At 44.1% G+C, this 72,089-nt stretch overlaps 1 protein-coding gene across 1 annotated transcript; it reads left to right on the forward strand.

Moving 5' to 3' along the window:
- The first annotated feature begins 3,303 nt into the window (after positions 1-3,303).
- On the forward strand, positions 3,304-37,992 carry AKR1D1 (aldo-keto reductase family 1 member D1). Its single transcript, XM_082280864.1, has 9 exons — positions 3,304-3,507; positions 19,682-19,849; positions 24,211-24,327; positions 28,751-28,828; positions 31,158-31,280; positions 33,010-33,119; positions 33,601-33,766; positions 34,529-34,611; positions 37,927-37,992. Exons 1-9 carry the CDS (start codon positions 3,415-3,417, stop codon positions 37,967-37,969), a joined length of 981 nt encoding a protein of 326 aa, XP_082136990.1. The 5' UTR covers positions 3,304-3,414; the 3' UTR covers positions 37,970-37,992.
- Positions 37,993-72,089: the final 34,097 nt, after the last annotated feature.

Below are 72,089 nucleotides of genomic sequence, written 5' to 3' on the forward strand. Positions count from 1 at the left end.
AAGAATCCTCAGATGTCTGACCCACTTTTCCTGCAAAAAACTTAGATTTAATTTTTCTTTTTATTTTTTTAATCTACTTTATTTGTGTGGAGATTCAGGGGGTGGGGAACAGAACACATATAAGGTACTGCTTTTGAAATCCCTGCTCTTTACTTAGGTCTGAGATGACTAATGCAATTCTAAAACTCTGCACCATCAAGACGTGAATCACAAACCTACCTCAGTTGCTTCTGAAGGTGTTTTTGTGGGATTTAAGAGAGAAGGCAAACTTGTCTTGATAGGATGGCAGCACGCATTACTTGCTAGTCAGGCCAGGCTGAAACTTCATTGTTTTTGTTTCCTAGAGAAAGAACTGAGATCACATCTGCATTTTATAAAAGCTCCTGAATTGTTACTGATCAACAACAACCAGCAGCCAATGCTTTGCCTCTAGAAACTTGCATTGTTTTGCAGTCAGGGTTGCTAGATACCGCGTCCTCGTAAAAAGTCTGGTTAAGTCATTTAAGCTCTGAAATTGAGAAATGCGCTTCCCTGAACAGCTAACAGAAATTATTACTAACAAGTAGTGCATGTGACAGGCTCCAGGCTCCATTATTCAGCTTCCTTTGTTCTTTAAAGGATACTCATTATCAACCAAAAACCTGCTAGTATTTATTTCTAGCTCCGATGAAATAAGGTTTTTTTGAATTAGTAACTCAGATGTAAAGGGGGGAAAAAATGCATTTCCCTATCTGTTTTCTGGGGTTTAATATAAAATCTGCATAGGCACTGAAACAGTAGGGTAGGGAGCTAGAGCAGCTATGGGACTTTAAAAGTCTCATGTGTTAAAGGTGTTCAGACTATTTGCTGTCAGTTAAGGTGCAGGGTTGGAGGCAAGGACTTGTAAAACCCTCTGCCTTTCTCCAGTTTCTCAGGCAAGCACACTGGCTAGTTTTGTAAGGACCAGTCTAGCAGTGGAGCTGGAAGTGAGGTGACTTTTGCCTGTTACCCTGATAAGTGCTGGGGGCTCGTAACAGGGCAAGAGTGCCTGGGATGGCTGGCTTGCCCCACGGGTGATGGACATCTTTGCCTGCCTGTTCCTAGAAGCACAAGCCCTTCTCCTGCCCGAGCTCCCCGTTCTGTGAGCTATGGCAAGTCCATCAAACCTTCTTTCACAGTTGTCACTGAAGGCTCTCACATATCAGGCTCGTGTACTCCTGCCAGAGAGCCTCCTTGCACTTGCTCTTCTCCCCGGGATGGGCACCGCAGACACAGCCGTGCTTTGCTTAGCTCGGGATCACGCGCAGCTCGGGGCACGCGTCGCTCTCTTGCCAGAGCACGTGAGCAAACTGGATGTGCTCCAAGCCCGAAGCAAATGAGCAAACTGTGCCTTAAAACTCCTCACAAGATGCTGGATTGGGAGGAGTTACAGAAAAACAGGTTGTGGAGTGGACTTGGAGCATAGAAGCTAAGGGATATGAATCAGCTGCTGGGCAGCAGAGCCTCTTCATGGAAGGCTAGTATGGGACAGCAAATAAGGAGGTCTCTGAACATCCTCTGCCACATCAGACTCTTCTCTACTCCCCCCATTTCCATCTCTCTCCATGTGTTTGCTCCTCTGTTGAAAATACAATAGAATGATGGCTACAGCTCAGACATGCAGCTGGCATCGACTTGTCCTCCTACAGGGCGTGCTTAAAGCATGGTTGGCATGGAGAGAGGAGATTGGAGCTTCTCCTGTAGGAAATGGTAATAAGTTACATGGGAACAACAGGGAGGCATGGGGGTGATCCCTGGGTTTCTTCCTTCATGTCACAGGTAAATGCCTGCACCTGCAGGTACCCACAGCTTGCAGCAACAAGAGGACAGGGTCTAGCAGGAAGAGCCTGCTCACAGTAACTACAGCCAGGCTGCAGTTTGCTTCAGCTTCCCCCTTTGAGATGGAACCCAGCCACCCTACAGGTAGCTCTTTGCACTGTGTTGTCCAGGTAAAGCACAGGCTCTCAGAAAACCTCCATCACGTCCAGTCCACTTTCCAAGGAGCATTTTTACACACACACCACAACATCCTACCTTTGTCCTGCAGGACATCCTAACTATCTAGAAATTTTTGGGCTGGGATCAAGTTGGCTTGCACTTAGTCCTGAAGTTCTTGGAATGTTCCTAAAGGTGGAAGTGGCAATTTTTCCATCTTCTTAGGAGACCCTTGAAGTATCTAACCAGTTACACTAAAAGGGTCTCGTGGTAGAGTATTCTCCAAGAAGGTTCCCAGCCCTAGCAGCAACTAACCTTTCCCCAAATGCAAACTAGTGCACACCTGTTGATTTCAAGAACTGCAGAGATAACTTATCACAATGGATCCATTAACCCCTCTTGGAATTGCATAACCTGATGAACTATTACCATGCACAGAAAGCCAAGTAGGGTATTAGAGGAGATAAAATAATCTGCCAGGCAAAGACCATTGTTATGGCTGAAGAATAATATTCCCTGAGGACTTAGTTTCAAATTGATCTAGGAAGACATAAAAGACCATGCACTTTCAGATCAAACGGGGAGAACTCAGCATAGATACAGGTCACAAAGCAGGTGGCTCAGGACAGGGTACAACTGCACAGAGTGCAGGTACATTTGCAGTGGTGTAAAACCATGGCCCGAGTGTTTTATGAGGACCAGAAATGGACCGTGTGATGAATTTCATAAAGGACATTTTCTCCTTCTGAGCTATCAGCATTAAGAAATACATACATTTTTTTCCACAGTGGAGCAGAACCAGACAGTGAGGAACTTTAGCCCATTCACTGTAATTTGGGACTCACACTGAGGCAGAGAAACTACTCACCAGTCTGGGATTTCCTTCCTTCCCTCCTTGCCTCTACAGTAGTGGGTTTCAACCACTGGAAAGGGGAGGTGGAAACTATTCTACACCTCTGTGGGGAAATTTCCAAGACCGGACGCCCCAAACCACGGGAAGCCGCGTGCCCTGCTGACGGCAGCTCCGCGTAGGGCAGCAATACCCCAAGCCGCTCAAGGTGCAGGTCGCCCACGGGCCCACCTGGAGGCTTGCACGGAGCAGCCCTTCGCGTGCGCGCAGCCCCCGCCGGAGTCGCCCGCGGGGGTCGCGGCGGGGCCGTCGCTGCGCGGGGCGGTGCGCGGGGAGCCGGTGGCCGCGGGGCCGGGGCGGGGCCGGGGCGGTGCGCGGCGGGGCGCGGTGCAGGGCAGCCGCGGGCACACGTGGCTCGGCCCCCCAAAAAGGCGCTCCGCGGCGGCGGGAGCGGGCAGTTCGTCCTTCGGTCCCCGCAGAGCCGCTCCCGGTCCGCTCCGTCCAGCCGTCGGTGGGTGCCGGTGCCAGGGGCCGCGGTTGGCTGCGAAGCGGCGGCTCCCGCCCCCTGCGGAGTCAGCCCCGGGTCCGGGGCGGCCCTACCTGCCGGCACGATGAACCTCACCGCCGAGAGCCACCGCATTCCGCTGAGTGACGGCAACAGCATCCCGCTCTTGGGGCTGGGCACCTACGCCGACCCCCAGAAAGTAAGTCCGGGGACAGGTGCCGGCTGCACTCGCTGCAGCCCCCCGAGCCGCGGCTACCCCCCTCCTTTCCTCCCGTCCCGGCTACTTCTCTCTTTGCTCCTTTCCCCGTGCGCGAAGTTAAAGACCCAGCTCTACTATGAGCAGCGCGGGCAGTGCGCGGCCCGCAGATGAGGCAAAGGTGGGAAGAAATAAGGAAAAATGCCGCCCAGCTCGCGGTGTGCTGCAGCTGCCACCGTCGCCCACCGCCCCGCGCCGCTGGGCGCACGGGCAGGGGCGCGGGGAATCTGGAGTGCAATGCCCGGGTCGGGAAGGGATGGGACCCCCAGCGAGCGCCGGCTCCCGGCAAGGAGGCCAGGAGCCCTCGGGGCCCCGGAGCCAGGAGGGACGGTGCCGTCGGGTCCCCTGCCTTGCCCTCTGCGCCGAGCGTAAATAAAATGAGGGATTTCGGACCGTCTTGCGGCTGGCCCCGACACTTTCCAAGTAATGTTCCTGAAACAAAGACCCAAATTCCTGCATCCTGATTCCTGCGGCTCCCACAGCTGACTGCCAGAGGCCAAACCACTCTCAAATATTCTGCATCCTTCGGTTTTGCGCCGGGCAGGCATCCCGTCTGACCGTGCCGGTCGGCTGCACCCGTGGAGGCTGGGGAAGCACACCTGATGCTTCTTCCCTCTGCGCACCTGGGAGCGCAAAGGCAATTCGGTAGCCACTGCCTTTTAAAGCTCTCCTAAACTGCCTGATCTTTCATCAGTTGTCTTTTTTGTTTGTTTGAAGAGTTGGGAAAGAGACAAAGTGGCCAGAACCCTTCTTGTGTAATAGTTGCGATGCAATGTGTGTGTATGACTCCACATATCACAGATATTTAAAATTACCTTTTTAAAGAAAACTCTTGATTAAAGCAATTTACCAACCACTAAATGGACTATGGTGCATCAATAACGGTGTTGAATTTTCAATAAACACTACTGCAGGCAATGCATGAGTGATGCAGAAAGGGTGTAAGACATCCCCAGGACTGCAGATCTCACTTAACGATGGGGAGAATCAGTAGGAATTCATTACTTCAGAGCCTGGGCATCGTCCCCCACATCACTAGACTTTCTGGAGATATTTTCAGCTAGTGCATTATTTGAATAATGGTTACTGAAACAAAATTAAGGTTTCTAGCAGGAGTTTTGATATAGCAAAGCAGAATGTTGCATAATTCAGTGTCAAAATAGCTCTGAATGAACTTGAAACATCTTTTTCCAGACGTGTACACCATGCCCCGAACCATCAAGTTGCAATTTTTGCCCTAGTTTTAAGTTAAGAAAAATGCAGCTGCCAGCACAAGAGTTCCTACCTTGCTACACTTCCCGCCTGCAGCCCGGACAAGCCGTGGCCCAATACTGTGGCATCAGGCAAGGCTGAGGCAGGAAGCCCAGAGTAGCAAGTAACCTGACAGACCTGAGAGGGGAGCTGGGTGCGATTCCCCTTATGGAGGCAGCTTTTCGGCACTGCTGTTACCCTGATAAGAATTCCCTCTCCAGGAATCCAGCTGTCCCAAAATCAACAGAGCAACAGAGCTGCTTCTTCTCCCCGACGCTTCCTTTGCCCTCCTGTGGTTTGAGGTGTACAGCGAGCCTTTGCACGGAACGCAATGAGCCAAAAGGAGTAATTTTTAGGTAGGGCTCGTTTTCAGCCAAAACAGCCCCAGGTAGTGGCTTTTTGCATGTACGTCCTTTGTTTTCTGCTGACAGAAAGTGGGGGGGACAGGGTGATGCAGGCAGGGCAGGCATTGCTACGGCAACTCCAATTTAGAGCAATTGAAGCTGCTGTGTAACTGTACCCTCAGTAGGGATGGGTGCATATATCCAATCACCCTTTCTCCTTCTCCCTGCGTTTGTAGGAGTTTGATTTTCTGAGCTGTCTTTCTCTTTCTACATGATAAACACGTTAGAAAGTTACGGGTGGGAGGAGGAGCTGAGAAGAGGTAGAGAAAATAGCAGTGATAAGGCACTTGCCACAGTCTCATTTTCGCAGAAGACCGGGTGAAACAATGTATGTTTATCTGGTGGAGCTGGGCTGGAGCTTTACGCTAGGATTAGGACTGCTATTTGAGTCGAAGAACTTGTCACAGAGAGCAGCTGGGAAAACGCAGCGGCAGCAGCGTGCTATGGGATTTGTTGCAGAATTGTGCTGCTGGTCGGTGATGGGGCAGGATGTTTAAATAGGTCACAGCTTAAAATTTGCCCGTTTCAAAAAGGCTGCTTTGCTGATAAGGGGGATGGGGGAGACTTCTGTCGGCTCCTCGCCGTGGCAGCGGAGTGCTGCTTGGCTGGGACAAGCTGCTTTGCCGAGTGCTGACTTGTGCCTGGTGCAACTTCCACTGAGATGCCTGGCGAGGTGTCTGCCCTATTCCTCCTGCCTCAACAGCTGAAAGGCTCTGTGGCAACCCAGGACCGTTTCAAGGTTTATCCTAAGGAGTGAGGCTATAAACTAGCGCTGACACGTTTCCCTTAAAATGCTTAGCTGTAGCCTTTTGTGGCTGAATTGCTTAAGAAGCAGCATCTAAGCCACCCATTCTCCAGCGGTGGGGGCAGGCAGCTGGTGGTAGCGACGGCTCAAGCCAGCCCCAGCACTCTATTTCTGCTCATGAGTCAGATCCCTGCAACTTCTAGTCATTTCGTGCTTTGATACAAAATACAGAGCCATTCATTTGTCAGATTATTCATCTTGCTCTTGCAGGCAGGTTTTTGATTTTATGTTAGCTTGTTGCTTTGATTTTTTTTTTCCACCAGGGTTATTCACCCTGGCACCTCCATGTCAGAGCAGCTTGTCCAAAACAAATCTGTTTTCTCAGTGTTGTGCTGTAGCCCAGTAGCTCGTAATGAGCCTGGAGTGTTCTTCCTGAAGTGCAGGAATGTGCTCGCTGGTTAAGCAAACCAGGCAGATCTAGTTAGGCGCGGAGCGGGGAAATGGGCTTCTCCGGCAGTCGGTTACAAGAAAACAAAGGCAGGAGGCCAGCTTTCACGTTTCAGGCTTTGTCTGCATAAACTGAACAGCAGTGCCTTCAAATCTGAAATGTGTCAGCAGCTTGCCTTGCTCATCTTAAATTACTTAATTTTTCTCCCAAAGACGACTTTGGGAGATAAGTCATGCTTTTCTGGTTGTGAAATACTCAACAAAAGATACATCTATATCAACAAAAGATACGAAGTCAGTCCCCTGCACGAGTTTACTGACTCAATGTAGTACATCGCTCAACAGGAGCAGAGCTGGACCACTGTGGAAAAGGTCTGTTTGATAATCAGACTCATTTTCATTGAATGCTCTTTCCCCCTGGATGCGGGAGAGCTTTTCTTCTGACGGGGTAGAGGCTGGGATGACAATTCAGCTAATTCTTTGAGGCTGAAAAGTGCAATGGTGGGGGTTTCTTTTTGCTTTACTCTCCTACCACAGCAAGAAAGTACAATGAATCCATTGGCTATCAGTTCATCTGCTAACAGGAAGAAAGGAATCTTCACTGGGTCATAGAATTGAATTTGTCATAAATTCAGGTTATTTATCATGAGAAGCATATAAAAAGTTTTTTACAGGTTTAATTGGTGTTTCCTATCCTTATTATTAAATAAAGGAATGCAATAATTGTATAACTATTAAGCTAAATTTTCTTTTGCAGGCAGATTTCAGTGTGTTGAAGTTGGTTTTTCATTCTCCTTCACGCAAGGAAGGAAATGCATGATTTGTATTAGATTCTTGCCTACATGAAAAATTAGGCTGTTTATCCTAGCAAGGATGGACTCGAGTGAAAAAGTGGAAATCTCAGGCACTGACTCCTTCCCCTATTCTCTCTTCACTTCCCAAATATTCCTTCTCCTCATGGGTTTGGGTGGGAACCACAGCGGGAACTGTGAATCAGGACTACCAGAGCACTCCAGACAGCTTTAAAATTTGATGCCAATTCTACCTCTGTTTGGCTCTGTGCATCCTTCTGGCAGAGTCCTGTGAGTGCAGGAGCAGCTCTGCCAAGGCTCCAGCAGATGCACCGTGTCCAGCTCCCCCTCCCTGAGGGCCCCCAAGCTGTTGACCCAATTCTCCAGGGTATTAAGTAGATGGGGGGGAGGAGGGAGAGGGCAGCCCCACAGGGGAGGGTGGTAGAGGAGGACAGGCCCCTTGATGAGCCCCTGGCATTGCCCTGTGCTATGGTAGAACCAGGTAAGTCCATGCCAGGCTCCCACCACCTCCCAGCACTGATTCTTAGCTCCCAGCACAGCCTATTGAGTGGCACTGGTACCCATCTGGAAGCAGATGAAGTGTGGGGATGAGCAGTCTTAGAGGGGAAAGGTGCTAAAAACACTCCTAAATCCTGGAAACCCTATGCCTCGTTAAAGCTGCACTTATGCCTGCTTCACTTTATAACTCATCCCTGTCAACACAGCTAAGATCATCAGTCCAGTGTCTCCACATAAATACTCGCTGTTTCCCTGGAAGGTCAAGGGGCCTTGGCCACAGCTCCTCTCCTGCCTTCCTGTTTTGACTGAGGGAGGACAGGGCTTGGAGGGAAGGTTGTAGCAACCGCACTGTACAGAGGCGCTGCTTCTGAAACATAAGATTGGGCAAAGCGCTCAAGAATAGCACTGGGTGAGGGCTGTTGGCAAGTTACGACTTAGCTAAAAATGAGGTTCTGAGGTAGCCAAATCCATTCATAAATTGGAAGCAGTTTTGTGGAATAGTTTCAGGCAAAACAAATGGCAAAGCATTTCATTTTGGGCACTGGCAGTACAAGCTGAGGAATCAAAGAATTATTAAAGCACTTGGAGGTAGCAGTTGCCTTTCCCTGAATAGCCCGCTGGTAAGGGAATCCACATGGGCGGTGGGAAACCAGATTCAGTCCTCCTCTCAGCCTCTGGGGATTAAACTCATATCAGACAGCTCAGGGAAATAACGTGATCGTGGGGTATGTGATGGAGACAAGAAGGAACATGCACAGGCTGGAGCAGGAGGAGCACCCTCCCCATGGGAAAGCGCACTGCCCACCAGCCCCACAGTGTTGGATGCTGAAGAACTTGGTATGGCATCCAGCCAGGAGGAAGAGAGACCCATTTCCCCAAATCTTTAACTACCACAAAGTAACCCTTGTGAATGCCCAGACAGTCTGGGTTTTGTTTAAGAAGAAATTGCTGGTTTTGAAATTTCAGGGAGAGGAAAAGTTCATCCAGGGCTCCCAGATCCAGTCTGAGTGACCAAGTTAAAAAAATCTGGTTTGGATAAGTAAAAACACTGTTTTGGCACCCTGAATTACTTTTTACACCCAAGCTAGAAGCTGAACAGAGTAACTTTTCGTTGTACAGGTCTAACAGCCTCTAATGCTCTCATGGGATCATTTATGCCAAAAAGTTCCTCGCACAAGGATGTGCATGCAGAAATTTTTTCAATCACTCTAAACCGTGCTGGCTGCACCCCTGCTGCAGGCTGCCTGCCTTTGGAGCTGCCATAGGCTGCTGTTAAGTTAAAAGAGATAATAAATGATTTGTCCCCATGACAGGATCTGGATCTCTGAGCTGCAGTAAGGCAGTAATTACACACAACTTAATTCCCCCTGTTTTCCTCCTGGCCACCACTGGCTCCTGAAATACAATTGGCTAAAGACAGCAATGATTTCAGGTAACTTGTAAAGAAAGTCACCTGGCCTGACCCAAAGCTGCAAAATGAATCATGTATTGAGACTCCCAGAGAGAAGTGACACACCTGAGATCTCTGCAGACAGTGTTGAGCTTAAAGGCTTCCACTTCTTGATCTCTTGCCTATAAATTTCTCCTACTCTGACTCTGACAACTGCCTTCCTCCTGAGGTAAACTTGACTTCTGGACTTTTTACTTGAAAGAGATGAGAGAGGCAGTGACAAGAGCAGGAACTGTTCTAACATCCAAGTGTTCTTACAGCTTTATCTTATTTCCCATGACATGCTATTAAAATAAACATGCAAAGAAAATACCTCGGTCCTTCTCATGTAAGTGATTACACATGAATATGTGTTTGAACTCAGCAAATACTGAGTGTGAAGTTAGCTCTCTAATGAAGTGATCTTTACAAAGCTACATGAAATTACCAGATGTAATGCCAGGGAAATATTTTTTTCAGAGGTAAAATATTGGGAACCCAATTTGAACAGAGCTGGGGGAGTCAGCTGGGATATTTGGTTACGATTATCTTATTTAGGCCCTGAACCTAAGAGGCAAATAAAATTCCTGAAAAAAAAATTTTTTTTGAAGTTATTGGGCTGTATCTCCTAACCAGCATTTCCATAAGACATTGTGTCCCTTCACAGACCCTTTTGGTAACCACCACTGGCTTTCTCAAGCTGCTTTCTTTTCAAGCAGCAGTACTACCTCATGCAGTATTAGTCCTTCTTATCTTCAGGGAGCGCTTTGGAGCAGTGGAGCCACACACAGCAACATGTGGTCTCCCGGGGTTGGCATTTCTGAGATGTTTCAGAGGGTAGCCTCATGTTACCTCGGTCTCTGAGGATATCCTAAAGCCATACACCCAAGTGGAGATTTGTACACTTGAGTCAGGGGTGAAGGGAAGCAGCCCAGAAAGACAACTGTGCGTGATCTGCTGTGTGTCCTGGAGGGCTTGTTGCCTGCCTGTTAGTAAACTCTTAGCCTGGCCTTCACACTGAACAATATTTATCCTGAAACCAAATATCTGGAGCCAGAGCGCTCATGGAGTCATGACTCAGTTAGTTTAGTGCTTGAAGGACTAAACTGTACTGCATCAATTTTGCTTGCACAGACTGCAGATGGCATGCCTTTCCTTCAGTGGCTGGTATCCTGGTGTTGAGTGATGCCCCCACTGATTATTGCTAAGATTTTATTCCTTATTCCTCAGCTAAGTCAGTTACTGGCAAGACCCAGTTGCCAAGAGCAGATCAAGGCAGGATTTCTTGGTATTTGGTGCCCAGATGCCTTGAGGAGGTGCAGCAGCGGGCATCAGCTTTTAGCAGGCAACAGACCAACTTGGCTCTTAGGCAGAAGCTTGTGTGAGGATTCAAGAAACTGCAGTGATTGGGCTCTAGTATTGCCTTAAATCATCCATGCTGTTTGCTACAGAGATGGCAAATATGCCAGGGAATAAGTGGTTTCACACATGAAAGAGTGCTTTCACAGAACAAACTCCTTACAACAAAGAGGTGAGGGCACACACTAGAAGGTTAAGCTAAATCAAAAGGATCTCAGAACAAGTTCTGATTTCATCGATGACTTTTGCTAAAGTCTTACTGTTTCATGACACATTTTAGAATTCCCTTTCTTACATGCTCAAGTGGCAGGTTTACTACCTCTGATTTATCTTGTGTTCTCCTTTTTTCCTCAACCATACAACTTCTCTGTTCTGCCACTGGAGCAGTCTTCCTCCATTTTGTTGTCTTCAACACTTCCTTCGTGTTTAGCCTTGACCTCTCCTCCTCTGCCTGCAACCACCTCTTGATGCCTCAGCTACTGCTAGCTCCCTGTGATCTTGTGTTATACAATGGAACATTTTTGGCTTGCAAAAATGCAAGATTGCGTCTTTATCTCACTAAGAAAGGAAACCTATGTCATACAATTAGAAAAATCAGGTAATTAGAAAAGGCAGATGCTTTTTTTCCTGAAATTTGGCAGACTCAGAAACTCCTAGCTTTTGTGTAAGAACTGTACCTTACCTATTAATGTCAGATTTTAAATTTGGATTTGATAAAATGACTTACCACACAAGTCAATCTGGAGGAAAGATTCTTGCATGCAACTTTCTTGGAGACACAAACTTTGTTCCTGACACTTTGATTTGCACAAAGTCCCTGGTTCTAAAACACTGTTGAATTTGCAAAATGCTCTTTTTCCTCCATGTATCTTCTCTGATGCAATCTCTGTGGTTCTTCATTTCCATGAAACCTGAAGCTTAATAGAAAATAAATTGATAGTATTACTAATCTCTACTTTGTGGTAATGGCTTCTGTTTCCGGTTGTGAACACAATTAATGTCTAATCGTGTGTAGCAGATTAAAAGCTGCAGTTACTGAAGTGGTCAACTTATAAAATTCCTAATGAGGAAGAGCCCAGCCTTGTAGACGTGTGTGAATGAAGGACTAACTTTCTAGCTACAAAAAGGGAGGACTTTGAGCAAAATGGGCACAGAATCGCTGGTCCTGGAAAATGGTGAATTTTTTAGTTTGCTCTGAGGAGCAGATTGTTCTCAGAATGACTTTTTCGCCTCCCCCCAGCCACCCAAGCATGCCTTAAACAAAAACCCTTCTTCTTAAAACGATAGTACCTCTAACCTATGCTGACATCTCAGCTGCTACATGAAATCATTTTCAGTCTGCTCCAGGACCAAGAGGCATATCCCCCTGCAGAGCCGAGGACTTGCACTAATGAATCCGTTGACAGCCAGATAATTGCCTGGCCTTGTGCAGTGATGCCTGCCTAATCCAAGCAGAGGGGCTGGCTCTTGCAGCCACCCTGGCACTGTGTCATTTGGCTCCCAAACGCGGCACCAACACGTGCAGACTTGGACTCGGCAAGAGCACTCCAGAGGAGAATGCTCCCAGAACAAGGGGGCCTTTAGGAAGTGACAACTTCATCTGGGAGTCAGGACAACTTTTGGATGGTGGATATCAGGTGCCACCATGACCCACCAAACTACATGTCTGTCTATGACAGGGGGTAGAATCGTGTTTAATCAGTCCAGATCCAAAACTAATAGAGAGTTAATCCAGATAAGCTTTTAGGACAGTAGCACTACTCAAAACCAGTCACGAGGATTCTTATTTGAAAGGTAACCAAACAGGGAACAGACCTTTTCCATTCCATAGCTGCGTGCTGCAGTGACAAGCACTAGCTGTTTCAATATACCCCTCTTCCAAAAACTACAAAGTTGGCTGTTATCAGTGCAATAATACTAAGCCAAATATTGACACCCAAAAAATAGTACTTTTCTCTTTCCCTATGGCTTTCTAAATATTCTGGGTTTTATTAAAGCCTGCTCAAGAGCCACAGGGAAAGTCATTCTATCTAAATAAAAGTTAAGAAGATTTTTTTCACAGAAGATGAGACAGGGAATCACTGGCATTGTTGTAGAGGGGAAAAACTGAACCCCTACGAGTGAGTAATCGGGATTACCACAACTGAAAGATACGCTTTTTGGCAAGAACGTTTACAGCCCAGTTTTCCAGGCAAAGGTCCATTTTTAAAATGTCCCTGACCGACTCCATACGTTAAATATGGCTGTGCACTCCCATGTGTCCCTGATTCCCCGCAGTTCTCCAAAAAACAGTGTAAGCATGTTCTTGCAGCTCGTGTGGGAAGCTAACATCTGGATTGTCTCTTTGGTTGACCTAGGAGGCCAGATTTGTCAAAACTTGAAAGCACTGTGCAGAAAATGCCTCTCTAGGCTTCAAAGCCAACTCTTGTTGGTTCAGCTAACTAGGTGGTGGAATTCCCCAAGTCTTACAGTTGCCTTTGCAAACACTTCTTCAAACTGGCGCCAGAAACCTCTCCCCTTTAACTTTAGGGAATGAAGCAGAAGAGCTACTGGCAACCTTTTATTCTTTTTTATTGCACCAGCTGGTGCTTTATCTTCCACTTTTACCTCACACATCCCCATGATTGCAGTGCTTGTCTGAAGGGTATTTTGATAGCACCCACCCTCCCAGATAGATCCATGCTTTCCAGGGCCAGCCAGAGGGCTACTGTGTCCTCCAGCTCTTCAGGAAAGTTTCCCAGTCCACCCCACTAGCCTTGTGAGCATGGGGTCCCAGGTGTGCCTATCATGTGCTTGGTTGCTTTAATCCTCTAGCTGCCAGCAGAAAGGTATGGCAGCTCTTTAGCTTCACCTTGCATTAACTGACTTTGTGTCCAGTGAAAAGTTGCAGAGTTCCTAAAACTGAGGATTCTGCAGTTAGGTGTTAAAAATAACTCCAGCACCCTCTGCCAGCAACAATAATAAGGCTTTCCTGAAGACAGCTTTGGCTAAATCCTAGAATAACAATGTCACAGGAATTCTAGAAATGCTAAATCTGTAGTTATGCAGTCCTAATTTCTGTTGTACGGACAAACCCCTGCTTCAGGCCACCGACAGACCATCAGGTTAGAGGGGAAAGGCACCCCTTTTTTACCCTCATTCATAGTGGGACACAAGGCCACAAGTGTCACCATTCCCCCATCTTCTCTGCACATATTTGCTGTCCTCCACCTTCCAAGGCAACACGGTGGAAGACATAAAGCAAAGTTCTGGGCCAGCACAGCAGCCTGTGGCTCGTAGCTGTGTTCTCTGCCTCCATTCCCAGCTCTACCTGCTTTTGCAGAGAACCCTTTGCTGGGTTTTGCTTCCTGGATGGTGGCTGCCAATGCTTCCGGGGGATGAAAGCCAGATTTTCCTGTGTACAAGAGAGAGGGATGTGCTGGCGGTTGCATTTTCCAAGAAAGAGGTGTACAGTACAGCTTCTCTTTTACAAGATTAAACAATTCTAAGAATGTACCCTTGTGTGGCTCATATCCTCCAGCTTTGTAAACTCAACCTGTGCTTTCCTGCAGGGCCTTCAGTACACATGCTTTCTATGCTCTGTTCCTAACATCTTAAGCCAATCCTTTTTGCCAGCTTGTCCAGAAAACAGGCAAATAGAAATAAGCAATTGGGCTTCTAGAAACTTGCATAAGAATCTGTGTGTGAGTGCTGAGCTCTGGTGAAGGAGGCTCTGAGCCCAGGAATGTACCTACTTTCTCCTTCCTGTATTTAGCTGACTAAGATTCCTAAACAGCGGCTCCACATCCTAAATTATAGGTTTGGACTGGAGCACTTGGCCCACGGCTTGGATGTCTTGTGTAATTCTGCTGCAGCTAAACTCAGATTTTTCCAGAAGATGGCCCTGTGTCTCCTAACACCTCAAGCTTTTCCCCCCTAGATCATTATTCCCAGCTGAGAGACCGGAAAGCATTGCACTAAACAGGTGAGATGCTCAGGACTAAGGTAAAGGGCTTCTTCCCTGAAGTGCTGCTTCCTCTGCTCTCATGTGCTGCTGACACTTGTGTATGCAACTCTGTAAAGCTGCTCCTGTAAAACAGGGCAGAGCAGAATCTGAGAGCCTGAGCCCGTTTTCCTTTACTGTATGCACTTATAAAGAATAAATGACAATACTGATGTTAAGACATAAAAGCAGTGACTACAGTAGCAATTCACATGGTTTTACAAGATTAAAATCTACTGCCAATGTGTCCTGTTAGCTGTGTCTTTGGAGATAACCTCTTAATCAGCTGGAAAGCCAATGGAAATTGCTGACCAGAAAAAGATGCTATAGAAAAAACAAAAGAATTGAAGGGCAGCTGAACTGTGACACTAAATAACAGTAATAAGTCAGACAAGCACTAACACTGCTGAGCAAATACTATTCTACTTGAGTGGGAAGAGAAAAAGTCATGGGTATGCCTGCATAAAAACATTCTCCTGTGGTTTGGTCATGTGCACTCACGAACAAAACTGAAGCTGAACCATTTGCTGTGGTAGGGAGAATAGTTTTTGACAAAATGGGATGTGATGGAAGGTGTCTGGAATAAACATTAAAAATCAGGAAAGTTTATGGTCTCAGAGGAAAAAGAGAGCAGACCCTTTCAGACAGACAGAACTGATGAAGCACATTGCTTTTTCAGACTCACAGAAAGTGGTAACTGGCCATTTGGCTACTTCATCTGTGGAGAAGGGGCCAAATTGCTGCTTCCTCTCTGTCAGTGAAGGTGCATGTATGAGTCTGCTTCCCCAGCCCTTCTGTTGGATTTATTTATCATGGAGCCTGAAGGAAACAGATACCAGTTAAATCTGTCATGCATGGTGGTAAATCAGCCGGTTTACAAGCTACTGATTGATAGAGGGAATAATTGTGTCTCTTGTTTCCTTAAACTTCATGATCTTAAAAATAACACAGATGCTATTGAAGAAATTTATTAGTGATTGAGCAAGTCCTCCTCATCAACCAAGCAGTTATTCTTTTATCATAAAACATGCAATAAATTTAATACGGTTCTTTGGCACAAATTAATGACTATGTGCAAAAGCATTGAAGATAAATATCCGACTTACAGTGCACAAGTGGTTATAAAACTCCAGTTCTGAAACAAGTCCTTGATCAAAGTAGCATAATTGCAAGGCACGCTGATTAGAAACTGAAACATTAATTATGGCTAAGGATCAAGAACACCTTTTATCTACACTTAAAGTAATAAAGAAGCAGAAATTTGTCTTAAGGCCAAAGCTAGAAAGTCCTGAATTACTACTAACAAAGCACAAAGGTTTATAACACAGAGACATTTCAGTACCTCATCTGGTATTTGTACTGCTCTAAAAGTGAGCCCTGTTCATTCAGGAATAGTGCAAGAATAAAACCCTGTCTGGAGTGAGTAGGCAGCATAGGCAGCTGCATTTTAGGTAATGTGCTAAGGGAGTATAACCTGCAGGAAGGAGGGTGAAGAGGTCTGGGGTTCTGAGTAGAATAAGTGTGCTCATGGCCAAACAGCCTGGGAGATGCTGTTCCATCAGCTGCTGTGATAAATGGTGCTGACACTGATACAACATAGACACATTGCAAATTTTTATCTGCACTTAAATAAAAGCTGGTTTTCAGTTGGTAACCTTTGACCTGGTCACTACTGAAGACCAATTCCATGAAAGGCAGAAGAGATTTAAACACCTCAGACTGAGCAGCGAAGCAGAGGGGAAAGATCCAGGTCTGTGCCTTCTCTGATGGAAAGATGGATGAGCAGTGGTGGTTTGAGTCATCCAACTTTAGTATGGTGTGTCAGGAAACAATGGAATAAGATACGACACCTAAAGCAACACTTCTAAAAAGTGGCAATACCACAACATGACTAGTCTGTGCAACTCATCAGCACAATTTACCACAGCCCATTACTGCAGAATTTGGAAGGATTAAATATGTGAAATGCCAGAAATGATAGTTTCTCCATTAGAATGAAAATAAACATATGGTATAAAGTTTTCAGACTCACAGATGTCTCAGACCTTCAGCTGGGACAGTTCAATAGAGGCAATATTTTCCAAAAACCGTTCCCTAGATTGCTTTGCATTTTTATATGAAGCACCTTAGGCCAGAGTCTGTGAGAACTAATATACCACATCAGATGAAATGGACTAGTGCAATAAAAACATATACATGTAATGTAAACCCACCTCCAGCCACTGCTAATCAAGACCTGATCCAAAAAAAGCCACTCCAAGCCCCTAAAGAATAAGGTTATTCCTTGAGATGGAGGGGTCTTTCACAAGATTATTTGTACAGACGTAAGTCCCATGTAAAAGATTAAGAAATAGACAGAAGTTCAGCTCTAACACGAGTCAACTGATGCAGCCAAAAGCAGATGCAGTAACAGCAAGCATTTCCCTCTATTCTACCCTCCCTCCATGTCTGAAACTGTGCTGTTGCCTTACATGTGAGACTCTACCTTTCCTCACCTATTCCTTCTGCTTTTCTTACTGACTAAACTGGCCCTGGTGACCGAGAAAGGACGCAACTCAATAATCAACGTTGATTGTTTGAGTTTAGTTTACAGCTTCAGGAAACAAAAGGGAGCTGTGTTCATGCAATCTCTTAAGAGTGCAAAGAGGGGAAATTCTAGTACCAGACTCACATCCCATTTTCAGTCTCTCCAAAAAACGGAAAAAGTAAAACAAATAATTTTTTTTTTCAAAAGCTGTATCATGGTAATGCATCACTGTCCTCTAAATGTTCTGCTTTCATACGCTAGAACAGTAAAAGTCAAACAGGCTGAAGAAATCTAGAAAGATACACTGTTTGCAAAATCATGTTTCAGAGAGAAAAAACACTGATAGCACTTTTGGAAATACACTTGCCTTTCAGATAACTAATAATCACTTAGGCTTGAGCTCCCCAGACCTTTAAGGTGAGCCCTGTTGCTCTGTGTCACTCAGCCTGAGCTTTGCAACTGCGGCTCCAACCTCGTGCTGGGGCAGAGGTCTGAGGTTACTGTCACCAGTCACTGCAGGCTTGTAATACTCGTGTCAGAGCTTTCTTCCTGATGCCTCTCTCAAATCTCTCCTGCAGGTTCAGGCAGGGACAAAGCAGAGAACATGTTGGAGGTTGTCACTGCTCCATGCCTCGCACTTCTGTAACGCTGCCCGGCATGCCCCAAGTGAAAAGTAGCCATTGAGTGTGCCTGAAAAGCTGGTAGCTGCTGTGGTCTTCATTACATCTGACTAACAACCAGGAAAGGGCCCTGCCAGGGGCCAAGTGTGCTTTTGGGAGGCTCCCACAATAAAAGCAGCAAAGCACTGAAACAAGTGTTTCGTTGTCTCCCTCAATTAAGCACACAGTATTGCATCATCACTGTAAATACTCTAGAGTGCCAAACTGTGCCGTTTTGCTTCTCAGCCCTCATTCAGCTCTGTAATAAATCAGGGCACGTGTGAGCGGCTTTGCATTTTAAGTAACCTTTAGGCACTGCATGCTGGAGCAGAAAGCTCCCCCCAAGCCCAAACAGAAGTTGGTCCATTTGTGTCCCAGAGAGTCAGCCAGGATGGAGCACTGAGCAAGCAGGCTGGAATATGGGCCCATTATCCCAGAATGATCTGTCACCAGCCTACAGTTCTGGGACTGAAAGACAAGGGGTGAAGACAACCCCAGGCATCTTTAGCAGTCCTTCAAAGTCTTTTCTTTCATTGAACATGGAAGGGAAGAGCAATGTTCTTAATCACTGAAGCATCCTATAGCAGCTATGAGTTTCACACTTTCTAGTTCAGCAGGTGGTGGAAGAGCAGCTGTTTCTTTCATGACAAACTCATGGACGGCCAAGCCAGTGGCATCTGTAAAAGGACAGCTAGGAGGGAGAGGAGCAAGAGCTATTGCTATGGTGAAAAATGGTCCTTCCCAACAACACTACTGCCAGTCCTGCTTCTTGTCTTCCCTTGGCATTGGCAAAACCAACAAATTTGACATCCTCCCTTCATACTGTCTCATTTCCTGATGTCTCCAGCATGTGTTTTCTTCATAGGAGAAGCAGTGTGGTCTTGGCCCTGCACTTGCAGATAGCAAAATCCAACTCTTGCCACTTGTTGTTGACAGACAGCAGCACAGCAGAGCAGTTTGACTTACCCTACTTCTGTTTTTCTTAAAGTGAATCAGATGTCCCTGTTACAGCAGAGCAGTGTCCATGAAAAGGATGGGAGAATAGTGCTGCTGCACACCCTTGGCCACCACCACCTAGAACTGCTCTCTCATTATAAAAAGTGTAGGAGCCATAAGATGTTTTCAGTACAATTCCAGTGACCAGAAAAAATAATTTCAGTAACCAGTTCTATGCTTTTTTGCTTGGTTTGGAACTACATGTAATTTTGCTTGCCACATTGGCTAACGGAAAATATGGAAAATATGACAGTTCTGAAAAAACAAGCTTACTCTGAATTCTGGCAACGATGGGCAAACATAAATGCAGCACACAGTACAAAAATGTCACTTGGACTTTTTAGGAGGTTTCTTGGGCTCATCTTAAACTGAGGCAGTAAAATGTATATAAATATATACTAAAGCAACTACTGGTTCTTAACCACACAGTAAAGCAGCTGTCCAAAACTAGGAAGACCAGTAGATAGTCCTGACTGTCAGATTGTGATACCATCAATGGTAAGTTGATTTCAGGAGAAGGAAGTCAAATCCAAATTCCTGCACTGCTTAAAGGTCCAAGATATTCAAACAGCCTCTGATCAGCAGGTGGTTGACCAGCTTTGCTCAACCAAAAAGTTATCTTCCACTTGAGTTGGGGATTTTATCAAATGGCTGTTGTAGGAAAGCCTTTGCTCTCTAGATAAGAAATACTGAAATTATTTTCATATCAAATGCATTCACTTCTACTTCCTGAGGACACTAGTACTGTCTCTTACACAGACACAGTGAGAAAATTTTTTGCTTTCCTGTCCTTTCCCAGTCTAATTCCACATGCTCAAGAGTTTTAACGAAAAGTGCACAGCGCTTTTTTATTTAGAAGTTGGAACACAGTTATCTGGGGAGATAAGGGATGGTCACTCAGGATGAACTGCAGCACAGATCTTGCACATATCTCAGGGGCTCTCTAGCACTGAAGATGAGGTAAGCAGCAGGCTGAAATGATTTTCATTCTTTTCCTTCTCCCATCAGACTCCCAAAGGTTCCTGTCTGGAGGCAGTGAAGACTGCCATTGATGCTGGTTACCGCCACATTGATGGTGCCTTTGTCTACTTCAATGAGCATGAAGTGGGACAAGCCATCCGGGAGAAGATTGCTGAGGGGAAGATCAAGCGAGAAGACATATTTTACTGTGGCAAGGTGAGAACCTGCACTCAGATTATTTACATTAAATCCAGGATTTCTGTGAATGGTCTTTCTTAAGAATGCTGGCGGTCAACATCTGGCATGCTTCCTTCCAGATCCAACATCCTTTATTTTTCTTTCCTAGCATTACCAGAATGCTGCAGATCTTTATGAACACTAGGTTTGCTGTGAGGCACAGGAATCACTGTTGTTCTCTGAATCTCTGAGAGCAGTGGGAACCATGCAACATCCATTCTGCTAAGTGTTGTAGGTACCTGCAAGTTAAAACCATGGCTACACTCAGCCTAAAGTGCTGCCTAACCTTTTACTGTGCCACACATTGTGTTGACACACCCAGAGTCCCATCTGGACAATGACCCTGCAAATGAGTTTTTTTCTGTTAGAGTAATTCCCTGTACAGGTTTGCCATGAGGTTGCATAATGAAGGGGGTGGGAGCAAGCACGTGCATGCCATTGTCTGTGTATGGGAGAATAGCAAGTGCTTACATTGGTACTACTGCCAGAAAATTACTCATCAAGCTACACCCTTAGTTACTGTATCACCTGTCATTAAAAAGTTTTAGGATGAGGAATCAACTTACTTGGAGAGAAGATGTCATTACACTTCTGTTCTAGAGCAACGAGGCTGGAATAATGCGTGAGCTACTTTATGCATTCAAGTCTTAACTCTATGAGCTGACTCTCTCCAAAAAGAATGAATTCCCTTGTCCGATGAAGGGTCTGACAAAAGCTGTCACAACTACAATGAATTATCCCAGGTAAAAGAGAGCTCATTGCACATCGCAGAATAAAGACTGATGGTGCCTGTCCAGTTTCTAAGGAAGTTTATAGCCTCAAATAGTCCTTCCTGCAGTGCTTCTTTGAACATATCAGCCTAATATTTTCCCTTTCTCCTTTCCCAAATAAGACGTAATCCACAATTACTCAACAGACTTGCAAATAAACACCAGTGTTCCTAGAGTGAAAGATCCCATGGGATGAGAGGCCTGGCTTACTGTGAGCAATTCAGTTAAGTTCTATGATCTGGGAAAACTAAGCTTCAGATTGGATAGTTTGCAGACCAAGTGGATTTTCAGCAGCTATAGACCAATTTCCAAGTACAGCAATTTCCAGTCTGTAAAATATGCAGCTCTTTTCCAGGTTTCCTGCTTGGTTCTACTGATAACAACCTTGCCATTCTGAGAAAAGCCTCACATTCTCAAATTTTCTGCCTTTATCAGGGGAATTTCTCAGTCTCTCATATGCCAAATATGTTGATTTGGATGAGTGAATATATTTGGTTTCAATATTTGGTTTTACAGTTTCATTACTGCAAATTATCAGTAATATTGAAATGAAAACCACTGAGTTGTGCCAAAAGGTTAGAACCAGATGTCCTAACAATTTCGAGTATTTCAACTTTCCCAACTGCTTCCCCTGCACTTTATTTTCCCATATCAACCTTTAGGCTCTGTGAAAGCACCTCTCCTGGTAAAATTTTCAAACTTCCTTTATTTGTTAAGCCCTTCTGTATTCAGTAGTCTGATCTGATCACCAGATGACCTTCCTAGTTGATAGTCACTACTTAAACATTGAGTCATTTGGAAAACTGCAGGTCCTGCAAGTCGCAGGTCTGCAACACACAGTACCACAACAGCCAGTGCCTGTGCTCCCAGCCTGCCGTGTGTCTGTGAGACGACACACACACGTGTGTTTCTCTTACAGTTGTGTCCTGTTTGTGCTTGACAAAACATCAGCTGCTCAGGGTGATCGTCCATGATAGCATTTCTACAATCTTTAAAAGAGTTCAAAGGCAGAAGTGAAAAATACTCTGCAACTAATTCAATCCATCACAACCTAGGATTTTCACAGGTTTCACTCAAAACTTTCACAGCAGCTCTGAACATCCCAGAAGGAGCAGGAATGGATAACCCTTGCCTTATGTATCTCTAGTTTTATGTACCTTACAAACTCAGGTATCTTACAAACTACAGGCAAACGTCAACCCAGTAGATACCTCAGGCATTGATCAATAACCAACTGATATGAACTCTTGCGTCTTCCAGGTAGATACAGCAGACCATTCTTGGAAGCAGTAGGCACTACAGAATTTAGTTCTGTTTTCTACCTTACTGACATCAGAAGTACTGGAAATTCCCAAGACCCTTCAGTCTCAAGCCCCTGGTGCAGATCTTTCCTTAAGCAAAGATGCTGCAGATGGAAGGCTGATCCATCAGCGGGGACTAAGGAGAGCAGCCCTGCTGAGTGGCAGCATTGCTGGAACAGTGACCTGGTGTGATCGCACTGCATCTGCCAGTTGAAATCATCAGCACTTGCACTTGGCTCTCGCTGCTGGCTGCCTGATCAGGCAGAGCAGCTCAGCATCCAGAAATTTTAGAGGTTTTATATCAACTGCCAACATCTCACTTGGCTTATACAGCAAGACCTTTCTGGTCTCCTCTTTCATCCCAGGATATTTCTTTCATTAAACTAGAAGTAACATTTCCAGGAAATGTGGTGTCCTAAAATGCCAAAGCCAGCTGGCAGCTTTGACTGCTCAAACATCTACATGGGTTCTACTTAGGTAGATAATACAATAACTTGTACAAATCATGAAAACAGTTATGAAACTCTGAAGTTTCCATGGCATCGATGTCTTGACATAGTACAAATGTTTGCTGTTTTTAAAGGCTGGTTCTTTAGAACCTCTGCAGTTTTTTAAAGGGAAGTATGTTTACTGGCAAATACTGAGCTTAATAGTACTGGGCTAGAAAGGGCACTCAGAAAAACTACTTCTAAGCACTATGTCTCATGTTACCATATTTCTAAAACACAGTAACAAACTGAACATGAAGGGTCTACAAAGTCATTTCCGTACTTAAATACAAGTTAAGATCATTTTGCATGTAAAATGCTTTAAAAAAATACATAGACCATAGGCTTTCAATAAATCCAGTGGAACAGCTTAAAACTCTTGAGAACATGGCCTCGGTCCCTTTACTGTAGTACACCTCAGCCTCTTTCCACTGTTACTGATCATAAACTCTTCACACCTTGCAGGACACAGCTGAGGAGGGCGTAGTATGAATTTCCAGGTGTTTTGGTTTGTCAGCTTAGGGCAGGGTCAGATGTCCTGCTCTCAGTACAACTTAAGGTGTCCTTGCTTTGGGCTGAACTGAGCAGATTGTTTTCCTGGGGAATAACTCTAACTTGGTTTAAAACAAAACAAGCAGTTAAAAAACCTTAAACTTCAGCCAAGCTATACCCCTTGACACCTATAATCAACATCTTCTCCTACAAATCACAATTCAAGTTTTGTGTCTTTAGAACAAATTCATTCTATGCCTTGGCATACAGTGCCTGTCAGCTTTGGTGGCAGAACTGACTAGACAATGACCATACCAGCAAACAGCAGGTTTTTCCAACCAACAAAAGTGACAAAAACCTCAACATGACACTTCACATGTTAGTTTTGTAAGTTGAAAAAAAAAAAAAAAAAGAGAAAAGAAAATAGCCCAACTTATTGTGTGCATTCAAATGGCACTTTAAACCTTCTGTTGTGTGTTAATTCTGCTGCTGGTAAAATCGACAAAACTCAATCAGTTTACAACGAGCTCTTGGTTACTAATTACCATGCTATGGTTTTATTCTTGCAAGAGACGTGCATCAGCAGAGTTCAGATAGAGATAGTATTGAGTACTCACCAGCTAAGCACACTCCATAGCAACCTCAGGGCACAACCCTGAAAGGAAGCAGTTGGGATTAAAGAGGTACAGAAGACTTTAACTCCTCACGCCTGCATTACAGTGACTAAACACAAACACATCTTCCCGTGAGGACTGGGGAATAAGTGAAAACTTCCCTAGTCAGGCAGTCTCTCAGGCTCCACGACCACAGGAGAAAACCAGAAGATTCTCTTTGTGCTGGGTGCTTGGCTGTTCAATAGCTAACTCACATGATCCGAGCTTCTGCCTTCAAGCATAAAACTGACCACAGATTCCTTGTGGGAACAAAGTTTTTCAGTGAAAGCATATGCTTGGAAAACAAAAGGAATCTAAGTTCATTGAGCAAGAGTTTGCAATATACTCAGCTCAGAAGAACCTCTGTTGTAATAAAAACATACATAATGGCTTTACTGGGTCAACACTTCATCAGTCCTGGGCAAGAATTCCTGTCTTAGCCTCTGCACCTGGCTCTGACAGAAGGCAAGGTAAGGCCCTCATCTCTGCCTTGCAGGGATGTAGACCATGATGTCTTTGCACTGTGCGTAATGAGCCCTGTCAGAAGGACAAGAGGGAGGGAGTGTGTGCTGCAGGGATTCAGCTGGCTCACTCTTCCTCCTGGCACCCAAAAAAAGCCTGTGCTTGCCTCCCCAGCTGTGGAATACCTGCCATCCCCCAGAGCTGGTGCGTCCCACGCTGGAGAAAACCCTGAAGATCCTGCAGCTGGACTACGTGGACCTCTACATTATTGAGCTGCCAATGGCTTTCAAGGTAAAAAGAAAAATTGCTTGGAAAAAGTGCATGAGCTTGGCTTGAACCAAGGTCTCCTTCTAGCATACTCCTTGCAGCTTCCAGCCAATACTGTCAATAGTATTTTGGGCAGAAAACATATATATTTTGATATGTATTGCATATATGTATTTCTGTGTGCTACCCACCCAAAGAATGGCTTACAAGGGGTGTGAGAACAGGCCAGGACAGATGGTGCTTAGAGTCTTTCTGCTGGAAGGACAGGTCTTCCAACAGGGGTTGAGCAGTTCCTACTATGAAAAAATTACCATAGCTGAAGCAGTACATGTGTCTGAATCCTCTCTGAGCCATGAGGAGGGAGTCACTGGAGGTAAGAGGTCATACAAAGCAGCAACAGGCTGGGGGCAAAGCTTGGAGTGGGAGAGGGAAAGGCAAAAAAGTCCCCAAGTTGGTTTCCTTAATCAGTCCCAAATTAAAGCTGCTGGGCAAATCGTGGTTATGATCTTAATCTCCATAACTGCAGTGCTCAGCTTCAGTAGATCACAACTGGTGCCAAATATGGGCTGTCCATCTCTCATTCTTAAAAGTTCAAGGCTGATATTCCTTCATACTGCTGGCTGTGGGCAACTTACAGGCAAACCCTTTGAATGCAGGGAGCTCACATCAGAGTTGCATGCCTCCCTCTTGCAAGTCCACTTGTTCTGCTTTCACAGCTCTTTGTACCTTGCTTTACAATTTTCCTCTACAAGTACATATATAGAGCCAAATGAAATTAGGAGAATGATATTCAAAACATTTAAATGGTTTTGAACTAGAACTAATTAAATTTTTCTAAGAGACAACAGGATCAGGCAATTAGTTGGTTAACTGTTTCTGAACAAGGTTTGAGCTCTAAACTGGCCTCTTCTTGCAAGAAAGATAGTTCTCTGATTATTAAAATATTTTGCTGCAGACTCAAAATTACCAGAATTATCAGATAGGAAGCCATTTACCAATGCAGCTATCACATTACACTTGCAACCCTTTTTTTCCCTTGAGGAGGCCATATCCTATTAAGACCTGTATAGGAGTAAGCAGACTCTGATATTAAAATTTTATTTATACAGTCACACGTATGGAATCCTTTTGGGTACATTTTTGAAAATTTCCCACCACTAGCAATTTCCTGTTTCCCTCTTCTTGTGTTTGTATTCTTTAGTAGTTCATTCTCCCACATAGTGAAGGTCATTGTCTCACAATATAAAGATATAGACAGCTGGCTTTAAAGTAATGTACATCTGACTCCCTGAGGCTTGTATCAACAATCTTGAGCTGTTAAAGGAGTAGCAGACCTAGACATTCATTCATGTTTCTCATGAGAGGAGAGAAAAAAAGAAGTCAATTTCTGCCTGAAAAATATACACTTTTCTGTGTCAAATACAACAAGAAAAAACCCCATCCTTTTGCAGTGGTGACAGGTTTCCTTTCTGCGCTCCCTCTCTCACAAATACACCCATCCTGCCTGTGATGCTTGCCTTTGATGAGGAGTATGCAGGTGTAACTAAGAAACTCCTACTCCCCCCTAGTCTGCAAACATTCATGCTTTTCTCCCCAGAAGTCTTCTAGGAAACACAGTCTCTGGTTGGAACCAGCGAGGTACTTGAGACAGAACTTACAGTACCACTCTGAAAACAGTAAGAAATACGCCCCTGCAGAGCCCAGCCAGCAATTTGTCAAGGGCTTTTAGGCAGAGCAAGAGGACTGTGGCTTCAGAGAGCACCAGTCAGCAAAGTCCCACTTCTTTTCCACAGCTCACGGATGGCCAACACAGGGGGTGAAATTATTCGCTGACCTACCAACATTAGCCTACACCTCCCTGTATTTTTCCCCATGTAGATTCCCCATTCAGGACTTTTGTCCTTCCTGCCTTTAGCCCCCCAGGAGTGGTGCTCAGCCCCTCTACCCTAGCAAGGCAGATGACCAGCAGGAACAGGTCTCCTCTGGGCCGCCACGTGCCCTCTGCCTGGGGAGCTCATACCCACCAGCAGGTTTTTGAGGGGACTCTTCTCAGATGACTAATTCATTAGTAAGCATCAGCCTGTGCACTAAATGATCTGCAAATCCATCCCAAGCGTGTGACTCTGTGGTATGACAGGAAAGCAGGTATTTTAGTGTTACACTGAACAAGTCTCGTCTAAGTATCTTGTCATTTTAAAACAATAACTCCAAACAGACCACTGGCTTCACTATTTGACTTCCTGTTGCCCTTCTGTTTATAGGACAGGTATTCACAGGTTGTTAAAATGGCTTTCTTGAGAAAGCCTGCTTGCCAAAGACCATTTTATGAAAGCAATGGGATGGGCAAATCTGTCTTCCTGCATCTGTGTTGGTAAGAAAATTATTATAATGGGAGCAGGACTTTTCCTCTCAGTGGTTAACAACTGCTGGGTTTTAAACTGGCAAGTAAGCTGTCTGGTATCTTTTGGAGTGCCTCCAGACTTCAAACATGACATGATAAGATGTGTTCCCTGCATAATGACAGTGACTGTAGGGTGTTGCCACACTGATTTCAGTGCTCGTGCAGCAGCATGGTAGCAAGCCACCTCACATCCAGTGTAAAGCACAAGGTTATCTCAAAGAGAACTGCAAGAGAAGACATCAGCATTTCTGGGACTGACTGGTATGGTGTAGTTCATGAGAACCCAGAGCTAAAATATGTGACCAGCTTCTGAAAGACCTTCTCAAAGACCCCATAACCACCACCCTGTCACCATCAAAACACTGCCTTTCTCTCAGCACTTTATCCATCTGCAGGCAGTTCTTCCATTCAAAAATTCCTTTGCATTAAAAGATAGCTTGGTAGAGAAAGTTTTGCCTGGAGACTATCAAGCAGAGACAACTGCACTTTGACACCTTGCACAGTTCTCTGCAGATAGGAGGAAGGATTGACCACTGTAGAAATCCACAGTAGTTCACACCACATCTCAGTCAAGAGAAGTTCATCTTCAAGCACCATTCATGCTAACTTGGTTCATTTTTTAAAACACAAGTGATAGAAATAGAGGAAAATGGGAGGTTGGTAAATTAGCTGATGTAATTTCTGCCTATTGACTACTATAAAAAAGAGTGGAATAGAAATTAATGAATTAGAAGTGGGACAGAGTGAAACAATCCTGAATTCAGACTCCTTTCCTGAACTTAAACAAGTCCAACTGCTGTACGTTGAACTTGCAGTCCTTGAAAAATGTGCTGGGGTATCATGGGATGAATGTTTTTTTTCCAAAATACCATGGGGTGCTTTTGCAAATAAAGCTTCTCCACCTCATGTTATGATGGCAAACACTTTGCCTTATAACAGGAAAAAAAAAAAAAGTGCCCAACAGTCACCTATCTCCATCTAGTTAAGATATTCTTTTTTCCAGGAAGACAGAGCAAGAAAAGCAACAAATTGTCTTTGTGGAATTCGCTGAGGAAAATCAGCACATTTGGAGGAGACAGGCTTATGTCTGTAACTGAGACCTTGGCCCTCTGAAATCCGAGGCTGTGTTTTCCTTAGGCTCACTTTTCCCATTTAATGCCTTGGATTTGAACTCGATTGAATTGGGAGGTGATAGTTACTGATCATATTAGTCACAGCTGCATGTTCCCAAGGAGTTACCATGTCAACATCTTGTACCCAGGCCTTTGAAATGTAGCAGTTTGAAGTCAGATCAAATGTCAAACATCACTGAAGGGTTTCTGTTCAAAAAAAAGAAAAACTAAACCCCATCAAAACACAAAAGTGAAATTGTGATCAGACACAGGGGAGGGAGATGTTAATGCATTGCCTGCAACAGCAGTGAAATGACCAGCAAATAAGAGAAAGCTGTGCTTGTGAGATATCAGCTCATAAACCATCCCTGAAGTTCTCTACAAAGAGTATAGAGATCGGAAGAAGGAGCTTCTAGCATCCAAAGAAAGGTGGATAACGCACTTAAGAGGTTAGCTATGCCCATAGTCCCTTACTGCTAGTAGCTCTTGGACCCTCCAGCTGTTGGGGAGAGTACCAGCTTAGTCCAGTGCTCAAGTGCCTGGGACACAAGCAGGAGGCAAAGGAAGGGCTAAAAAGAAAAGAGGGAAGAAGTAGAAGAGAATACAGGATGGTACTCTAACCCAGCCCTTTGGAAGGAGATGAGTCTTTTGGATGCCATAACATAAAGGTCAAAAGTTTACTGAAAAACAAGGCCATCCAGGAACTCCTGAGTGTACTCTCATGTGACAGTACAGGAGTGTATCCAAGGGTGATCTAGCAGAGGAGGATGTGGTAAGGCCAGCATGAATGACCTGCTGAACTTAGGGTGTTTCAGAAAACTACTCAACTTCTTTTTTGTCGTTTACTAGTAGAAACAGAGTCCGTGAAAACATTTTTGCTCTAAGGAGTGAAAAATTTTTCTTTAAAGCACAGAAGTATGGTTTTACTTTTCAGCCTGGAGATGCACTCTACCCAAAAGATGAAAATGGGAAATTTATCTACCATGAGACAGACTTATGTGCCACTTGGGAGGTAAGCAACACATCACCCACCCATATACGCTTTAAACCCACAGATACTCATTCTTGTTTTTACTTGTGGTTTTCATAAAAGCAACTGAAGCAAATTGCCGGGGGAAATGGATGGAATTCTATTATCTCCATGGATAAATTTTACTTCTGTCCTTAAGCATGTTTCTTTTTTCTATAATTTAATTATTTTTATAACAAAACATTGTTGAAATATCAGACATCCACATCCCTTCTTTCAGAGAGTGCACTCTACATTCACTACTTGAAGCTTTTATCATTAGATTTTTACCAATCCTTCCCCTTTATCAGATCTTTACAGAAAGAGAAAGGTGGAGCCCTAAGAAGAGACTGGATCATCTTAAAAAAAATAAAATCTTTTCACTTGCAGAAAAAAAGAGGTTTTGCCCTAAAGCTCACCATAAAAAAACCCAATCAATCAAGCAAAACACTCTATTTTAAAAAAACCCAAAAGAACCAAAACAAAAAACCAACAAACCAACACCTTCCTCCCTCAAAAAAAACCAAAAAACAAAGACCAAGACCTTGCCATCACTTGCCATTAGAACAAGTTCACTCACTTCTAAATTTACTTATCAGATGGGAACACAAGATTTTTCTGGTAAGAAAACTTGGAGAGAAGTAGCATTTGCCTGAAAGATTGCATCCTATATTTGTTTGTGATGTGCTCCAGTCCTTTAGGCAGATGTCTCATTAACCCTAATGTCACTTGGCTTCAGGATCTTGGGTGAGGCAGAAAGTGTGAGATTAGCAATCTCCTCACATTTCTGCCTCGCAAAGCCATGGACACCTCTTTAGTTCATGGCCAGAGCTCTGCTCAGCTCTCCTTCTGCACCAAGTCTGATGAAATAGCATCACTAATTACACCCAGTTCACACCAAGAGAGATAAGAGGTGCTACTGTGTGCTCCACTTCAGCTTGCAATGTCCAGATCTGGATAGTTATGTCCCAATTTAGCTCTACTCGAGGTACAGCAGATAAAGATGAATAGGGTGAAATTCTGAGTGAAATTTGAAGTGGAAGAGAGCCCGGGGTGGGCCTGAACTTTCCCTTGGCAGCTGAGCCATCCAGTTTGGCTCTTGGGGGAAAGGGAGACTTCCACGTTAGCTGTTTATGTTACACTTGACTTTGGCTGATGCAGTTCATTCCTCCTTTTCACAGGATGGTTGCTCAGATATCGAAAGCAATATCTCTCCCAACACTGTTATAGTTTTATCTTGGAGCTGGTATCTAATGTAAAGGGTATTCTATAGCAGGCCTCTCTCTTCATCTAATAAACCAGGAGAAAAATAGGTGGTGGGGAGTGCCTGCAAATAGCAGCATCAATCTAAATTAAAATGGCTCAACTCAATCCAGATAATTTCACTCTCTCAGTATGGTGCTAGCAGGCAAAAATTAATCCAGATGACTGTATTTGCTGGCTTGTCACTGAGTGATAGAAGGCATATGAGGCCAACTAGAGGTCATCAAACACAAAGTGCCTCTTACCTCCCTACTTTCAGCTCCTGTGAGACAGAAAGAATAACAAAATCTGGAGGGGCATCCAGCTCCATGGTGGGGTCTGCTCTGCCTCAAACAGTCACTGAATTATTTGTGTGCAGAGTTTCTGGCAGCAAATGGGAAGACCATGGGAAAGGACCCCCTTTCCCCTTAACAACCCAGCAGATGAAGCTAATGAAGACCAGGGAACATAATCATATCCAGTATTCATAAGAGTTTCTCAGCTATTAGGATTTGTCTAAAATGCCATATATCTAGAATGCCTCTCTCCCATCCACCTTTTTTTTTTTTTCTGCTTTATACTGTATGGATGTTTTTTGTGCAGGTTTTGTGATGTGCCTTACCAGATATTTAGGGGATTTCACTGGAGAGAGACTTCATACAAAAAACTGTCTTACAATCAAAAGGAGTGAATTGACTTATCAGGAAAGCAATCTGTTTTGTTCACTTTTCATTGTCCAGCTTTGAGGCACTGCTAAAGCAGCATAAAGTAAGCAAAACTCTTTACAAGTGGCTGCCTGGCACTTAAGTATCTATATCTCAGGTTAAATCTTTCTGGTCTTCAGACAAATTCTACCCTCACAGGAGGTATAAAACATTAGGATTTGGTCCGGAAAGCATGTTGACACAGGAACAGAGTTTGGTTTGCCTGGACAACACCAGCCCTCATGCTAACAGAGCTGTTAGTTCTGCTGCAGCAAAGGGCTTTCTGAAGTCTCAATAATGGTCTATCTTCCACCTCTCTCTAAAATGCACGCTCCAAGAAATCAAGCCAACATGTGAGACTCCTCTTGTCTTTGCTTTCTTTGCAGGCTCTGGAGGCATGTAAAGATGCAGGCTTGGCAAAGTCTATTGGAGTATCCAATTTCAACCGCAGGCAACTGGAGATGATCATGAACAAGCCAGGACTTAAGTACAAACCTGTCAGCAACCAGGTATGCCTGCAAGCCAAGGGCAGTGCCTGCCATGGTGCCACTTTGGGGAACACAGAGGCAAACACAGCCTAAGCCACCATCTATGGAAAGGTGATGTGTACTTTGCCACAGATGCCCTCCATACTTCCATTTCCAGCTTGAAAATATTACTCTTCCTATCTGGGCTAAAGATCAATATTTGAAGGCTCTGGAGCAATCACTTTCCTCAATTTCTGCTCCAAGACTATAAAACTGGTGCCTCTGTGCCAAAGCTCCATAACAAGGTTGAATGCTGAGTCAAAGCAGATCTTAGATCTCTGCCTTGTACCTTATTTCAAGTCCAGAAATTCCCAAGAAAACCATTCAGAGCTAACCAGTCCTCAATGAAGCCATGTCTACCTTAGCTGACACCAACCCAACCCTACAGATTCTGAGTCACTCCAGGCTTCTCAAGTGTAAAAGCCATTAGTAGCAACCCCTAAATTTCCTGTACTTGCTCTCTTGTACTTTTCCTCTAAGACATTTGTAAGAGATAGAGAAAACGCTCAATTAATGGCGACCCCGTTGAGTGGCTGGCCCGCGCTAAACAATCCCATGAGGATGACAGGCACATCCGAGTTAAATTACAGCAGCGGGGCTCTGGGAAGGTGACAAGTGGCAGTGACCCATCTGAGTGCCCAGTACCTTTGGCTCGGACCTTTGGCAGGTCACTGCATTTCCTAGAAATCACTGGGAAGCTCTTCTGACTCGTCTGGCACAAACAAATATCCACATTAGCAGTAATAGAGAAGAGGCCAGGGACCAACCGGGACCAACTTCCCACTCCCAGCGCGTGTCTTGGAGGGCTGGACTGGCCGTGAGGCAGGGCAAGGAGGCTGGCCACAGCTTTCATTTCTGCATTTGGCCTGGAGGGAAGGGCTGCCTGCGAGAATAGGAAATTCCAGCACCCTTCCCTGGTATTAACATGCCCAGCGGGTGCAAAATGCAATTGCTGTTTCTGGCGTGCCCCTAAGACTGCACTGAGCATTGCTGATGCTTCCTGGGGTCGAGGAAAACCAGGCAAAAGATTAAGCCCAGCTTAGGGCAGCTGGCCAGCAAGCTTAGATGTGCCAGATAGCTTCAGACTTGCCAGATAGTAACCACTGCAAACAGCGGTTGCTCTGTCACCTTTTAGACATCCATTTCCCAGAGTCTGAGATCACAGCCAGAAAATCCATGCCTGTGAGGGAGCAGTTTGCAATGTGAGAGAGCAGAGCTCGCAACAAGGTCATAATCTCACCTTTTGTACACGCCCCCCACCTTTCTAACTGGGACAGTTTATGCCAACACTTCCCTAAAAACAACATCTGATTAGTCATCCTGAATGCAAGAGGCAGAAAAATGGAGAACTGACCCACATGAGATGGGTTGCCTTCTCAGTCTACTTGTCTAGTGAGCTTCCCTCACCTCCATAACCCCACACTTATTGCCACCTTTCCACTGAGGGCCAACAAAAGTTCCCTGCAGCCAAATTATAGTTGCAGATGTTAATCTGCTGTCCATCAAAAAAAGAAATCAAACCCAAAAAATCAATCACCCAGAAATGTATAATTAGAATAATAACCACCGATTATGTTTTCCTATTCCCTAACTTACACATATCCTTTCCTGAAAGCATCACCTAGTCTGTAGATCTCACAAAATCTGGGATATCTTCTGCTTCTCTATCTTGCCCTGTTGATTAATCCTTCTTTCTATGTTACTCTTGTAGGTAGAATGCCACCCCTACTTCACCCAACCCAAACTCCTAGAATTTTGCAGACAACATGACATTGTTATTGTTGGGTACAGCCCTTTGGGAACCTCAAGGGATGAATCATGGTGAGTCCCCATGTTACTTTCTAATAGGAGGACAATATCCAGGGAAACATAGTTCTCCACTCCTGGATCTCTGTGCAAAATACCTCTGCCCCCATTTTTTAAAGTGGTTTTGAACTTCAGTGTCTAAATATTACTGTTGTGAGTATAAACTTTCAACACTCCTGCTGCATGTTGTCATCAAAGAATGCCAGGTGTCTGCATAGGAGGTTGCCTCAGGTCTCCTCTAACAGAAGGCAAGTGTTTGGAACTGGGAATGTGTGAGGCTTAGGTGAGGAAGGAGAAACTAAGTCAACGTTAGGACATCACGTAGGAAGTTGCCTTTGACAACCCGCCAACCTAAGAGCCAAAGCTTTTCTCCCATCTTTCACCCTACTTGTCAAAAGGTGCACTGTTCTGACCACAAACTAGTAGATGCCCCTATGTTTTGACATTAAAGATGAGGAGGTTTTTTGTTTTCTTTTTCTTCCCACTTTTCTTCCAGGGTAAATGTTTCCTCCCCTCCTTTACTGAAGGATCCTGTGCTGAATGCCATTGGCAAGAAGTACAACAAGACTGCGGCACAGATTGCTTTGCGTTTCAATGTCCAGAGAGGAGTGGTGGTCATCCCAAAAAGTTTCAATCCACAACGCATCAGAGAGAATTTCCAGGTAAATTCATACCCCAGTAGTACATGGAAGAATCCACTTACATTGGCTTAGCTCCTAGAGAAGGTAATCTCCCCATTCTTTCTGTAGAAATATGTAGGACTTGACCAACGGCAAACTTTGCTGCATTTGATGCTTTTTGTCCCCACTGCTAAATGGTAACAAGATGTGACAATAATAGAGCAATGCATAGAGAAAATGTTGGTGTCTTTTAACCCTCTGGAGCAGCTAAAGCTCCAGCTGGTGGTGTGTCCCAGAGCACCAGCTGCTGCAGTGAGGAGCACAAGTGAGATGAGGTAACTCAGTAGGTCAGCAGCCCAAGGCTGCAGGAGCTCAGGAATGACTGAATGTTCTGCCCTGTCTTCAGGTATGGGACAGCTGTGCTAGGGCAGGGTTGCTGCATACAAGTGTGACAGAGAGGTTCACAACCACGCAACCAGAAAACACCTGGCTTGACACCACCCACAAATAAGATGAATTTGTTCCTGCATCCCTTGCAGCACTGCTCTCTGCTTTCCCTGGAAATACATTGCTTTCAAAGCTGGTGGCTCAGTATTGCCAAACTACCTTCCCCTTCTTGCAAAAAGGGTGTAGGCAAATGTGACTGGTCTTATTCATGTCCTCGAGACTCCTGCAAATGCAAGTAAGCATGGGCTTGTGGGAGAGATACAGGGAGAAGGAGGGATTGTACTTTTGGAATCTGGAACATATGAAGGTTGATTATGGCAAGAAATGCTAACACATTCCTAACATCTCCTCCATTAGATCTTTGACTTCTCCCTCACTGAGAAAGAGATGAAAGAAATTGAAGCCCTGAACAAAAATGTTCGTTATGTGGAACTGTTAATGTAAGTACAGGAGAAATCCTAGATCCTCGCAGAGCATTCCTGTCCTTTCAGAGAATTAAAAAAAACCCCAACACTTCCTTTTAATATTAACTTTTGCATAAACAACCTTATTTTAAGGTAAGGCTTAAACATGACAGACTTTTAATGCAGCCTGAATATGCTCCCAAACCTGTTGCAAAAATAAGTGTAGAATTCTTGCCTACAGCTCAGGTTGCCGAAGCCCACCTAGTAGAAAGTGACTATATCTGGCTATTCCACCTCTACTCCATTTCCTTAAACTCTTTCTGCTATGTGGAAATGATGGTCTCAGATACTGATAAAGCATAGCATCATCCCTGTCTAGAAGTGTGGATATTGGAGTTGAAATTCAAATAAAATTGAGTTGTTCCTTCTTCTAAGGAAAACAGGAAGCTTGTTTGACTGCTAGACCACTTCCTAGGTATCGCTTCCAAGAGCTAACAAGGCTTGATCTCTTGCTGCTTGTCATCTAAAGCTTACCACCCAATATAGTTCTGCTTCACTGTGTTATCCCAGAAAACTCAGACTGGCCCAACATCCCCTCTTTCAGAGGATGAGGCTGTTTGTTTTTCCTTCAGTTCAAAAGCATCTGTGGTTCATGGCCAAACTTTGTTTTCCCCTTTTCAGGGCACTCAATATGTAGCCAAATGCTAGAGATTAATTTCTGTGCCTTTCTCTTTTTACTTTGGATTATCTGTGTCCTGCCAAACTGTAGCATGAAATGAAAAGCATTGGTAACAGCATCAATAGCACTCTAAAATGTTGACCATTGCTCAAAAGATATGGGGAAATGTTGCAAAGAAACAAACAAACCACTTACTGTGCTGCATAATATGATTCAAAATATTCACTAAGTTAAAAGCATCATAATGGAGTTCCTCTTTCACATTTAAGCTCAGCCAGGTGCTCTGAAGCTTTAGTTCCTTAAAATTTAAAATAGCCTTCCATCAATTAGCAGTACTTAGTTCGAGAAGACTTCTCACAAATGGCCTAGGAGATTCTTAAGTGTGTTTTGGTATCTGAAACACTTAGGTTTTATATAGCAAAATTGAGTTATAGCAGCATTCAAATTTTAAAAATTATATACACAAAATGTAACCTTGGTGCAAATGCAAGAGCATTTTCCAGAAACAAAGTTAAAGGCTGCAAATGCCCACAGGAGAAGAACTTTCTAAGCCACCAATCTAAAAAACTAATAAATTAAATACTTTGCTTTATTAGACTGAAATTGGTCACAGCAGGCCACCAAGGATAAGGAAAACAGGATGCATAGGATGGACATTGGCTGGTCTAGTTTTCGCTGGACTCCAGGTTGGGGAAAAATGTTTAAGTACAGTCTGATCTCAGCTATGAAAAAAACCTTATCAGAAAAGTGATGTTGCCATGTAAGGAGCAGATATATAGATTTATATATATAGATATATATGCCTGCTGTGCGTTACCACACTGAAGTGTCTGGAATTGACACTGCATCAGACAAATTAGCCTAAACATATTTCTTATTTCATCCAGCAATACATATCTGAAGAAGTCAAACCACGACACAGAAAGACTTTTGGTTAGTCAACTTCATGCAAAACCTTCGACTGCTGGAGTGCAAATGCCAGCAGGAATGGAGAAAATCCAGCTTTTCTCTGATTCTTCCTATCATCAGCTACCATAAGGGTACTGTGTGCAAACCTGTTGTTCTGATGGTATGAGTACAAACAGGATACATACATACATACAGGATAACACAATCAGTGGAATGAATTAGCAAGTTAAGCATCTGAGAAGAAAATGGAGGTTTTATAGAAATATGAGTACTTCAGGAAATCTTAATCTGAAATTGTTTCTTGTCCTCTTGGAGAAATCTAGAAGCATTGTGCAGGGCAAGTTCTACATTAAGTTATCTTATGCTCCCATTCTTTGCTATGGATGTTTTTCCTTACCAGTTATGCCAAGCTGCAGTGACTCCTCCAAGTGAATCATTTTCACTCAAAGGACTCAGACTTTTGAATATGTGAGATCTGATTAGCAAGCATGCTCTACAGATGAAAAGTAGAGATAATGACACTGGCAACTCAGACATTATCACATTATACTGAAGTCAAACAAGCCAAAGTGTTGTGGCTTGTTTTGTTTTTTGGGGTTTTTTTTCAACCAACTCAATCTGTTAATGTGTAAACACTTGATCTTGGCTGAATATCAGAATGAAATGTTTTGACACAACCAATTCAAAATGTTTGATGCCTTCCAGTTAGTTACCTTCAATATTGTGAAATGTGTCCTTTCCAGACTGGAACGACTCACAGCTGGATAAATGCCAGTATTTGTTGTGCTCTGCTGTAAGGCAAGGCAGCCAGCTGCCATGGTGCACCTGAGAATGCTCTTCAGAAATTTTTCATTTAGCTAATGGAAAGTGTTTGTCAAGCCAGGGCTTGTGATTTAGCATCATCTTCTCAAACAAACAAGAAAACCCACTACAGAAAACAGCTACCTCTCTCTCAAGTCTGCCAATAATGGGCAAACACAGCGTTATTTTTTCACCTGAAGTTGACCCTGGGAATTTTCTTCTTGCCTTTTATCATGATCTTGGATTGTGCATCTTCCCTGAGCATGCAGATTCTAAAACAAAGCCTGAAGCATCTCTACCTTTGTTAGGATGCACCCATGAACATCCCTTTCTCCCCTGAACTGGGTCATCCCAAAGCTTATTTGTATATTCTCGGCCACTGTAGATGCTGGCAGAGCATCTACATGTAGGCTGAGCTAGAGGACAGACAGACCTAGTTTAAGTATGGCAGCTGCTTGGGGAAAGCACCATCCCAGACCTGTTCATGCCAGCTCTAAGGGCATAAGACAAAGTAGAACAGTCTGGTGTCTCCACCTCTTCTTCATATATAGCCCTTATTTCTAGGGGTCTTTCTAGACACCTGAACAAAGTCTTCCCCTTCCACTATGCACACATGGTGAAGCCATCCCCCTTTCCTAAAACACTTCTATTCACCTGAGTTAAATAGTGAGAATAGCTGACATCCAGGCTCTTGTTGGTTTTCCCCATCTCTCCTTAAGGTATGCAGCCTGTAGGCCTGAAAAATGCTCCTTCACTGTCCTCTCCTTAAATATATAGGTTTGCTTCCAAGTCTGCAGGTACAGTTATTCAGGGCAGAACAGCTTCTGAATAAGTAGAAGAGCCTTCCATGAAGAGCACATATATATCACAAGGAAGAGGTTTGCTGGGCACAGGACAGCTGCAGTGATTTGATATCCTGCTTCACTCAAGGAGCTCACTTGTCCAATCTGACTTCTCCACAGGTGGCGTGACCATCCAGAGTATCCCTTCAATGATGAATACTGAAAACAAGGTGGGTCAGGACAGCCAGTGCTGTTAGGCTTTGCTGAGAGAGACTCAACATTTGACGCTTTGTCTTTGTGTGAGGCTGTTCAAATCAGCATTAAAAACATGACATTTACTTCTTTTTGTCTTGTCAGTCTCTTTTTGCTACGGAAGATCAAATCTATTTAATTAACTGAAATTCTGGTTTTGGCTTAGCAGGCTTTAATGCTGAACACTGAAGGCTCAAGACCAACCACTGATAAAACTGAAGATTTCTCCTAAAAACAAGTTCACTAGTTTAAGTCAAATTGGTTCCACTTAATGGAATATTCTTCACTTAATCTGAAACAAAACATTACAGTTCAGCAGGTGTGAGGCAGAATCAGAATCACAGAATGGGTAAAGTTGGAAGAGACCACAGAGGGGTCATGTGGTCCAAACCAGCACCATTTCCTTTTCAGATCGAGTAAGAGAAAGTCAAGAGTGGTGAACTAATTGAATCTGATAGCTATGCACGTTTGTTGATATTGACTAGGTTTGTGTACTGCTTCATGCAGTGAAGCCCATTTAACTTTGACCAGAGTGTTCTGCAGCTGCACACGTGAGCTTTATTCCATAGGTACACCCCAGCTGGCTCCACATGGAACTAATTCAAGCCCTAAAGCGTTACAAGCATGTTCATATTCCCACACACACCACCCTCCCCTCAGCCTAGGACCTCAGTAAAACACAAGACAGTGTATGACACTTTTATTACACTGTACTTGCTATTCAAGGGTGGTGTTACCTAGCATTGCATACACAACCTGGAGCTACAGCTAGGGAGGTCCTCATCTCATGAGATTAAAAATCTCTTAAACTTCTTTCATGCTCCACTAACTGATATTAACCCAAGAAAATTTCTGTTCACTTAAAAATTCTTATAAACATGAAGGCAGAAGCACGTACACTGGAGTAGGGAAGACTGACTCCTTCAGCACGAATTTCTTTTTCAGACCACAAGTTTGCAGCCTATAGGTGCATCTGCCCATACCCACATCTGCAGAAGGCTATTTTGCCTTCCTCCTGAGCCCAAGCACCCCAGTTTCCTGCCACAGAAGGGGTATCAGAGAAGAAACTAAACCATGCACAGAGAGAGAGTACTTCATGTACTAGAACGTGTGTACGTTGGAAAATGTGTCATAATAAGCTTCAGTCTATAGCATCTGCTTTTATTTATTACCACTGCTATTTATTATCCCTGGAGTGACTGGAACAGGAAAATGCCAGAGCGTACAGTTCACGGAAACTCTTCTGTATGGTCATGGTGTGCTCCTCAGAGCTGAGACAAAGAGGGACAGGGATGACTACTTCACAGGAGGAGCAGGGAAGGCTCCCAATAGAGTCAAGTGCAAATGCATCCCAGCATGAGCTCAGCAGACACCACTGGAGAAGTCAGGCCCCTTCATCAGGGCCGGCCTTCATGAAGTATTTATAAATCCATTCATAAAGCCATGCCAGCAAAGGAGAATTCTGTTTCCTGGAGGTTACCCAAGGGCAATTCCCATTTTATTCTACTACCCACTTAGACCAGAGGGGGAAATAACAAACAAAAGAGAGGGGGATGTGCCTTCTTTCTCCTCAGCTATATTAGAAACCTCCTGGTGCAGGTCTAAGGACAATCCCAAGGTCAGGTGGAGCTCTGCACCATGGGGTGTCCAGAACCTCTATCACAAGCCCTGCTTTGCCCCTTTGCAAACAGCTGAGGTCCTGGGCAAAAAACTGAATAAAATCCAAGTCTAAATTCAAGTGCCAGAGAGGAGGAGTTGCCACCATACCCAACATGTTATTCCAGTCGCTTCACAAGTACAAGCCCTAAATAGAGCTCACAAGGCTCAACTGCTTAACAGTAGCACTGTACAAATTTTTGCACTGTAACTTGACCAGGTGCAATTCTCCAGTCACAGCCAACGTTCAGGCCAGGTTTGGCAAAGCTCGTGTTTTCTACAACTGCAAATGTCAACCAGTGCCTAGCTTAAATGCTCACACCAGCCCCTTTGCAGCTCACTGCTTTTTCCAGGCATCCCCATCCCAGAGGTCAGGCAGCACTTGAGATTCTAATAAAGCAGGTGACCTTGTACATGTGAGTAAGGAAGACAATATGCTGAAACCTCTCTAACAGGGAATAGCATATAATCAAATCTTTGACCTATACTGATTAAATAAGGCAGGACAGATTGTGAGAGTTCCTCCAGCCCAAGTCATGCCATCAAATTCCTCCCCCCTCTAATTTTAATAGAATCCTCCTCCTCCTCCTCCTCCTCCTCCTTTGCATTGCCTCATCTGTATCTGTTGAGAAAAGATTCAGCCTCTTCCCAGGGGCAAATGCTCCCATACTAGTTTCCATCAGTTACGAAACTGCTGCTGACATATAGCCTACTTTTTCCCCCCACTCTGCTCAGTTTCAGACCATTGCTCCCCATTGTTCTCCAACTTGCCCCACAAAGAAAAGGTTTTCATGGGGAAATAAACAGGCCTACAGATGGGAGCTTGGGAAACCCATTCAACCAGCAGCTGCACAAGGAGAGAGAAAAAACCAAACCACAGCCCCAAGTAGGATCTGCTTCTATCTAGCACATTTCAGAGTCTTACTGGCCTCACTGCCAGGTGTGAAACACATCATTGGAATGGTCATGTACAGCCCTGCTCCAACTGGAAGGGTCAGGCATGGACAGAGGAGGCTCCAGCACCTCCTGCTCTCACACATGACAAGAATAGACCCAATCACGTACTGGGAAAATTTACTCACTTTTGTGGTAAATAACCTGAGTTGTTTGTGACCCTGTATAGCTGCAAAGTGAAGTGAAATACAGACAAAAGACGTTTGCTTCAGCTAGGCACAAGTGACTTTACAGCAAAGAGAACAAATGATGCAGCACTTTTAGCAGACTAAGAGCTGGTCTGGTCAGCAGAAACCCAGGTGATGTGCTAACATCCCCAGCAGCATAGCAGTTGCCACAGCAGCTCATTAGAGCCTGGGCTTACCTGGCATTCCCTGTTGTTACACAAGCTCAGGGCAGAGCACGGGGCTTTGGAGTGCAGCAGCCTTGGGCATGTGCGTGCTCACATTTAGCCAGTGAAGCAACAAGGAGGCACTGGCACAGTTACTGTACAACGTGCCGACATCACCCCACCCTGCACTGCACGGGAAGATGAATTTGTTTCCCTACAGGGAGGCAGAGCTTCATCTTCCCCAAGAGTAAGCATCTGGAATAGGAATCTGTTTCAGAAAGGACATACACCCGATTTTCCCTAATGCTGTGCCCACAAGAGGAATAGGGAAAATAGTAAGAGACAAAGTGGGATGGACTCTGTGTACATTTTTACAGTCTAACATTAAAGAATGCCCTTTGGATTTCTATCATGTTTTCATACCACAAAGCTGCCAAGAGGCTTTACAAGAGTGTATAATGTGTTCTGTGGAGGAAAAGGCAAGTGGCCATATCAAGACATCAGCCAGAATTAGGATGCAATTTTGGGTAGACAGAAATGGACACCGGGAAAGGAAGAAAGTACCTCCTGTAGTTTCCACCCTTTGCTTGCCAGTAGGGCCTGAGTGCCACAGAGCTGGGTGTAAAAATGAGATCTCTTCTCCTGGTCAAAGCGTAATGATAATTGAGGGCAAATAGTGAGTTTTGCAAACAGTCAGAGAGGATAGGTGACCACAAAAGGCACTGCCTTTGGCTGCATGCAGCAGGATCCTCATCTGATACGGCTTCTTCACTTCTTTCTTTTCTGGAATCCAACAAACCCCAAAAGCTGCTCATCTCCAGACTGGCAGAATATTTAACCATTACCACATTCTTGGGGTATGCAAAGTTATTCAGCAGCAGAGAGGCTGATACATTCCTTAACTAACTAAGATCATCTTGTAACTAGAATCAGAGTTGATTCTTCAATTTAGTGTGTGAATCTTTTAAGTGTGTAAGCAAAGCCAGAGTTATAGGGACTTTTAAAGGAAAATAAATCAATGCCTGGGATGTGCAAGACATTTCTCATATCTCCACAGCAAACACTGAGGACAAACTCAGATCCCTTGTGTAGAGTAAGTCCAATTTGAAGATTTAAGATGAGATACTATCTTTCTACTGTGAGTAGAACCACAGTCTCCTTGTTGCTATCTGCCAAACCAAAACATTTTGAAATAAATCCATTTGGTACTTGCAAGACAATTTCTTTATTTTCTTGGGGAAGAGGAAGAGAGGGATCTGCTGGTTGAAAACATTTTTCCCAGCTCTCAACAAGAAAAGTCACACGTCTAGAGGTAAGCACTGGGGTGGAGAAGAAAGTCCATAAGAGAGTGACATGTTAGAATGAGAGTCAGCAGGCTTGTTTCACTTGTGACCTAAACTGCAAACACATTTGTCTTTGGGGGCAGAGTAATCAGCATGTAGTTGGGTACTAGTGCAGTTTTTACATTAATTGATTCTCAGCAGTGCCATGTTTCAGCTCTTCCCAACGTCCTACTACCCAGGAGCAAAACCACCAGCTTATAATAAAGGGCTTTGAGAGTGCAAAAGCCAAAAAAACTTAATTTTCCAATGCCAGACTCCTTGGGGAACCCTAACTCAACATGCATGAGCAATACTCACAACAGGACAACACATTGCAAATCAAATGCAAAGCAGAACCAAATGGAAAAAGAGGACAGAAAGAAGGAGCTGGAAAGGAAGACAACGCATGTGGGTATAAACACTCACACATGGACACCAGGGGCACTACTGGAGGAAGCTGTGCAGTTTTTCTCTGTAGACTGCAGAGCTACTTGGATGGAGGTCTCAGATCAGTCCAAGGTCATTGAACACAACAAAGGCAAAATCCTCCACCACGATAAACATACACTCAATTAAAAGGTAAATGAGAGCTGATGATGACCTAGAACATGTCTCAGAGGAACCTCACACATAACAAGTCTGTGCAAGGGCAGGGTGCTGAGGACATTGGGTAGGATCCCGCTGACATTCCAACACATAAAAATCAGGAGTGTCTCTGCTGACACAAGGTACAGATGCACCAAATGGAAGCCCCATGCCCTCACTGCAAGGAAACTCTTCCCAAGCTGTCTTTTCCCCCAGTTAACCTGACCAGTGCTGTTCTCCCAAGCCAGGACAGACCCTGGGGATATCTTGCCACAGGTAATTTGTCTTTGTGGTCTCCTAGGAAAACTACTTTGCTCCTCATGCCGCTGCCTCAGCTTCCACCTACAGGGTGACATCCTGCCCGTATGTGACACAGGGAGGTTTCCCAGCAGATTGATCCCACCATCCCACAGGTTCAGCAGTGATGGACCCAGGCAGTCCAGAGCAGCCCAAACCAGCTGTTTGGCAGCATACTTTGTATTCAGTCCCTGCTTTTCAGTGGTGGGTCTGCAGTCCTGCTCTTTTTTTTCTACAGGATTATGAGAAGATTGTCTTTACATGTCATTAACTATATTGATCTGTACTTGAGGAACTTCAAAGAGGAATCACCAATATTCAAAAAGGTTCTTCTAAGTCAGGGATCAGAAATCCACACCCTCATTCAACATGCTGTCTCTCTGGTCCCCTGTGAAGTACAGTCCTCAGAGAACAGAGAAGGAGAAGCAACAAAGCAGGAAAGTTAAGCATTGATTTAGGATTTCTACTAATTTTTTTCTAGTCATGGCATTTAGAGCTCACAGGAGTCATGAATTTCCTTGGCAATCTACACCTCTCCAAGACCACCAAGTTACTTTGCTCACAGCCCTGTGTTTTCAGAATTGGTCTTTGGGTGTGCAAGGGTTTGAGGCCATAAAGGCACTTTCAGAATGCAAGGTAGGAGGAAGGGGGGCGTTGTAGGTCCCTTTCCTCAGCACTCAGAGCACTGAGAAGTGACACAGCAAGTCAGGTTCAAATCTTTACGGGGGTTTTAACCTACATGTCTCATCCAGTTACCAGGCCATACAGTCTCATGGAAGGCATCAGGCTCCATCCACTACACAGAACTTTTCAACTTCGCATGAGACACTCATCGGGGTAAAAGGGGGAAATAGCTGAGAATCATAATGTACTTTCCTGGGAAGGAGGGCACTTGCAGTCCAGACCTCAGTCTGGTCACTGGTGACAGGAAAACACTCCCAAAGAACAGGGATCAAACCTTTCCCCCCTTGTACTATGGCTCATCCCTGTGCTATGAGAGTTGCTCTCTTTGCTGTTTCTTTTGGACACAACATCAGTTATACTATCAGAGAAGATCCTGTGTTGGAAAGGATGATATGAGTATCAATGCCATCACAATATGAATTAATGTGAGCTTCACTGCATTTCTGGCATTTATTGCTACAGTGACAGCAAGCCCTGCAGCACCCCTTAAGCAAACACACACCCTAGCAGGCTGCACAGAGATACTACAGAAACAACTGAATTCAGGCATTGATTTGCACCTCCTTCTCGCCCCGTAGTTCCAGCACTCCACAGACTTAAGTGATTGACCTTCTGTGACTTTCTTTCCCTGCTCCAAACTTCATTCCTTGACCCTCTTTGCAGCTAAACACATCCATTCTTGTTCTCTCCTCTCTCCCAAGTTTCTTTTTGCTACATGTATGAACAGCTAAATCAAACTTGACTGCTGAGTGAGGGTTCCCTTCACACACTGTCACTCCCTGCAGAGATTACTTGGATGCTTGCCTTCATTTTTCTGGATTCCTCCTGTTCATTGAGGAAAGAGGCCTTGATATGGCCCACCTCCAGGGAAAGGTCACGCACCTAAGCTATTCCCCAGCTCTGGGAAAACTCAGCATTTAAAGAGTATTGGGTGTGAAGTACATTTTTCCAGTCGCATTTATAATGGAAATGTGGATACTCTGTGCTAACCATGAGAAATTACAAACTAAAACTAATTAAGAGACAGAAGCACTAGGAAAACTCATTATATACTTTTCAGTAACTTTGACTCTGTGAAGGTTTATGAACTTTGTGTGGAATAAAGATCTGATGTGCCCCACAGAATTCAGTCTCTGGCAGAATCAAGACTGGAAAAGGGTAAAAATGGTGGTGAGGAAGCCAGCTGATGGATTATGGAGACTGACATGTTTAGTGTGGTATGGAGAGAAGCCAATATTCTCCTACTGCAAACCATTTAATAAGGGAGCTGCATTAGCCTCTACACTTAGACCCTATATCACGGTACAGGAATGCAAAAATATCCATATATTTGAGGAAATAGTAAAAAAAGATTGAAGAAATCAAAGAGCATAATATTGAAATTTGTATGAATTTTTAACTATGCAGGGCCACTTTTTGGAAATCATAGCTACAGTTATTAAAGGGTCAAACAAGGGTGTTGGTGTTTGAAGTGTCCTGTAATGGCCAGTGCTCAGCACCTCCACATCAGATACTGCCTTGCCACCTGGACAGAGGAATGTGATGAGAAGAACTTTCCCATCTTGCCCTGCATGCTGCACACAGGATTATATGACTGAGTGCTCTAGAGGGATTTTTGTAGTGCTAGGGTCACATGCTGCTTGGGGCTTAATACTTTCAAGCTGTATTTCATAAAAGCACCTTTAAAAAAAAACCCTCCAGTGTTCCAAAAGGAAGACCAGAAAACAGAGATATTTAGAGCTTTTCAGCCAAGAGATTGAGTGTATTTATGATTGCAGCTTCCCACAGGTATGCACACTCACAGGCTTGTAATCCTGCCCTCTACAGAGTCCTGCCACGTGTTTCCACAAGCCAGTGCTGGGAGAAGGCACATCGAGTTCATAGGCATCCAGAGCACCCCAAGAAGTGCAACACTTCACTGGCATTAAGGAATCACAAGTTGAGAGCAACCCAGCAGCCCAAACCCAGCAGTGGCACCACAGACAACCTCCCAGGGAATATCATTGCAGTCAAAATAAATTTTAAAAAATCAAACAAAATACTGAAGGTCCCCCTACATTTATCCAGTCTATCTTCAATTCATCAGAAGCCAATTCAGTCATCTCACAGACCCCTCTAATAAGGGAAGAGACAAGCTCCTACCTCCCCAGCAGGAGCTCAGCAACCCAAGCAATCAAAAGAGATTTATTACACTTGACACACCTCCTTTTCCTTTCCACCTGCCCTGCAAGGACAAGTATCTTACCTGAAGGAAAGGAAAGGAAAGGTGCAGTAAACCCAGCAGCCTCCATCTCAGCAGCTTGAACTTTAACAAGAAAAGGAAATAGGCCACCCTAACCCTCCCACCTGAGAGACCCAGCAGCTGTAGTGAGCTTATGTGCTGCTAATTTCAAAAGTCACAGGTGTAGGTAACCTCAAATATCCCACCCTGAGATGAGGAAGAAGAAGGAAAAAAAAGAAAAGCCCCTGAGCAAATCTGTGTGCTATGTCCTTGGTGTAGGCCAGGGCTTATGCTGGGAGGCAAACCACCGAAAGTAGGAAGACAACAGTCTGAATATAGCTTTTAACTTATTTTTCCTTTCCCCCACATATGAAATTTATCTCTACTGTTTCTGGGTCATCAGTCTGCAGATCTGCCTTAGTCATCTGGCTAGGGTGTTCATAGAAGAACAAATAAATGAATCACAGTCTTAGCAGGAATTGCTGTGAAGTAACTCCCTCCCCTTCCCTTTCCTGTATTTCCCAATTTGAGGAAGCCCAAGCTTATAGCAGTGAGTGTGCCCAGGTCATTGACTGGCCCACTAGGTAGCTTTGCAGGAAAGCAACCTGTGCACAGCTCTGCTGCACCTGCCTTTGGGAGCAGCTCGTGCTCATGGGCTCTGTCAGCCCTGTTGCCTCGGCAGGGGCCTGGATGTGCCCACACAGAACCAGGAGAGAGTGGGAGAATTCATCCTGTAAGGGCTGCACAGTACAGGAACACCTCACATCTCCTGCCTCTGGGGCTGGGATGCCTGTATTTGTAGCTTCCTTAGACCTTGAAAATTAAAGCAGGCAGGCAAGAAAAAGCAAAAAGAGAAGCTTGAGATAAGTAACATTTAACACTCCAAATTCCTCCTACGTGTGGGTCCAGGGGGCTCAAATCCATGCTCTGCACTGGGCCATTCACATACAGTTTTGTGAGTTATCCCCCACAATGTAGGAGAGCACTAGGTGGAAGGAGATCTGTTACAATGTTGATTTGCAGGATGAGGGCCTTGGATGCTCTAGTGCCAACAACTGCAGGGCTGACATTTGATCCCACAGGTTTTGTGACTCTAAAATTGCATCTGGGGCTGTGGTGGGCAGCAGGACCTCAGGGAACCTTCGAGGGGCACGGCTGACGGGGGAAAGTTCAGAGAGTTGTAAGGCTCAGCCTACTTTCAGAGTGAATTAAACATTCATGTTTTGGTTGTAGGAAGGCTCCTGTTTGCAATTTACCTTGCTTCTTGAGAAAAACATGAAGATTTTCCCTCTGAAAATCCACAGGCTAAGTATTTGGCCTCTCAGAAACTCAGTGAGAAGAACAAAAAGAAATTCCACCACCTTTTAACCAAATCACTTCTTCAGTCAATAAGCAGAGCGGAGCATTAAGCAAGACTGTAGAACATCTCGGTTTCCACCCTTTTTTGACCTTAAAATATCTGCTCTCCTTGACATTTTTGGAGGAAGTGTCCTAGCACAAGGTTTCAGGAGCTCTGTTAAACCTGTGCTTTCAAGGCTTTTTCAGTTTATATGATTTAGACACATCACAACTGTCTCTGCCAGGGAATTCTTGCAGCCTTCTGAGCACCTGAGTTCAGTGCTTCAGTTCATCAGGAAGGTTAAAGTTTGTCTTTAATGCCTACTGTTTATAGCAGGAAACCCAAAGGGCACTCCCAGGATCCTACAAGAATGGCTCTCACCTATTTGTAACTACTATTATGCATTAAGATGGGACTTTCCACCCATCTGGGAAACATTCCACTTGGCTTTAATTTCCAGAAGATTGCTTTCCTTCTGGGATCAGTCCCCCAACAAAGGTCTTGACAGAGAGAGCTACACAAGAGAGATTTATGTGCAAAGCAATGTCCTTTTTTTTTTTTTTTTCTTTTTTTGCTGGTTTCTTTTTCTACAGCCTACGTGATCATCATTAAAAAATGTATTTTGCTGGTTACTAAATGTGGTGTTCAATGTGAACTTTCTGTGAATAAATTCCTCTGAACAAGTTCTGAGACGAGTAATTTCTTAGGATTTGCCCACAGTTAATTGTTTTCTGGATTTTTAGTAATTAGTGGAATAAAATTACTTGGCCTTTCATGTTTTATTAAAATTTTCCTCTTCCAAACAAGGTGTAAAGGTTGTTGTTATGTTGTCACACCTCCACAGAATTTTCTCCTTCAATGGAAAACTACTCCTCTGGAAATATTTTGGCTTTGGTAATAAATCATAATAAAGTTATGAAATTTTATTTATATGTGTGTCTATGCTTAAATTTGCCATTAACACATTATTTATCCACATTTCTCTTCTTGTGAGTTTGTGTTGCCTTTTAAAAAAAGGAAACATTATAACAGCACAGTCTAGAGAGCAGTGCATGTACCCAGAGCCTTGGTACTTACCACTATCTTCATTCAGAACAGTCACAGGATTTTAATTAATGCTCAGTATAATTTTAGCAAGTTTTTTAAAAAAAGCATGACTGAAAGTCCATGAATCCTTATGTATAACAAACATGCCTAATAGCCTAAAGTAAGCAGTCATCTGTCTTTTCAAGTGATCAAACAGAACGAAGGACAGCTAGCCATAACACATCCAGTCTTATTTACTTGCTCCTCTTCCTGTTCCCAGCAATAGGCACAAATGGATCTCAGACTTCACCACAGTGATTCATTTTGCTGGTGTCAGAAGAGCAAAATACTCTAATGCTCCTCTCAGGGCTGCAGCCAATGTCATTGCCCTGCCTGCACTGACCTCCACCACCATGTGGATGTCTAAATCCTCCTGGAGTCACTTCTGTATCACTGGCATTCATGGGTCCCTGTGCACTGACCTTATTCCCATTAGCAAACTCCTGGATCAAGCATCACAGAGAGTCTCCACCTTCATGAGATTGCTAATCAATGCACAATTTTGGAGAATCTGTGTGTGGATAGTGAGATGGGTTTGAGCATGGCTGGAACAGATGTGGTCCCAGAAATGGAAAAGGTGGCCACAGGTTAATTTGGGATGGTTACAAAGATGAGGTGTGAAGGTGTGATCCTGCTAAACCCTTTGAAAGCCATAGTTTCAGGAGATGCCCAGTGTCCTTATAACTTCTGAGGATTTCCTCTGGATATGATCTTAGATAGGTGATGTTCCAGCTGTTATTTTTTTCCCTCTGGTTAGAGGCTTAGAGTGCCAACAGTCTATGCTGTTCCAGAGGAAATGGTGGAAAATTCCTTCAGAAGTGAGTATTGTGAGAGAGCTTTGGTGGATCGATGCCGCGTTTGTCCCTGCTGGGTCCCTCGTGGACCGCTGAGGCAGCGCTCTGCCAGCACCCACGCATGCACACGATCTCACCTTCACAGGTGCTCGTGAACAGCTGCTCACACACCCACAGGCTGTGCATGAACTGGAGACAGAGAGGTGAGAGGGGTTTCTGCATGCAACTCTGAGGTGTTTAATGGCAACAGCCCGAAGGGAACAGAGGCAAGAAGAACACAAAACCAAAAGCCCACTCCAGTTTTATCCTGAAAACTCCCAAAGGTGGGCAGGGCATCCAAAACCAACAGTCTGAGGGCTAGGGGGCAGAGGCAAGGTTCAGTGGCATAACAGGGGCCAATGGAAAAAGGGATGGGAGGGGGAGAGGGCCAGTGGCCAGCAGAATCTAGACAAAGGGAGAACTTTCTAGCACAGTGTTGTAAGGACAGACCACTTTTAGGGGAACTTGGGGGGTGTAAAGTGGACTTAGCCACCGCAACAAGTGATTACTGTAGATTAGTCATGGCAGGAGAGGACAAAACAGCTAACAAATGTTTTGTGAACTATAGGAAAAATACAGAGAAGAATCTGGAGAGGGCCAGAGAAGGACATCCAACCCCAGAATGAAGCAGCCATACCATTTTGACAGGTATACTTAAAGACTCCTGAATGGGAGTCCCCAGCAATCTGTAGCAGGGCTGAATTGTCCATATTGGTACAAAACATTTTACCTAAGTGCAAAGCAAATCTTCTCTTACTGCCAATCACAGTCTCTGCCTCTTGCTCTAGCCAACAGGGACTCAACCCTCCCTGCCAGGGTGCACTCACTCTCTCCTCTTCCCATCAAATAACACACAAAGGTGCCAGGTCTTTTACCACAGACCTCCAGGTTTTCTTGGGGCCATCGGGAAGCTTTCTGAGCTGTTGGAGTGCAGACTTCTGAACTGGATGTTTATATCTTACTAGCACAAGGGGATGGGCCTCAAGGAGCTGCCCATTCTCTTTCCAGCACTGTTTTTGGCACTGAGCAGCTGAGTTAGGTGTCATTTCCATGTCATGTCATCTGAGCACTTGAGAAAGTTGTAAATCTAAAGTATACAAACTGCCACATCAGATCAGGTTATTTAGCAAAAATAATAAGAGAAAAATCATGGAAAATCTGTCTGTTGGAGAAATTTTTTTCTAAATAACCAGCAAGTACTGAGCTGAAATGGTGATGGAGTTATACTGAAAGGTGGATGATGAATATGAGAGGGGAAAATAATGTTTTGGATTAGCAAAAAAAGAAAAAAAAATTTAATTCTTTCCAGCAATAGGAAAAAATTTTCATAGGATGAGTTGTCAGCCTTCTCCAATTTAAAATAAAAGGACATTCCTTCAGGGAAAATTGTTTAAAAATAAAATAAAAATTGTTGTACTTAGGAAATCTAAACCATTGTTAACTTTCCCCAGCTTGCTTTGTTTGCTTTAGCTAAAGGCAGTCTGGATTTGTAGAACACATGCTTCATCACCTGCCTAGGCTGTCTGTCCTTTCTCTCCCCTTTCAGCTTGGCTCAGGCCACCTGCATATGGTTTCCAAGGATCCTCCTTCTTTTTCATATAGCTGGCACTCTGGACATGGTTTGTGGAAGATGTCCTAGAGAGAAAGACTCCAAAGACATAGGAGAAAATGTAGCTAAAACCTCTTCCCCAGCTCTGGACCGTCACAGTGCATCCTGCGTTTGCTGCCATTAGCACATGGACCCTGGGTAAACCTCAACAGACTGAAGGTAAAAAGTTGTGTTAGGTCATTTGCCTTATTCTTCACAAACTGACCATTGTGTTATTAAAATTCAATGTGATATTCTCTATTTTCTGATGAAGTCCTGGAGTCCTGCAACAAGATCAACATTGATTTACATTACACAGTCACTTTACAGAGGCAAAGAGGCTTTGGCAGTCCAGGCCACTGGGTTTGGTGGTTCCTCAGTACTGCAAGATGGATGTATCTCCAAGCCTCGAATTCAATTACCCCCAGAGCACGCATCTGGGTCAAAACAGTGACCCCACTTCTGATACACCTTTCCATTAGGTTTTTTTAATTGTCATTACTTACTAGAAGCTCATAGTTGTGCATGGCCAGTGAGTTTTCAGTGCTGACTTGTAGCTGGCATAGCAACAAAACACATACTCCTATGGCCCTGGGGTGGGTGGAGGACACAACACACACTACTGCTGGGTTGCTTCATCCCTCCTATTCTAACACATTGATTTTCACTGCAGCAAGCCTTGCTCTGTGCAAATATTGAAATTTTCCATGTTGGAGAGCTGCTTCCTTGTGGTTATTGTTGTTATTTAACAACACTAATATCCAAGGAACACTGTAACATCTATTCCATGAGGAAAACTATGCTTTGTAGCAGAAGATCAGGTCTGGCAGAGCAGCAGTTTACATGGCAAGACCATGTCTTTTGCTAATCCCAGGAAAACCTGCCCAGTGTGGTCAGTTTACAAGTCTTTTGCAAAATTGCACTTCACAAATGTGCTGTTGAAATGCCTTTAGAGTTCTTGGCAGCTGGGCTCCCCTATGGTTTCTCTGTGTCACTCAGGAATTTGAACAGCCAGTCCTTGAGACTGCAGCTGGTGCCATCTTCACTACCTTCGCTTCTGGCCTTCCGTCGCTAAGTTTTTCAAGAAATTACTTTTGTCCTCTTGACAGTTTCTTTAATCTTCTTATTTTTGTGCATGTGTAATAGAGTACAGGCAGGCTATCTCACAGCAACAGTCTGAATTGATTTAAAATGATTAGAGGACCTTGGCACTAGATGTTAGAGGAGTATGAAGTATTTATACTGTGTCTGTTTGGTTATAGTGCACCTTTGCCAGAGCCATAATTCAATTTATGCATACAGATCAACTTTTTAATACCTTCCAGGAATAATTGTTGTCATCATTTTATGTTTCAGTGTGTGTATTCAAATAAAACATGTTGCAATTGGATTGAAAAGTTTGAATCCTGTTTTGAAAAGTCTCATTTAAAGTTTATGGGTTTTAGCACTTTCAGAATAAAAGCAATTTTAAAAGTTGTGATGTAGCTATGTCACAAACACATTTTTTCAAAGACATATATATTCCTCTGTGTTCTCAGAGAATTTGCCTAATGGAGTGTGATTTCATTTAATAGCTAATAATAAATAACATAAAAGTCCACAGCTCCCTATGTTCCAAATCCTTTTTTGTGGTCTTACCTGGGACTATTTGAAATCTGTAATTACTATTTCTAGACTTCCATTTAGCAGCACATTCTGGGGCACTTGCAAGAAACTGCTGGAGCTGTATGCTAAGATGCACACACTGGCAACCGTGTGAGAACAATACATTGCAGTTTTGTAACATTCCTCCAGTTTCAAGAAGTGCAGTCCCCTACATTTCTGGATGTCCACATACTAAATAACCATCCCTTAATAAATCAGTGCCAAAAATTTCTATAATAACTACTTTCTTGATGGTCAAGGATGCTGCCAGAATCAATAGCTTCATTGTGTGTGGTAAAATTTGTCAACACCGCTATGAACCATAGAAACTTATTAGCAGCTGTTTTCCCTAGATGATTTTGCTTATTTTAACTTTTCAATTGTCAGCTGAAAATTAACCTTTCAGTTGGCCATGAAAAGTATGTTCATTTACACAGACAAACACCTGTCTGACATGGCAGACACCCCCCAGACCCTTGAGATGCTGACAGAAAGGAGTCCCCTTCCCACAGCAGCCATCCCCTGATTACTGCAGGAACAGCTACTATCAAAGATTTTGCTTTGGAGTGGGAAAGAGCTTGTGGTTTTGCACAGCAGACATTTTTTGTGGCACACGGTCAGGACCACGTCCTCTTCTAAGAAGCCAGCCAATTTTAGTCCTTGGCACTGGCAGGGCAGTGACAGCCCCTGGAGGAAGAGTGGCTGTGGCCACCCTCCAGTGCCCCGCTGCTCCAGCACGCCTCTAAAAATGAATCCCCACATACTTGTTTTTCAGAGAACAGCAACGGGCTTGTTTCACAACAGCTTTTGCTGTATTTTACTTTTGTTTCTTTCTCTCATTCCCTTCGAGGAAGAAAAGACATGAATCAAGCCTTTGTTCAAAGTGGCTTAACCCTCTCTGCCCCTGAGACACGGCCTGTCTCAGCCTTCTGGACACACCCACACCTGCCAGGGGCAGGGCAGGCTATGCCAACCCCTAGTCATGAACAGCATGGAATCCCACCACTACATGGCAATTCACACCTCTGACGTTTAGCAGCCTCAAATTCATACCTTACCAAAGCTGAATCCTAAAACTGAGGTGCCCATATCCTGCTTGTGGCTGAAAATTATGAAGCACAGTAACATCACTGGAGTTTTGCTTTAGTGTGCCTTACTGCTTAGAGCATTGTGACAGTGCTAGCTGTTGCCGTCAGCAATAAGACAGCCACACAGAGCAACATGAAACAATGTCACTGTCTCAGTTACACCAACTCCAGCTTTTTCTCCTGAGGTATTTGATCCCTCAGTTTTATCCAAACTGCTACTGCCCAGGTTATCTTATCAGGAAGATAAGACCAAGCAAATACTGATACGGATCTAATTGCTTAATTGGTGACTTGAATGTTCTTAAACACCAGCAGAAGAATAATGAAACACACAGGTGTCCTCATCCATTTGAGCACCCCAACCAGTCTCAGCATGCCACTGTTGCTCGATGCAAGTCTGCCCAGGTTTGTGGCAATGCAGCACCATCTGAAATTATTACTGGTACAATTTAGAAAGGGAAGAACCCACTAAATCTAACAAATCCACACTTAAGAAAATGCACTGATCGATCACAGAAAGAAAGAAATCGGGACAAGATCTATGAACAGGAACATCAGAAATTTTGCAGTAGGCTTTTCAAGAGATATTGCCTTAGAGATATATTAGACAACAGTCTTTCCATTGGATACAACCCTGTTATTTTTAAAAATGATTGAAACATTTCATTGAAAAAGTATTTAATTTGGAACTATAAAAATAAACTTACAATAAACTTTTTAAAATACTATACTTTTATTCTGTGGTTTTTTTGTACTTCCATTATTTTACAAATGGGATGGAATCCACAACAGAATCATTAAGGTTGGAAACAACCTCTGAGACCACTGAGTCCAACTGTTAAACCAGCAGTGCCAAGTTCACCACTAAACCATGTCCCCAAGTGCCACATCTACACAAGTCTTAAATGCCTCCAGGGATGGTGACTCCACCATTTCCCTGGGCAGCCTGTTGCAGTGCTTAACTACCCTTTCTGTGAAGAAATTTTTCCTGATATCCAATTTAAACCTCCCCTGGTGCAACTTGTGGTCATTTCCTGTGGTGCTGTTGCTTATTACCTGGGAGAAGAGAGTGACCCCCACCTTGATGGAGTGGGTGACACCAGCTAACTCCAAGGATTTAAACATCTCACCCACGTGTTCCAGCCTAGTCCTGGCTGAGGCTGGAGAGCTCTTTGGCACACTGAGAAAACCCTGTAAAAGTTCCATTGGCAGTTGTTACGCTTCTGTGAGGGCTTAAATTGTATTATTTGTTATTCAAGAACAAATTCCATGAGTCTGGAAGAAAACCTGAAATTAGGGATGACCTGCAAGCCTAAAGGACAGCCTGTCAAAGGATTTCTGTGTGATCCAGTTTGGAGCTGAGCTGCAGTATCAAGACACACTGTAGAAAATGAGTGTACACAAAATGCATAAAATGAAGAGTGCAGCTGTTGACAGACAGACAGAAACAAATTGTTTAAAAACAAAACAACTCAAGAAAACATACTAGCAACTCCAGCAACTTAACAGAAGCAGATGCAAAATGTTACAAAGTGATAATTAGAGTGAACTGCCTGAATGCATAGTGCTGTTGTGCAAGAGAGATCTCTTTAGAAATGTACAGGAGGAAATATTTGCTTGTGAGGAAATATTTGCTTGTTCCAAGCCATAAGAATACAGAACATTGAGTTTTCTGTTCTGAGGGCGTGGGGATGTTTAATGGAGCTGAAGTCCTGCTTGTCAGAGGGCACCTTGTGTTCTAGCAAGCATCAACTTCTGATAACCTTAAATTCCTTTCCTCCTGCATGGAAAGACAGAACTGGGGAAGATTAATTAATTACTCAAACCAAACAGATTGTGCTAAATTCTGCTAAATTTCAACCTTGCACTATTTGGTGGTGGCTATGACAGAAACGATGCTAACACTGATGGGGGGGGGGGGGGGGGCACGTATTTGATATCTAAAGCCTGCTGGGCAAGAGAAGCAAGGAGCAGAATGAACATGAATGTGTGCCTGTTTGCCCTAGACTCTGACTTTGAAAGGAAGCTGTTTATATGGGACAGCTGAATCTCCAGAATTTTTTTTCTTTTTTTTTTCTTTTTTCTTTTTTTTCTTTTGCATAAGAGCTCTCTGGCAGTTTGTCTCATTTCTGAGCAGGGATATTTTGCAATTATTGTTGTCTGGTTCGTTTTACCCTTCTTTTCCTATAAAACACACTACAGCAGGACAAGCCCTTGGTGTACTCTTCTGCTGCTTCCAGGATGTCAACCCTGGGGAGGTAGCGGGGGGCTTGTACAGAAAGAAGCACTGAGGAAGGTGTTTTCTGTATGCCCTCCTTGGCTATTTCATTAAAACAGTCCCCAGGCCTGAAGGGTTGGTTCCCTGCACCCAGCTCCACACATCATGGCTGGGCAGCCTTGTTTCCTTTGGGAAAGCCCTGCTTGCACCACAGAGTTTTCCCCAGAAAACTGTTGCTACTATCAGACTCCTATGGATAGGGATGGCAGCAAACAAAGCTCCTGCTCCATTGAGGGAGAGAGCAATGGGTTTGGCTCAGGCTCTGATCAAGAAAATTAGATGATGTGGCTGCATTGTGAGAGCTGGTCCACAGTTACAAATGCAAATTTCTTCCCTCACCATTCTCTGGGAAAGATGAAGGAGCGCAAGGAGGCCCTGGGTGGAAAATAAGCTTTTGATGATCCTGAGCTATAAGCAGAAACTCTCTGTTTCCCAAACCAGGCCAAGTATGTCACAGCCCCCTTACTCATGTTGGGATATTAATCCACCCCTTCTAGGCTTTAAAGGAAATAGGATCTGACTTATGCCTGTATCTCAGGATTTATCCTAAGTTCTCATGTACTCTCAGGTTCATTCACATAGAAACGTAAAATCCTAACAGTGTATCAGGAAATGTATTTTTCACTAAAAAACTGCAAATCAGGCTTCATTTGGAGAAAAGTTTGTGTTGATATGTACTAACATTCACATCATATGCGTACCTATCTAAATAAAAGTTTACTCAAAACTGTTTGGAAAGAAAAGTACCTATCATTGCATGCAAAGTCTTAGAATTAATCTAAAAATCTAAAATTAATATTTTTAATGGTCAGAAAATAGAGAAAATAAAACCGTGGTGAGTGGAAGGGAGGGAGGACAAGAGGTAAGAAAGTGCCCTATTCTAGAGATTAGAGAGGAGTTAAAATAAAAGGAAGAACACTGTGCTGAGATGCTAAAATCCAAAACATGTCTGTGGAAGACAGACTAGGTGCACTACAGGCTAGGCTTTTTGAAACACAAAGATAACCTCTTGTTTACTTTTAAAGGACGTTGCAACTAGAAAGACAAGCAGGTACTAAAGTGGCCAGCAGGCATGAACCACGAAGTTTTCAAAACCCTTCAGAGACACTGACGATCCAATGGGCCATTGTCACAGCTGCTAAGCAGCTGAGGCAAATGGCAAGTGAAGTGGCCAGAGCCATCATTTCAGTGGCACACAAAATTCAGATCAGTAGTATCACTTTTGAAGGCCTTGGCCAAACTAAGAAACCCAAAGCAAACGCAGCCATTAGTTCAATAAATGTATAGTGAACTGGGAATCCTTGTTAATTCTTTCTAGGGGGGCACTCACTAATTTGTTTGTCAGAAGCATTAGGAAATAATATCCAGATGAGTGTGACCTAAGCCATAGGACTTCTTCTCACTCAACTTTGCAAAATAAGAGCAATTAAAGAGGCAAAGAACACACATCCTCCTAAAAAAGGATTGAGTATTTTAAAATACTGTTAAAAAAAAAAAAAAAAAATTACAAGACCTGCTCAGCTAGAGAAAGGACGTTGTGTTCTTTCTGTGTTTTGAGCACACACCACCCCCCACTCCCCCCACTATTATTAGGACTCATTTTGTAGCAGGAGCAGAAAACCAGATGGTAATCCCCAGTCTAAATAAATGGGGGTCTCTCTGTGTGCTGTCTTCTGTTCACCCAGCCCTTGTGTTGCCAACTCATGGCTCAGTGCAGGGGAAGAAAACCAATTTTATTGGCAGAAGAAATTGCTGCTATTTAAGGACAGATGTTTGTCTCTGTCATTTATTAAGGTCTGTATGTTGTTAAATCCTTGGTGAGAAAATCCTTGGGGAAAAAATCAAAAATTGAATGATCAATTTCTTCAGCTAAAAGGGTTGTCCTGTCAAGGCTGAAAAATTTTACATGCTTATGTATTTAGCGTTCATAGTATGCTACTATAAAACTAAAGTAGTTCCAGAATTTATTCAAATAAAAATTGTTTAGAGTTAATTCATAGTAATTTAGTAAATTGCAGTGTCTTTGCAATATGTTCAAATTTGAAAAAAAACCAATACTTATTTTAGTGTGTGTTGAAATATCCTTCCCTTTCCTTTTGATAATAGCTATGATGCAGTAAAAGTTGTGTAAAGACAACACATTTGTAACCTATACGAGAAATAAACAGCATGCAGAGAACAAAGAACAGAGAGGCTTACTGGAACCAGCGGGATGAGAAAGAAAATCTCATGTACATACCAAGGGAAACTAAGCATGATTAGGTCCTTGGTATATTAAAAGCATTTGAGATTTATTTAGACCCTGCACTCCTTTCTGTGCAATAATCAGTTGAATCTCAGCCTCTGGTCTATGGAATATCCAAGGATTTCTGAACAATGAACCAACTGAACAACAGTAGAGACTGAGGGGTGCACTTTAAAGAACAATATTATTTTGGTGTATTTGATGGAGATGCATTTTCTAAATATTGACATTTAGATTGTCTTGCTTATCTTATCTTAGGTGCTTGTCTTTACACACCCTGTACCTTCTGAAAATAGGCAGTGCTTTGTGCTCATGTTGCAGTATCTGATGGCAAAGCAAACTCATTTAGAACAGCCACAATGACATATTAATGAATGTGCTTGAAGTACCTCAGACCTCAGGGTCCAGCTCACATTTAGGTATCTGCTGTCTCCAAGGTGCTTTGGAGGGGACCAGCTGTAAAGTGTCAAGGAAGCACAGAAATAAATGCTTCAGGCTGCTTCATGAGAGCTTTGCTTCTATTCAATTTCAGCTTTAAAAACTTGATTCCTTATTTCCTGAAAACTAGGGAGGGTTGCTGAAAATCTAAAATTTGCTGCTGCAAATTTCGATTTTGCATATCCAGCCTTTATATTCAAAGAACTTTCCACACTGGTGGCATCAGTGATAGCCATCTCAACACCTACATTTTAATACCAGCAAATGAGTTGAGTAATTCACACAAGACAGAACATCTAATTGGTGCTGTTCATGCAGGTGGCATCCTGGCAAAGGCTTTGACCTTCAGCAATTCCACCTGAGTCAGCTTTCTGGGTCAAACCCAACATTTGAGTCAGCTTTCTAACCTGCTAGCAATTTTGAGAGAGCAGAGGTTTGAGGGGATTTAGTGTTGCTCTTTCACATTTTAGTCTAGAGTACAGAACTCAACTGATGCAGCTTAATTTCACCCTGAACAGTTACCTGCATCCAAGAGAAAAATATGGACCAGAGCTGCAAAACTCTGCACCAACAACAGAGTATTTGATAATGAATAGTAATTAAATTGAAAAGGGATAATATTAAACTACCTTAATCTTGCTCTGACTGCCACTTCACTATAAAAAATGACTGGAGGACTGTTGATGGTATAGCTTTGGGATGGAGGCATGTTTTACAAAAAAAATTGAGACAATTCAAAGTGTGAAAAGGGGATCCTGAAATCGACATAAAAGCCACTGGATTTCTTTCTCTTTCTGCTTTGCCTTCTGGTTCCTTAGGTACTTTTCTTCTCTTCTTTTTTTTCCCCATAAATATTTCAAAGGGAATTTTAATTGTTCTAAGGTCTTTTTTGAACTTCCAAGCTATACTTGGTGCCAGAAAAGGGGCACCATGATATGACACTCCAATACTAAACCAGAGCATTTTTTATGAACCTTACCTAAACCTGCAGAAAGCTTACCTAGACCTGCAGGAACCAAAAGCAATTTTTTCCCATGAGCGTTATAAATCCTATGCAGTGAAAACAGTTACATTTATCACAGTCATTTCTTTGTGTATGGGACACAGTTATTTGTGGGGTGGGTAAATAAGTAATCATTTTAAAGATACATGGGGCTTTCCTGGTGGTTAAACAACATCTTATCTACTTGTCAGACACAAAATCCTCTTCCAGTAAATATAGTGCAGCCAGCTGTGCCATCTATGCCCAGCAGGTATTCATTCCCCAGTAATGGTCAAAGTCTATCTCCTTCACTTCCTTCTCCACCACAAAAAACAGAAGTCACTTCTTACCTTTGTGACACAATAATTGAATCAATATATAACAGTAAATTTATAATAGCCCCTTTGGGACTCGACCATGTGAAGGGACAGTGTGCTCTAATGGCATGATAGTGTGATACCCCTCAAGTGAAAGCTTGCCAGACAGCAAGGAAGATGCAAATAGCAAGATATTACATTCAGTCCTCCAGCACTTCACTAGCAAAGAAGAGTTTGCACATTCAAAAATACAAAATGCTCTGCCCAATAGCATTTTGTGAAATTGAATTATAGTCATCTCCCTCCTCAGCTTCAGAAAAACATGAAATTAGGTGGCTGGATTTGGAGTTACAAGGTTTAAAAACAGAGCTGGAAGGAAGGAGTTGTTTGCATGCATGTGCTTTCACTAACAGTGTTTGCTCTGTTACGAGCCTGTCAAAGCAGGGTGTTTTTGTTAAACAGGGAATCTGAAAAGTGACTTCCATACAAAACATAACACCAGACTCGTTTGTGTGTGTGTGTGTGTGTGTGTGTGTGTGTGTGTGCAGTCAGCCACAGGAAGCAGTTAACTAAAATCCCTTAGGAGTGCTCTGCATTGCAGAGAAAATATTTGTACTCAGTAATGGCACGAGTCCATCTCAGATACCCACACTCGTGCACCTCCAGCCCTTGGTCAGAAACTACTCGATCAGTGAAATGGGGTCCTCAGGCTGTCACTGCACAGAAGTGAAATGTTGGCTATCCAAACAGACAGGAACACCTCAGGGAGAGGAACATGAGATTTGATAACAGTGCAACACAAAGCACCAACACCCCAGCAAACCCCAACACCACCTAGCAGGACAGGTGGGCTAGAGGAGCAAGAACAGATTTGGATTTGGCATGCTGATAATTGGAAAGTTAAAAGAACAATTTTATCAACAACTGGAATTCACCTTTACCTCCTGATTTCAAAAGGCCTGTGCTTAGACATGGCAAATAAGATCCACATCCATTATGTCCATGAAGCTGCTGATGAGCTCACTAGTTTGCATGAGAAAAACCTTCAGTTTCTGATTAAATCCCCCAACTCCCCTCAGAAATATAAGACAGTGGAATTAAACCAAATGCAACAGTCCAGTCCAGGGGCTAATTTACCTTGGGGATTTCCTACAGAAAATATGAAAAGAGCTGAAAGTTCAGATGGCAGAACAGTCTCTCATCCATCCCAGCTGCAGCACACGTCACTGGGGCGCTTCTCAGTCCCCCAGAGAAATGTCAAGCAGCAGCAGGGTAATTCAAAACAGCCACCACCAGTGTCAGCCTGCAGGGTGGCAAGGAGGTGGCCGTGCCAGCAGCCACCCCTCACAGAGCCCCTGTCTCTCACCACTCACTGCTGCAGGAACTGGCTCCACAGCCCTGGTGAGACACTGCTGTGTGCCATTACTCAGCTCACCATGGTCTTCCTCACTGCTGGTGTCATGGTATGATGAGGATTCAACTTCAGCAGCTGCAATACCCCTGCTTTTCTTGACCTAAATCCAGGGAAGCTCTGGTCTGGGACAGAGTGTCACCAGAGGAACTGGCAGACTTCACACAGAAAAACAGGGTGAGAAGCCCCGAGAGCAATCAGGAAACAAAGCAAACTCCATCCCCAGTGTTAGTTATGGGCTTCCCATGATGTTTTCTAGTATCATTTTCCTACATTCCCAGGGTTTCTCACTGGCAGAGGCTGCAGAACTCCTCCTCACAGTGTTTCTCAGTGGCTGGCCAGGATGGGGGCCACCAACACTCAGGTGTTTCCAACATTATGACCCCAAACTCAGCTCTGGGCAAGAGTGGGAGACCTCATTCCCAGCAAAATGAACATGACTCAAAGCAGCCATGGTGCCTTGCACCCCTGGCCCCTTTATGGGTCTCCTGAAGTGCTCCCACACCCACAGGGCCAGGGCTGCACATGGGGGATGGCTGAGTGTAAGGGCTGGCACCAGGGCAGAACCGAAGGGAGCTGCTTCCAGCTGGCCCATGACTGACCCTCAGGCAAGCACAGGAGAGCTCGCTGTCACCTCAGTCCTAAATTACTTGCTCTTCCCTCACCGTGAGCAAAAACTGAGCAACAGCTGCCTGCAATGGCACCACCACTGCTCCCCAGCAGACCCAGTTTAACATCCAAATACTGCCCTCTACATGGGAGGGCCAGGCACACAGCAGGCTGCTGCACACCTGCGTGGCAGCACCAGAGAGAAATCCACCACAACATCCCGCTGTGAATCCAAGGAAGCTTTCGCACTCAGCCTTCAGGTTTTGGGAGGGAGGTTGTGTGAGCACTTTAAAGTGAGATCCCAGCCCAGCCTGCAGTTCAGAAGACACCGGCAAAATAACAATTTCACTCTTTCTAGAAGAGCAGGAAATGACTGTGGTTTTGATTTTTGGCACGACTGGACTGCAGTACAGGCTGTGGCATCTACCTGTTCTCATAGAAGGGTTATGTGAAGATGGGTCTCATCATTCTGGCTCCAGGACAAAATCAATAGCAAAGGCAAGCTGAGGAAGATCAATGAGTCATTTGCTTCTTCGTTATCCAGGAATATTTTGTTTTCCATCTGAATTAAAGCCCTTATGATTCTTATTGCAAGATAACCAAATGGGACCAGCAGAGAAATTAGGGAACATGATGTAACAGTCCTTTAGGATATGATCTGAAAGCCTTTTCTCGCCACAAAATTCAAAGCAGCCAAACCACAGGACAAAAACAGCTCAGAGCCTATTGTCTACTTTTCTTACACTGACAAAATGCTGATGATCTTCTCTCCATGGAAAAACAACTCCAGAGAATCACCCCTCAAACATGCTTTTTATACTCCATTTTCCCCATTTCTATATTCATTTCCCCAAGTATGTCCTAAAAAACATCTACTTGTGTACCGTACTTTACATGGAAGCAATTAGTTTTAGAAATTAACCACAATGCACATTTAAATCTATATTGCACTTGTATCCAAATCATCGCCACGCTGCGATGGTTGTATTATTTATTACGATTTAACTGCTACCAGCCTGTTTAGAAGGAAAACAACTCTCATAGTGGACTCAGCCATTCCATAAGTCATACTTGTAGTTTCCTTCCTGTGAGTGAAACAGCTGCAGTATAGCTGAATGTCAGATATGAGGTTCTTACATGCAACAAAGAGTTAAAAAAAGGTGAACCTTGAAGTGTTATTTCCAGGTGAGACATTGTTACCTCTGACATCACCTTTATCAGGATGAATGCATATCCTCCAAGATGTGTGCCAGGTAAATCTGGTGCTTCTCAAAAATGACAAAGATGGAAGGATTTCTTTTTCATTATTTACAAAGCAGTTCAAATGTCTGAAATCTCAGGTCTGGTTGGAAGGCAATGGTAGTTGTGGTTTCCCTGAACAAAATCTCCAACAAGAACTTCACTTACAAATGTGCTGTGGTGGTCTGTGCTGGAGGAACAGCATCAATGAGAACAAGTGGCATCTCTAGAAAAGCAGCTTCCTGGGAATCATTAAAAAACATGGGTAAGAAAATGCATAACCAAAGTAACAAATATCCAGCATTTTGGCAGCCAACTCCTCAACCAGCACCTTCTTCTCCTTCCTTCCCAGGTAGCTCCCTTGCCAGGTGTTTCTGCTTGAGTTTGTTTTAAGGCATCAACACATGGGGCTGATCTAGCAGCTTTCATCATTGATTTTTGTTGCTTTACTGCTTATAAAAAATCTAAATAGGTAGGATCAAACCCACAGAGTAGGAAGCACAGCATTTTCCCTGCCCTCTGGAAACCCCCCCCCCCAAGAATTCTGATGCAGACACAGTCCATGTCCTTGTACCCTTTCCATACACTCCCATGAGCCTCACAGAGATCCTTCAGCTGAAATTCTGCTTACAGACAGCAGGCATATCAGATGGATTCATACTGTGGAACAGGAGACACTCACTCACCTCCAGCCCGGGCTTCTCTTTTCCGTGTACTCTTTCTACCTACAGGAAAATGTTGTGCTTCAGATATATTTAAAAGAAACTTTGCTAGTGTAACAGAACCTAATGCAGAAATACAAGATTGTCTTGATGTGGAAGAAGAGAATTAAAAAAAATATGCTAGATGCCAGTCACATCTCACCCAGGGATAAAGAAACTAGATCATGGTCAAACATTGCTCTCTCATGCTCTTCTGCAGCCCTGAACTCTAAGTAACAATAGAAATAACACTTTATGTTTCGGCCTCAGACCACAGTTTTTCTGACAAAACACTGGCCAACAAGCAAACCACATTTTCTGAAAATCCAGTATACATGTCCTCAGAGAAGAACTGAAGGAGTCATTTGTTTGGATGTATTGAAACATTTTCAGTTCCTCTCTCTATGAGAGGGGTAAAATTCATTTAACCAGTTATACCTATCCCATCACTGGCCTTTAAATCAAACCTGTCTCCTAATTTCTCATACTCTGTTCAACTGTGATCAGGTTTGACACAAGAAAATGTGTAAAACTACACATTATACCTACAAAACAAAGAATCAATCCACCAGGGTTTTGACTAAATGCTTTTACTGAATTTGTAGAAAATGCTCATGCCAACTGGAACCACTTCTCTTTTTTCCAGGAACATTCTGTTTTGGTGCTGTTTTTCCTTGGAAAACTTCAGATCTGGACTGGCATCTCTGGTTACTACCCTTGAGCCCAAGTGATCCTATCCTGTTCTCTCTCCATTTGTGAAATGATAGTGGGAGGCACCCAAAACAGGGAACTTCAGGTTCCATTCAAGGATGGGATTAAATGTAGGTCTTCCATACCCTGGGGAAACAGTCCACTCACTCCTCTGGCTGTGGTTAATCAACCTCTCAGATTTCAGGGAAAAAAAAAAAAATTCTGGCCTTCTCCATTGTGAATGAGAGCATTACAGTTGCAAGAAGCCAAACAGTAAAGAAAACATTCCCCCAACTCATGTTGTTCTACCAACAGGGAGGGTATGTACAACTTAAAGTGGTTTGCTGGTTTTTTTCCTAAAAAAGGTCATAGAATCTGATAGTTTTAAAAATGTCTTATATAAAATCAGACTTGCGAAACAAAATTTGAATGCATCCCAAGTATAAACCCCAGGTTTATAATAGCCATCATTATAATAAAAATCTTTTCAGTTGCTGGGCTTTCCTAATTAAAACATAAATTTTCTATAAACCCAGATCTAATTCCACAGGGCCCCAGCCCCTTTTCCTCATTTCCCCTCCCACTTTTGGATTTGGTTATTTTTCCATCATAAATCAGAGAATCGGAGTGGTCGGCTCCTGAGGAATGCGCCTGGGATCCGGGGCTGCGCGGAAGAGGGTTTGCCTTCTGCCAAGGGGGAACCACCCACACACTGCAAGAACGGGATGGGGGCCCAGCCAGTATCTGAATGGCTCCACTGCCACCCAGGGGAATGAAGTAAAGTGGATACAAACAGCTGGAAATGTTGCCAAAGTGTCAGGCTTCGAGTCCTCCAGACCCTGTGGATTCTGCGATCCTTGTCTGCTGAAGTAGGTTTTCAATTTGCCTCTATTTGCTACTGGCTGGAAAAAAAGTTCATGCAAAGCAGACCAAGGGGTTACAATACTTTTTGGTTACACCTCCCTGGTCACTCCCAGAGGACCTCACCAACACCCACTGGGGGTGCCATCATGGCCTGGGATTTTTCAGAGCCCTCTCTCACTTGTTCATGGTCCTTCCCTCACACTCCCTCCTGTCCCAGCATGCTCTAAAGTCCTCCCCGAGAGCTTGTCCATTAATACAAAGGAACTATTGGACTCTGAGGAGCACATTTCTTCTACGCAGAGAACATCTGCAATCCTAAGCAAGCTGAAGCAAAGCACTGGGATTTCAGAACAGGTGTCCAACTGGAAAAGAGAAGGTGAAATTGTTGTTCTATATCAAGTGCACATTTATCTTCCTTGTGCACTGATTCATCCTCATAGACAAGCCCTGGTGTTTCTGTAGTGAGTCATCAAAGCAACTTTATTTATAATCACTCTGCCTGATGTTTTAAAAACACACAAGACCTAACCTAATTATAGCGATACTAAATGAGTTGATGGTCTCCCAAAGCTCATGCTTTGATTTGAAATTCAAGAGCATGACAGATTTTTAGAGAAACAGTCCCGTGAATAGTGAGCGCTGAGGCTCAACCTCCAGATCAGATCATTGGCTGTCATTTAGGTCAAACTAAAGGCACAAGGGATAAACCAACATTTCTGTGCACTGGCCATTTTGATACACAGTACCATGGTGTGAATGGACAAAACTGTGTCCCCTACAGAGCTCTTCTGCTCAACCATCCTTGTCCCTCTTGTAGCTGCACATTTTGGAGTAACATGTTTGCAAACTAATAAAACCAGTTCCTGGACTCAGGCATGTATTTTAGATTTACCTGATGCAAGCTGTTACAGACTACAACCTTTCCCAATCTGATGAGAAGGTGTGAAGAGATATTTATTTACCTCATATCCTATTTCATGCAGTGCTGGATGGTCCCAGTCTGAAGGAAAAATGATGTATGTGAAGGAGCATCTGATTGACTGTTTGAAACAATTTTGACCAAGATTAACAAACACAAGGGATTTCCACAAGAGAGTCTCCTGGTCATGTTTCAGGGACTGCCTCAGAAAACTTCTGTCTTTATATTCTATATAAATTGCTCTCTCTTACTAATGCAAACTGGAAGCAAATGTCCATTGTTATAGTGAAGCTCTGAAGCAAGATGCACCACACTGGCCTTTCAGCAAAATGTTAGCTTCTCCTTCCTTGGCCACATGCCTATAAATATGCCTAATAATATCATAACCTAGACCTGTCTAAAGAAATTACCAACAGCTCTTCACCCATGATCCCTGCATTACATCTCCTTACCACAGCCAGGCCATACCAGCCTCTTCAGGCCAAAAAAAAAAAATTATTGTGGTAAAAATTGTTCACACAATGTGTGTTGAGACCCTAAGAAATTATTAAAACTATCCCTTTCCTGAACTGGGAGAGGAATCAGAGCAGGAAAAGATCACCTAAACCACAACAGATTACCAAAATCTGGTTTTGCTCCCACCAGAACATTCATTTTCTTCTCTTTTATTTTTCTTGACTGTTATAAGACTCAACGCATCCCTGATCCAGCAACACTGCACAAATTCCCTCTAACTGATATCTCTGCTTTTCCAGTCCCACTCTTCCTCCTGCTCTAGGCTACACCATCCAGGATGTCAGCCTTATTTCCCCATCTTCCCAGCTCGCTAGCAGGCTGTGTGGCAAACCAAAATTGTGTCTTCTCCAGGCTCTATGGCTATGCATGCCTCAGTTGGACCTGCTCTTCCACCTTGTCACCGTACCAGCCTTAATAGAAGAATATAAAACACAACTGTAGAAATCCCATTATGGTGTTTTTCCATCTCCATCAAACTTTTTTGAACAACCCCAGCCATGTAACTTGTCATCAGCAGAAAGTGGGAAGCTGTCCTGGCAGTCCCCAGGCCGCTGGGATGTCTCCTCAGTGCACTCCCCTTCACAGCATGCCTGCCACAGTGACAGCCTGCCAACGCTGTCAAACCCACCACCCAGCCTACCTGCACCCAGTCTACATCAGCAGATCAATGAGTCACTCTGAAGCAGGAGAGGACTCAATAAACAGACATTATTTTCCACAGTCAAGAAAATAATGAGCATAACACCCCATACCTTTTCTTGTTCTTTTACTTACTGCCACTTACTGCAGGGCTAGGACTTCTGCAGATTTTTATCACAGAATGAGGATTCAGGTGTCTCTGGACCATTTTTTGAAAGGAAGATAAATGCACTATGAATGAGAAAGGAGGTTTTTGTTTCCTGGGAATGCTGCCCAGGAGAGCAGATGTCACTGTGAAACACAGTGGGATTAGCCTCGTGTGCTGCTCCTACATCCAGCCCCTCCTCTGCTCCCTGCTGCTTCTGCTTCAGGCATTTTGCTGTCGGTAAGGAGGTATCTGTGCAGCCTTTTCATGCTGTAGTGATTGCCTGAGGAGCTGAGTATCCCAACCTCATGTTTTCTTCCCTTCACACAGAATCTGTCGCCAAAGCCACCAAGTCTTAGAGAGTTGCTGACCTGACTTCCAACCAGCACAAGCTCTTCTTGTGGTGTTGAAAGAAGAGACCGTCTCCTCTCTGATCTTGTGATGATAAGCACAGGAAAAACACTCACAGTCACCTGAAGTGCCGCCTGTGAAAGATATGGGGAGGTTTATGGACATCTTTTTAACTTTGCCTCACTCCAAGTGGTGATACAGAGCAAACATTTTGATCCATTTATAGTGGTGTGATGCCTATTACAAAACCAGGCCTCTCTGAACTGCAGAGTCCTTCTCCAGGCCTCTAGACTCTGCCTTAACTCACACTACATCTTTTCTGTTTTCCACTGATGTGACATAGTACCTCGTATTTCAATCCCCGTCCCAGGTGCTCTCATTGTACTGCTGCTTGCCAGAGTTGCTCAGGAAAATTCCTGCCTCTCCTCACAACCTGGCAGCTGGTGCTGCCCACCAGACAGCAGCATCAGATGATGCTTCAGAGGCTGGGGAAGCCCAGAGCCTGCAGAGGCCTCAGGAGCCTGGCAGCCTCTCCGGTGAATGCCAGATCCACCAGCTCCCATGCAGTGACGTGCCTGGATTATGCTGGATGACTCAGGCTCAGCTTTGTCACCAGGGAAGATGAAAGGAGAAGAATACACACTCACTTACAAAAGCACAGTAATGGAGTGGAGCTATGGGAAGATACAAGCCAGAGGGAGCTGCCAAGGCAGTGCTTGGCCACTGTCTGAGCACTGATTCCCTGGTCTGCTTACAGCTCACTTGCCCTGAATAAACTTCTTTTTCCAGCTGCTGAACAAGGCCACCAAAAAGCCATGCACTTCTTCCAGCCCCAGACCTGCGGAGACATCCTACCTACCTCTTGCTCCCTTGGATTAGCTTTGGAAGGTACTATAGGGCAATGCACACCACCTCCTCTAGACATGAATGAGGTACATGCTTTTTAACATTTTAATCGAGGCTCCCTTCCACAGCTTACAGCCTCCTTTAAATATAAGATATCATGAGCGACCATCACTGCACACAATTTATTTTTAAGCTCGGCCCAGGATGCATATGTACCAGAGAAACTCAAATACAGTTCATCATTGGCTTAAGCTACTATGCCCCTGACCATTTTCCTTCCCTGTTCCTCTCCCCAAAGGCAATGGTCACAGCAGTTTGGGGTGGGGGGTGGGGGAGAGGGTTTCTGCTTGGGATAGTCACACCCAAGGAAAAGCAGAGTCACCAGCATGTCATGCTCACTGTGCACCAGGATAAAATGAATTCACATGGGAAGTCAAATTACAATGCACGCAACAACCACCCACAATGTGTGTGGACAAGAGGGACACCACATTGATCATGAATTATCCAGTATCATACTCTTCAACATACTTGCATCCTTATTTCAGCCCTTTATTTCCTAATTGCAAATATATAAGGAAGGTTCCCATATTTACAATCTTAGCTCAGCATATCATAATATCAAGGGGACAGAGACACTACTTTAAAAAGTCTCTACTCAGACCAGAGCCACCAGTTTTGATTAGTTCATGAAAACTGCTTCCATTCTCTTTTTTTTATGTTTCACTTCCTTCCCCTTCTCCTCTTCCAGTGTTAATAGAGGCTGCCTGTACTCCATGAAATGTTCCCTCACTGCTTTCATATTCAAGCAGAAAAGGATTTTCAATGGCATTTTGGAAAAGAAGCTGCATGGCAGTTGTCCCATAAGTATGTCAAGAGGTAAGTACACAGATTTTTTACCTTTGAAGTCTATCACGTATTTCTGTGAAGCAACTTGAAATTCAAAAGTGCACAGGTGAATCTGAAAGCATGGCACCACATCTGCAGAAGTTATAGGGACAGCACCTTGTTCTGGACAAAGCAGAGAGATATTTGTTAGCAATTGGCAGTGTGTCACAGACAGTTTGGATTTAGCATCTATACAAGTTATGGGGAAAGGCCAGTGATCTAAACCTGTCAGATCATGGACTCATGTCTGAGCTGCATCAGGGTCTCTCTGATGTGTTTCCTGGAATTGTAGAATCACAGAATAGTTTGGGTTGGAAGGGACCTTAAAGATCATCTAGTTCTAACTCTCCTGCCATGGACAGGAATACCTTCCACAGACTGCCCAAAGCTCTGTTCAATCTGGCCTTGAACACTTCCAGGGATGGAGCATCCACAGTTTCCCTGGGCATCCTATTCCAGTGCCTCCCCACCCTCACAGTAAAGAATCTCTTCCTAATATCTCATTTAAGCTTACCCTCTTTCAGTTTAAAGCTGCCACCCCTTGTCCTGTCACTGCACACCCTTTGCCAGTCCCTGGAGCACAGCAGGTTGGAGGGTCTCTCTTATGCCCATCTCTTCTCTCTGTGTCCCCCACTAAGGACTGCTGGTGACTGCAGTGCCATCTGATTACGCGTGCATGTCACCTCCCTTCACCGCCCTCGTGCAGTGCCACCCTCCTTGCTCCCTGATGCCCTTCACCCTCCTCTGACTGCCCTCAGAGGTAGAGTAGAGGCTCCCCAGAAGAAGAAGGTGCAAATCCAGGCTCTGGAGTTATTTCCAAGTGAGCTTATAGATGGGGATGGCTCCAGATTTGATGGTTTTGATGGGAAAAGCAGGTGATTTTCTGGGATTTGTTTTTCAGCAGAAGTATGCAGGAAGTGAGCTCTTCTCACATACCAGAACTTTCACATTAAAATGAGTTTTCAACAAATTCCCAAGCCATCTGTAAAGGCAGCCTGTTTTCAGAGCTGAGTTTCCTGGGAGCATTGAGGAAAATCAGAAAAAAATGCAAAAACGTGTGAAGTGATGAAGAAAGCAGTGGGAGAATATCTGCATCCCTTTTATTAAACAAAGCTAGCAGGTGCTAAGTTCAAAGCAAGACAAAGGAGAGCCTCCCTCAAGCAATATCCCGTTCAGCTGTGGGAATATTTGCTACAAGATGTTGTGGAAGCTAAAATTTTCTACAGATTTAAGAAATGATGGAATAATTACTGAAAGAAAAACACATCCAGGGTTATTACATATATAGATACCAACTCTGGTGCAGGAGATCTCCAAGCCAAAATTTGCTGAAGGCAGGCAGAGCAGTTTGGAAAAGTATCGCTACAAGCCTGCCTTGAGTTTCTAATTTTGTTTGGGGATCTTTGTCATCCAGTGATAGGGGCGGGCTCTGGTACACCTCTTGTCCTGATATGATACAGTCTGTCATACACTTTGGGGTAAGAAGAGCAGGAAGGGAGAGACTGGTGTTGGGTGCTGGGCATGAGAGGGAGATGTTCACTTGCTTTCCATATTCAACCCAGTGGCTGTGCCCATCCAGCACCATCGGGTAGCTTTCCCTCCTGCCCACGGAGCGGGCGTCAGTGATGGACAGATAGTGCAGGACGATGAACACGGGCAATGACTGAGGCAGATGAGGTTCTGGCAGTGCCAAAAGCATTTGCAGTAACCCTGCAGCCCTCCGGTGCACTATGCAGCACTCCCTGCCTCTCACATCCTCACCCAGCTCTGCCTGATGTGGGTCCCACTCCGCACTAATCAGTACCTCGTGCTCAAGAGCCGCGATGAAACCGTGACTTTCTGGGGAGGAGGCACTGACCTGGCTGCGGTGCAGACGCCCATGGAGGACAGGACCCTGCAAACCCTGCCCTGCTGTCAGTCAGCGCTGGGCGAGTGCGGTGCCGCCCCGCTCGCCCTCAGCCGCGCCCGCCCCAGGGCTCCAGAGCTGGGCTGGCTCCTCCGGGCGGGGGCTCCTGGGTCGGGCGGGCACCGCCACCTAGGGACAGGAACTGGGCTCTGGCAGGGGCTGCGGCAACGCAGGGAAGTTCGGGTCATCTTCTTTTTGGGGTATGCTTAGTCGGTATTGCCCTTTTATCCTGTGCCATCTCCACTTTCAGTGTCACTCGCAATGACTCTGAACGTACACGTGAAGACCTGTCTGACAGCTGAAGAACAGATCGTTTTGCCCTGTTTCAAGGAGCACTTCGCTTCTTGAGGATATCCAGACCAAAAGATCAAGAGACCTGGCACAGTCAGTCCTGCAGCCATGTTCAGGGGCTTCCCAAAACTACCCTCAGCTCTCATTCCTTTCATCTCCTTCTGCTTGGGCTGTTATCCTTCCTTGCA

The sequence above is a fragment of the Coloeus monedula genome (genome assembly GCF_965178545.1).
Source record: "Coloeus monedula genome assembly, chromosome: 4".
Taxonomy (NCBI): Eukaryota; Metazoa; Chordata; class Aves; order Passeriformes; family Corvidae; genus Coloeus; species Coloeus monedula.

Excerpts from the sequence above, each read along its gene's own strand:
- AKR1D1 (XM_082280864.1), top strand. The coding sequence starts at position 3,415 with ATGAACCTCACCGCCGAGAGCCACCGCATTCCGCTGAGTGACGGCAAC. Across the intron at positions 19,850-24,210 it reads ACATATTTTACTGTGGCAAG|CTGTGGAATACCTGCCATCC; the intron begins GTGAGAACCTGC and ends TTGCCTCCCCAG. Across the intron at positions 33,767-34,528 it reads GCATCAGAGAGAATTTCCAG|ATCTTTGACTTCTCCCTCAC; the intron begins GTAAATTCATAC and ends CTCCTCCATTAG.